The sequence below is a fragment of the Gopherus flavomarginatus genome, chromosome 2, assembly GCF_025201925.1.
Source record: "Gopherus flavomarginatus isolate rGopFla2 chromosome 2, rGopFla2.mat.asm, whole genome shotgun sequence".
Lineage (NCBI taxonomy): Eukaryota > Metazoa > Chordata > Testudines > Testudinidae > Gopherus > Gopherus flavomarginatus.
Window position 1 is genome coordinate 246,232,097 of NC_066618.1, and position 72,089 is coordinate 246,304,185.

Consider the following 72,089-nt stretch of genomic DNA (forward strand, 5'->3'; position numbering starts at 1 on the left):
CATCTGAGGGTGCTAAAGGAGTTGGCGGATTTAATTGCAGAGCCATTGGCCATTATCTTTGAAAACTCATGGTGATCTGGAGACGTCCCGGATGACTGGAAAAAGGCTAATGTAGTGCCCATCTTTAAAAAAGGGAAGAAGTAGAATCCAAGGAACTACAGGCCAGTCAGCCTCACCTCAGTCCCTGGAAAAATCATGGAGTAGGTCCTCAAGGAATCAATTCTGAAGCACTTAGAGGAGATGAAAGTGATCAGGAACAGTCAACATGGATTCACCAAGGGCAAGTCATGCCTGACTAACCTAACTGCCTTCTATGAGGAGATAACTGGGTCTGTGGATAAGGGGAAAGCAGTGGATGTGTTATTCCTTGACTTTAGCAAAGCTTTTGATACTGTCTCCCACAGTATTCTTGCCAGCAAGTTAAAGAAGTATGGGCTGGATGAATGGACTATAAGGTGGATAGAAAGCTGGCTAGATCATCGGGTTCAATGGGTAGTGATCAATGGCTCCATGTCTAGTTGGCAGCCGGTATCATGCGGCATGCCCCAAGGGTCAGTCCTGGGGCCGGTTTTGTTCAATATCTTCATTAATGATCTGGAGGATTGTGTGAAGTGCACACTCAGCAAGTCTGCAGATGACACGAAACTGGGCAGAGTGGTAGATACGCTGGAGGGTAGGGATAGCATGCAGAGGGATCCAGACAAATTAGAGGATTGGGCTAAAAGAAATCTGATGAGGTTCAACAAGGACAAGTGCAGAGTCCTGCACTTAAGACAGAAGAATCCCATGCAATGCTATAGACTAGGGACTGAATGGCTAGGCAGCAGTTCTGCAGAAAAGGACCTAGTGGATTCAGTGGACAAGAAGCTGGACATGAGTCAACAGTGTGCCCTTGTTGCCAAGAAGGCTAATGGCATTTTGGGCTGTATAAGTAGGGGCATTACTAGCAGATTGAGAGATGTGATCATTCCCTTCTATTCGACAATGGTGAGGCCTCATCTGGAGTAGTGTACAGTTTTGGACCCCACACTACAGGAAGAATGTGGAGAAACTGGAAAGAGTCCAGTGGAGGGCAGCAAAAATGATTGGGGGGCTGGAGCACATGACTTATGAGGAGAGGCTGAGGGAACTGGGATTGTTTTTCCTACAAAAGAGACGAATGAGGGGGGATTTGATAGCTGCTTTCAACTACCTGAAAGGAGGTTCCAAAGAGGATGACTCTAGACTGTTCTCAGTGGTACCAGATAACAGAACAAGGAGTAATGGTCTCAAGTTGCAGTAGAGGAGGTTTAAGCTGGATATGAGGAAAAACTTTTTCATGAGGAGGTTACCTAGGGAGGTGGTGGAATCTCTTTCCTTAGAAGGTTTTTAAGGTCAGGCTTGATGAAGCCCTGGCTGCGATGTTTTAGTTGGGGATAGGTCTTGCTTTGAGCAGGGGGTTGGACTAAATTACCTCCTGAGGTCCCTTCCAACCCTGATATTCTATAATACCCATCCCCAGAAACTAGATTGAGACCACACAGGCCAACATAAAGCTTTCACATGGTATTGACTGGCTGGTTTTGAACCTGGAGCTGAATGACTACAGCCCATTGTCTAGTTCAGGAGCAATTTGCCCTGGAACTTCACTCTTTTCTTCATATCAAAGGCACTCAGATAATGGACAAACTGTGTTTGTTTTTTTGGTTGATCTGGGAGGAAAAACAATATTTAATTCCTAATTCCTTTCTTGGTTTTCCAGATGGTTAAAAGCAGTTTCTGCAAGTGCTGCTCTTAAAGTAGCTAGTTCAGAAGCAAGTGTGTTTCAAAGTAAATACCCACTCCAAGGTGTGATATGCACACAGATGCATTAAAAACACGAACATTAACAAGCAGTGCACTGAATATAAATGACAGAATAAATATTTGAGACCAGTTTGTACACATTGTTCGTTTCTAAATTAACTGTAAAAACTCAGGAAAAAAAGACCTGAGTTTTATTGTGAACAGCTCAGTGGAAACCTGAGCTGAGTTTCTACAGCTGTCAATCCAATCCGGCACTTTCCATTTCACACACAAATTAAAATTATACACACATATGTATATGTCTTTGAAACTTCCACTCAAATAAATATTTAGGAGGAGATATGGATTCACAGCCTCTAAGGGGTAAATAAACTGATAGTTGCCATTCTGATGGCTGCACATGTTGCATGTTACTGCAGCTGGGACTTGAAACAGAACCCTCCTGATCTGTTTACAGGTGAGCTGGAAAGAGGTATGTTGAAGTAGGCTCATCTGGTAGCTTCTTGTTTACATAGGAGTGGCAATGGAAGGCCCAAAAAGACAGTGACTTATCTACATAGAATTTTATATTTTGCAATAAGGGAAATATCCACTCAATGCATTTTGTCTTATTCATAACATAAATCAGACTTTCTAATTTAATAAAGCTTTTCCAGTTAGATTTGTAAAATGATAACTATTTCCTGTTTTATTAGTAAAATCCTAATGGAAAATTAGGGCTATTTCTTAGTGCTCGGTGCCTGGGGAGATTTCAAGGGAATGGTGTGAGAACTCTTAGGTTTATGCCATGGGCTGAGGTGAAAATCATAATTTATTAAGCATTGATCAAAATAAATTTCAGTAAGTGCTATCACATTTAGTAAAAGATAGCTGACAATCTGGTACACAATTTTCTGGGGATTTTGAGTTTTACATGGCTAGAGTATATAAGAAAAGACTACAAAATATAATACTCTCTAAGCCAGCGCTTAAAACAAAAAAATCCTTCAAGCCCATTAAATTTTAAACTTGACAGTGCTAAATTGTTTTAATACCTTAAACAGCACATAGTTAGGGACTAATGATGTATTTGCTGAGTGTTTCTTACTTTTTGACATAAAATACGTTGTTTTATTTGATATTTTTAAAGCCGCTTGTAATAGGAAATGTATTATGCATGGTAAAACACCATTACATGTTGTGAGTCAAAAGTACCTGAACATGAATCTGAGCAAACATACTTAATCTAAGAGAATTTAATCAGATTTTGATCAACACTCCACATGTCAGGATTATTGGGCAGCATGTTAATATGATCTCATTAAACTGTTACTCTGTTGTAGGATGAAAATGACCATTGAATGTCACAGTAAATAATACATCGTTTTGTGCTCTTGGTCACTGCTGCATCAGGCATCTGGGGAAATTAACACAGGTTACTCGTGTCAGTCAGGCAAACCAGAAATTAAAAAAAGGAATCCTCAATTAATCACAGCATTTTACAGCCACCTTCAAAAAATAAAATTTATTGTGGAAAATAATGCCTCTGCTTCATTTGACAATGATGAACTTTTCAGGGAAGTTTTTGTGTGAAATATTTGTAATGATGTTTTCCTAGTAAATGTCCCTAGTGTAAAATACTTGGGGATTTAAAGAAACATAATACCCAAGGGCTCCCTACTTCAGTAGATTTTCCACTTGGCATTCACTGAATGAGACTTAGGCTTTGTCTACACTAGCACTTTTGTCAGTAAAACTTTTGTCAGTCAGAAGTGTGAAAAAAATCACACACACACCCTGACCAACATAAGTTTCACCAAAAAAGCACCTGTGAGCACAGTGTTATGTCGATGGGAGATGCTCTCTTGCCAACATAGCTACCACAGAGTGGCTATATGTGGTACAGCTGTGCCACTTTAAGGGTATGTCCACACTAGCGATGGGTCTATCAGGGATCAATTTATCTCGTCTCGTCTAAACACGGTAAATTGATCCCCGAACGCTCTCCCCGTCGAATCTGGAACTCCACCAGGGTGAGAGGTGGAAACAGAATTGATGAGGGAGCCGCGGCCATCGATCCTGTGCCATGAGAACAGGAGGTAAGTTGAAATAAGATATGTCAACTTCAGCTACGCTATTCTCGTAGCTGAAGTTGCGTATCTTACATCGACCCCCCGCCCCAGTGTAGACCAGGCCTTAGATCCTTAGTGTAGACAGAGCTGTGGCTCACTTTGAGGCCAATCCTACAATCTTACCATTATGAGTAAAATTCAGGGCTGATGTAAGGTCCTCTATGGTGGTTTAAGTTAGTCTCCCTTAGACCACACTTCCACTCATTTGATGATGTGTACTTGAATGTAAAGGAGTCTAATACCTGGTCTACACTTCAGGGTTAGGTTGACATAAGCTGCCTTGTGTGGAACTAGCTGTGGAAGTGTCTTTGCTTAAATTTGGCTTCTGCTGCTGTAAGTGCCTTTCTACGTTAATTTAGTAATACCACCTCCCCGAGTGGCAGAGAGTCACAGTGGATGTAATGAGGTCAACGCAGTCAGTGTAGTAGACACTGCATTGCTTATGTCAACTGTTCCTGGATTTCAGGATCAGGTCCACAGTGCCCCACACTGACAATACAATCGAAACAAGTACTCCTGGTGAGGACAGGCACCACCAACACAAGGAGCCAAGTATGCACACACACAAGTGATTTAACAACTGTGGAGGTATATGCCAATGTAAGATTGGTCAACAAAATTTTGTAGTGCAGACATGGCCCAAGTTAGTGTAACTTACACACTGAAGAGCTGGAAGAAATTATCATTTAAAGTAAGAGATGGTCCATAGTGCAACCACTTTGTGAGGTGAAGAGGGGGCTTATTTTTCCCCAACTGTCCCCTGTCCACAGTGGATTTACCCCTCCTCTTTGAACTTTCTAGGTGGCTGCACTTCTATTTTCAATTGACTCTGCTAGCTACCATTGAGGCATCCAGCTCTGGTGTGAACAGGCAGCAGAGCATAGCAGGGACAACAGCTACAGAAAGGCAGCCACCTTACAGGACAGCAGGACTCCAGGACTCCCACCATTGCCTGCCTTCCCTGGCCATTGAGAGCTACAGCAAGATCTCTGCCATTTCACAGCATCCACCTAAACAGCTCCAGAAGAGGCAGCAGGTAAATGATGGAAGGAGTATAAAAAGCTTTCAGTGGCAGACAGAGGCCAAGGTGGTATAAAGAAGAATGTGTGATTTGGGAACTCTTAGGGCCAATGCAGGGATAACGTTGGGTGTTTGAGCTAAGGAGGAAGTGATTTAAGAGTTGGGTTACTGGAGAAAAAAGATAAAGAGATGAGGGAGGGACTGGAAGAGTAAAAGAGGAACTTTAAACTTCTCCTGTTTTCCTGCCCCTCTATGACTGTCCTTTCAGCAGCAGTTTCTGGTTCAACAAGTCCTTTACAGTCTTGCTTTGTACTGAAAAAAAATAAATTAGAGTCTAAACTGCTTCTGATGAAAGGGCAGCTGAACTCAAAAGGGTCAGGACTCTCAGGGCTTGTCTCCACGACCGCCGATCACTCTCCTGTCAACTCCAGTACTCCACCAGAATGAGAAGCATGAGGTAAGTTGATGGGAGATTTCTCCCATCGACCTAGTGTGCTGTAGACACCGCAGTACATCGACCTAAGGTACGTTGACTCCAGCTATGTTATTCACGTAGCTGGAGTTGTATAACTTAAGTCAACTTAGCCCCATAATGTAGAGCTGCCCTCAGGGTATGTCTACACTAGAAATGATACAGCAGTGCAACTGCAGCTGTGCCACTGTAGTATAGACACTTGCTATAGCAACAGAATGGGTTCTTCCATCACTGTGGTAAATCCACCTCTCTGAGAGGATTTGATCATCAACCTAGTGCTGTCTACATTGGAATGTAGGTCAATTTTTCACATCCCTGAGTGATGAAATTAGGTCGACCTAGCTTTCTAGTGCAGACCAGCCTTAAGTCCACTGATTTTATTTCAAAATTTTTAAAAACAAATGATGTAACAATAAATGTATTCAAAAGAACAGAGAATAGGTATTTGTTTATATAATCTTTTCTTTACTCTTCCTGCTAGGAACTACTGCAAAAATTAGAGTGCATAATGGTTAACTACTGGCACACTTCTTGGGGGACTGACGGCATGTGACCTTCGGCCTCATCCTCCCAATGCATCTGAAGCAGGCTCCAATAGCTTGGTATTGTACACTCTGCGGTGGTTTCTACCTCTATTTCCACTTACATCTGATAGCAAATACAGTAGTGTATCTGGGGCCCTCTGGCCTGGAGGTACATTTGTCCATTATCTACTAGGATGTAATAGACCCCATTGTGAGGTGGCACTGTGAGTGCTGTTGTACACCAGTCCTCTCTGATGTCTGGTAGTGTGGTCTGAGTACCATGAGCTCAGAGGAAAGCAGTGGAGATGATCCAAACACTAGGCTCTAACTCTCAGTAGGTTCCCACACACATTCACATGTTGCGTGTACCTGAGGATTCCTTTAAGAAGACTGCCAGAAACTATAAGGTACAAACACCCTTGTCACAATTGCTTTTAACAGTTACAACAAAGATTAACCCATCCATTCCTAAAGCAGCCCCTTGAAGCAGTCCAGTAAAGAGGTGTAAAGATAAGAGTCACATAACCCCTTCCTTACCATCCTCCTGCCTGTTGTTCTGTATCCTCCTGCTGTGGCTGTTGCTGGCCCCTGTCAACAACAGGGCGAGCCCTGCTTGGCTATCAGACTTCCAGTTCCAGACGCCAGCCTGCTTGTTGTCCAGCATTCCCTCTTGCAGTCATCTCCCAGCCTGCAGTTCTTTCTAGAACACAGCCTCTGGCTCCCTCCCGAGCAAGGTCATCTTCAACCTCAGATTACTACTACTCGTTTCCTATACTCTATGGAGCCCTTTACTGGGCATTGAACTTGGGGCGGGGAAAATAACATTGTGCCCAGTAATAACCAGCAGGTTCATCCCAAGAATTTAACAAGTTGTTCTTGTAAATGAAATCCACTGCACCTTGTTATAGACATAATATTTGGGCTCCCTAGAGAAGAATTATGCATCAGTTAGAGAGAACTCATGCAATGCCCAACCTCAGGTCAGAGCTCATGCAACCCCATCACAGGCACTATTCCAGCCTATGTTACATCATGTAGTGAGGCTGTTGGATCTACCTAAACATGAATTAGTAGCCCTTTCCATGACCTGTCCAGAATGAGGCATTCTACACTGCACAATGTCCCTGATTCAAGAGAGCAAATTCTTCAATCCATCCCAATTTAGCAAGGCACTTAAATACATATGGAACTTTAAGTGAGTGCTTCAGACCCAAGGCTTCAAAAATTAATCATGTTAAGCAAGTTAAGTAGTCTCATTGGCTCTTAATGTTAAGCACATACTTCAGTGCTTTGCTGAATTGGGGCCTATGGAGGACAGACGCAAAGATCCACTCTGCTGTGTAGAGAGTGAATAAGACACAAAGATCTGTGTAGAGAGTGAATAGGGAGTATGCAAGGCTTAATAGTATGAGCGACTTGCATTGGGCATCTGTCCTACAGGAGAATTTTACCCATAAAAAGACAGACTTTTAGTACATAATGTATTTGTTTTGAAATGTCTTAAAATAGTCTAAAATTAAGGAAAATACATCTTTTATTGCAATTTTTTTCAATTAGTGAGATCTCCTCATCCTCCCAATCCTGTCCACTCATTAGCCTTGTTTTACATTCACAGATTCCTGTTGTGTTTCCAAACACAATTAAATGTGCATCCCAAAAAGGATTCTAAATTATGTAGAAGAAAATGTCATGGTCTAAAAATTAGAAGATTCAATAACAGAAATCATCTCACAGTTGCTTCTCACCAACACAGAGAAACCATATTAGAATGTATGAGCAATAAGGAAGCTTGAAGAAGTGATTATGAGCTAGTTATATTCCATGGTGAATTGCTAGAACTTTGCAGTGCAATAGTATTAGATTTCAGGAAGACCATTTTTTGTGTGGGTGGATAGGGGATGAATGACTGAAGTATGTTGGAAAGAATTGTTAAAACCCACAAGGCTGGGGAATTCTAAAAAAATACCATAATTAAGGCATAGCACATTACAATTCCTCTGAAAAAGAAGAATTCAAGAGGCAAGAAGTATGCAGTGTGGCTAACCAAGGAATTGGTTATAGATCCGTAGGTTAAGAAAAGATAGAAGAGGGTTGACAAGTTAATGGAACCGAACAGTCAGGAATTTGGCCCATTGATGTAAAAGGAACTATTAGCATGAGCAAGGTGATCAAGATTTGTGCCTTCATGAGTTACAGGATGTAATGTGTTGTATATGTAGTGTCTGTCCCAGATGATTTAGAGAAGAAGTAACCCTTGAAGTTTGGGTGCATCAGGTAGGAAGTTCTGAGGTGAATTGAACACTCAGCCAGAAATCTTGGCTTACAGTGCTTGCTGCTGGCACAAGAGACATAGGACTCTGTATACTGCCTATGAGAATGTTGTCAAAATGCTAGGCCAAAGACCAAGAGGAGAGATCATTATTAGGGCAAAAGGATTGCCTGAGCTTGCCCTTCTCAGAAGCACCTGGGTCCTTGCTCCCTGAAAGGGGAATGGGCACTGGATAACTTGCTGCTATAGTTTAGAATAACCTCACTCGTCACAACCTCACTCTTACACAGAGATTCACCTTATTACACCTGATTTCAGAAAGTGAGTTTATGGAACGAACATTACACAAGCTCTAGTTTGGCTGAAGGACTCCATGTAGCTCTATTTTCAGAAGAGAAATTGTGAACAATGGGACACTGTTTACTCATTCATGTTTAGATTAAAGCTGAAATGCTGCACTTGATGTATGACTATAAGATACAAATTATGTTGATTTAAATGTATGTTTTAAGCTTTAAAAATGGTTATTGATAACATTAAACATGAAAGACATGCTAAAACTCTGGTAGAGAGAGATTCAGCATTATTGCTTGCTATTTGGAAATGAACACTTAGTCTTTAAGAATGCCATTGAACTACAATATTTATGAGAGATTCTGCTGTTTTTATTGGAATGGCTTACAATGGAAGGCAAGATGTTTGATCCCTCATACAGAGGGTCATTCATTGCTAGAACTGTGGTCTTATAAAACATGACTGAAAACACACTTTGTTTTAATATTTACATATTAATACTTTTCACTTATGTAGCAGTTTTCATGCAAGAATTTCAAAAAATTCTATAAACATTAATTCAATCTCACTCCTACCCCCTGCAGTGCAGATATGTACTGTTTTATTAAACTCATTGTCTATTCAGGTAAACCAAGGCTCATAAAGGCTCAGTAACTTGTCCGAGTTGACAGTCAGTCAGCGGCAGGAAAAAACCCATATTTCCAGACATCCGGTATCCTGCTCTAGTCAAGGCCCCACTAGCTCAGAGAATTAAGTTTTGTTTTCTGTTTTTTTTTAATAGCAGAGACTGTTTATCTTTCTCTCTTCTTCTTCCTTGTATCTGCTTTCACTCTTTGAATTGCGTCTGTCTTGGTATTGCAAGGGTACATGACCTATCTATTATAAAATAAACTAGCACTGTAGCAGGCATCTCTATATATAATTATCCATCATGTAACCATGTTGCAATAGGCTGCAATGTTTTTTGAGATGCAATGTAATCCCAACTTCAACATAAATAAAATGTTAAAATAAATCAAATTGTGTGAAGAATTAGAATTGGTAGCCCCAATCCAGTAAACATATGAGTGATCTCATTGACTTTTGAAGTCAATAGGCCTTCTCATGTGCTTAAGGATAAACACATGCTTAAATGGTTTGCTGGATCAGGGTCTTAATACGGATGGTTGCAGGAAAAGGAAATTGTCATTTCTGAGGTATTGAAAATACACACAAATCCAAATTCAAATCTACTCAGATGAATCTGTTTCTGGCTACACAGATGCAGAATTCATATGTTGGTAACATCCCTTTCAGTAAACTACTGTTCTAGGACTAGATAACTTCTTTCCTAAGAGGTGACAAAAGGAGAACTGTGATGGGGGACGCCACGGGATCACGGCCCAGGATGCCAGCTCTTCCTTTTGCTACCACCCTCCTTATCACATAGGCAAGTCTGGTTTCTCTTCCAACCCAGGGAAAACTCTTTAAGGACTTTAATTTGTAATACAGAAGCCACCCACATGAGTGTAACCTTCTCCCTGATCCAAAGAAATCTGCTTTGGATCACATTAGCATAACTGATCTGTGCATCAAAGTGCTTCACAAAGGTGGATAAACATCAGCATTCTCCATTATACAGATAGGATACTGAGGCACAGAGAAATGAAGGATCTGATCCAATGCTCACTGAAGTCTGTGGGTATGTTACTATTGACTTCAGTAGACTTTTGATCAGGCCCTGAGGGTTTAGCTACACTGCAGTCAAACATTTGTAGCTGCTCTGTGTCCGGTGACTTGGGCTTGCAGGGCTCAGGCTAAGGAGCTGTTTATTGCAGTGCAGACATTTGGGCTTGAGCTGGAGCTTGAGCCGAATCCTGAATGTCATTTACTCAGCAATTTTAAGCCCCACAACCTGAGCCCCGTGAGCTGAGTCAGCTGATCCAGGCCAGTCATGGCCATGCCATGCGTCTTTTATTCCAGTATAGACATATCTTAAGTGGCCCCAACTGAAATAATGAGGAGAGCCCGCGGCAGAGCTGAGACCAGAGCTCAGGCCTCCTTGTACTTTATGCACTATGCCACAATGCAAGGAAGCTTAGAATCAGACCTAAGGTCACTATGCCAAAGGTGTATATTCCTAGGAAACAAAGTATCTAAAATGAAGGCTAGTTGAGAACCCCTTTTGGAATTTTGAAGACTGAACCACGCAACTCAGCCTAAAATGATCAGCATCCTAACGGGCCTAAGCATAGCTAGAAAAAATTGAAGTCTGGTGCCTATGAGCCAAAACACAGGCCAAGCCACAAGAGCTAAAGTTCTTTATACATATATAGTTATTGAAAAGAAAGCACATAAAATTATCAGCTCCTACTGTGATAATCAGGAAGCAATGCTGGCACAATCTCACTGGCCCGGCTTTTCCTTGGTACCCAGACACAGAGCTGGAGACAGCGCCTCAGCAGGAGCCTTCATGTTTCCCTACCACTACATCCTAGCTACTGTGTGGAGGAATTATGTTAGTGTCAGAAAATATGAGTTGAATGGAGTCAGGATCAGTCCATCTTTGGTGCATGTGATAAGTTTGAAAAAAAAAATGGTCCCGCACTTCAAAGACAAGCAAGTAATCACTCTGGAAAAGTTTGCAGGAACTGTTTGATTTCAAGTGTTGTATCTAGTTCACCCATGCTGTTCCAGGGAGGTATTTCAATTTAAAGAATCAAGAGCACAACTATATGTCAGATGATAAAAACAATGCAAAGAAGTTATTAGGACAAACCAGAGCTGCCAAGACCACATTTAATGGTGTAGCATTAATGATGTTATGCTTTTAACCAGACGCTAATGTGGAATTTTATTTTATTTTTTAAATTACCTAGAGACAGATTCTTTCTGGACTATTAACTTTTTTTTAGTATTTAGATCACAACTCCTAAAGACTTATCTATATTTTGACAGGTACTGACAAAGAGTGCCATGGAATTGTGACTCAATTGTCACCTTTAGCGTGTTCAAGCTGAAAAACTCAGGATGAGTGCTAGGTACTAATTAGAATTGTTATATTAGGAAAGCAAATACAATGGTGTCTAACATTAAACAAAGCACAGTTCTCATCACAAATGGTTTCTTTTGTGTGCGGGTTAGACTATAAAACCATTTTGCATGCTAATGAGGCACAAACAATTATTCGCAAAGTAACTAGTTTCGTGCAATTACAAAAATCACATAAAAAGCCCTATTGTTTGTTGTCTTATGATTTTTAATGCTAATTTTGCAGTTGATAATTTGGGGATTTCATTTGTACCACAGTGTGCAATTAGGTTTTTATATCTGTGAAGGTGAATGCTTCTAATGACAGAGTGAGAGTAGGAGGAAATAACTGCAAGGGTAAAGAAAGGAAAAGAAACAGTCACCTTCAGAAAGGAGAGGCTGGACAGCCTGAAAAGATGGAGGAAAGAGATGTGCTGAATTCCCATTGGATGAAAGGGGAGCAATTCCTCTGTAGAAAGAAGAGAAAATCTGAAATGAGAGAGGGAAAGAAAATTGGGACCCTAGTAGCAGAGCGGCTTGCAGACAAACTAATGAATATCACTAAGCTGATCCATCCTGTGGCTTGGAATGCATGACAAACTAGAGACTTTCACAAAAGCGTTAAAGAGTACAGAAAATTAGAGGAAAAGTCAGATGGATAAGTAGTTAAAAAAAAAAGTTCTGGGGCCCTGTTCTCCCTCTGAAGGATACGAGTAACTACTATATAAAGCCTGTATAAGTGATTTATAACCCTGTGGCAGTAAGATCAGGCCCCACTACGCTCATGTGGACAGTGACTATTTTGGCTAACATTTTGCCCACATATCTGCGAGTGGGCCTTTCACCTTTCAATCGGGTGATTGCACATTAAGTACAGTAAATGTGCCACATGGGATCCCCTCTCCCTCCAACTGACACCCGCCTTTAGATGTTGATTATTATTTTCTAACTGAATACAAAGATCATATATCATATGTAAGCTATTATATGTAAGCTGTGATTTTGCATAGGCTTGAAGAAAAAAAATATTCCTTGGGATGCAATTTAAGTATTTAAAGCTAAATAAATGGCTACCAGTTGATATAAAAGTTCTATTGTAAGGTCAGGATTCAACACTTTTAATTCCATCATATGCAATGTTATTGGATGACACTGAATATCACCGTTTTTGTCTCTATTAAGAAAATATGATTACTGTAAGGCCCATGCTATGCTGAAACTGAGATCTTACCCACAGCAACAACTGCTGTAGAGAAAGCTAGGCTGATGGTCAGAATTCATTTTCCTTTTGTGACTCTCTCCTTCCATTTACCATAATGTTAAGCAGTTTTGCAGATCTCTCTCTCTCTCTTCCTCTGTGTGTCATGCTACTAGTGTTGGTACAGGAAATAAATTTGAAATCAATACATGTTGGTATTGTTAGATATTGTAATGTGGTTTTTTTTTTAAAAAAAATCACATCTATCTCACCATAACTAGCTGAGCTCAGCACTTTCCCCCTTTCATCCTGTATACTCTTTCTCTTTCCATCGCCAGCTTTCTGAATGTATTTTCCATAATAATGTATCCGTCTACTATTGTTGATTTCTTCAGTATATTCCTCCCCCTTCACGCCATTCAGTTTTGTTTATCGTTTTTATTTGGAAAAAATCACTAAGTCTTCAGGAAAATGCTTTTTACATTTTCCTGCCACTGTGCAGCATTTTAGAAATATTACCAATTGCTACGTGAATAATTGATTCATGGCTGTCACAGCATGGAGGTGACATTGTACCTTCTTATTCCTCTTCCCCCACCCCCTACCGCCTGCTTAACCTTTCTTCTTTTTGTATTCTTTGTTGAAAAAAGGCCATGTAGATTTCATCAGGATTAGGTTCCACATATGCATGCAAAGTTACCAGTAAATAAGGAGACAAAGCATTCCTTTAGGGAAACTTTACCTTAGGTATTATTGGTATTGTTGCTTAATTTAGCATAAACATTGTAATAATTCAGAAATGTGTAATCAAAATTGTATTTAATTGGCACTGCACATTTCCTATATAAAGACTATTTACTTCTCTAGACAATTAATTAAATCTGTTTATATGCAACCAAGTTTGAGGCAAAAACAAGAACTTTATGTAATAGCTATGCAAAGCTACACTATATTTGGATCTAATTTGAAAACACATTTAATTTAATATTAAAACTCTAATTGGACCTCTGTATTGTAGCATTAAATACAAATTATAATTTGGATTTCCTCTCCTGTTTTATGGTAACATGAAAATATACTTTTTTTTAAAACTGGCTTAGCCATACATGCTAAGCCATACATGCATAGTTATAGAGTTTTCCAGCAAAAGGATAGGTCAGCTGATTCTAATATTTCATGTTTCTGTAAGAGGCATATGTAGATAAGAATTAGACTGCTTACTTAATAGTAGTTCTGTCAAAAATGCTTCTTAAAATTAGGATAATATTTTGGAAAACTCAAGGACACTGGGTATAATGACTTACTAAACTGGACATTTATATGCAATTATAATCAATCTTAATAAATGTACATGACACAGGGATCTCATCAGGCTTTTGAGAAAGAAACTGTAAGAGTAAATTAAAATAGATTTAATGCATTCTTTTTATCAGGTTGCAGAATCACCCCGTATAATGAAAAGAGTGTATGCTAAAGGATTCTCAGGGAATTATTCACAGGAACTGTGTAGGAAAGGCAGATTAAACAAACATGCACACGTTAAATAGAACATATTAAGTATACAAAAAATTCTGTAATATAAATCTATTACAGATATGTTAACATAAGGAGTAAAATACATCAGTAGGCTGGTGGTCACCTATTTCTGGCTCTGCTACTGACTTACTGGGTGATGGTGAGCAAGTCACTTAAGCACCTTGTGCCTCAGTTTACCCCTCTGTAAGAGAGGTACAATCACTCATACACATGGATGTTGTGAGTTAAAATTAATTGTGCATTTAAGCTCCACAGGATTTCTGGGAAGTATTGCATCTCAGACAGATACAATGCTTCTTAGGGTTCTCGGGAGAGCACAGCAAACACAGCAGTTGTGCCCTTTGTCAGGTTCACTGTGTGCTTCATCCAGCTTCTGCCAGCTCTTCTGGAGGTGTGGACAAGGCAAGGACACTATTCCTTCTCATATTCTTTGGAGTGGCTAGCAGTACTATGGGTACTAAGCTTGCCAATACTTTGTATTCATGAGCACAGAGACTGAAATTGTGCCTGGCTTCCCCCCAGGGCCAAAGCCTCCTTGAACTTTCTCCCCACTTGCACAACTGTGCAGGATGATGCAAAATCTGGGCCTTAGGGTTTTCAAACTCCTTTGAGATCCTCTGCTGAAAAGTGCTCTAAGTGCAAATAAAGTGATTTTATATATTTATAGGGACAAATTCTGATCCATGCACCAGGCCTAACTAAATGGGCTGCAAGGAGGAGAACTACAAGGGGGGAAATCCCAAAGTCTACACCTGGTAGCAAGACTTGAGCACTCGCATAAGCCCTATGCAGCAGTGGTTGCCTATGGTCGACTATTTAGCCTTGATGTGTAGACTTATGCCAATGGATCTGTGTGCCCTGATTTTCCTCTTGGCTCATTTCTACCTCTCATCTCCACCAATCTTTGCAAAGAAACTTTGGTCTGCATCAAGCAGGGATGTGAAGGAGCTGTGCATGGTACCTTCTTACCCTGGCTCTGTCTGTGCTGCAGTGGAATCATGCTACCTTAGTTAGAGGATTTAGACATTTTCCACTAAAATTCATGAGGCTATTCTTTTACTGCAATACCATGTTTCATTCCATTTTGTCTCTTTTGCTCCAACTTTAGCTGGCCTGGTTATATAGGACAAGGAGCTTTTCTGAAACAGACACAGCTGCTGTAGAACACATTGACCAGAAGAAGATATAAAACTGGTACACATCTTTTCTTCTCCCTTCAGTGACTGAGCATATCACTTCATTCTGTGTCCGGGTTTCACCAGCCTAGGGGCCTGGCATCATAACTCTAACTTCTCAGCTGGCCTTCCAGCTAATATCTCAATAGTTTGTTCGTCTGGGATGACTTGCACTACTGTTTTATTTACAACACAATCAGCTGCCATAGGAAAGGGAGCAGTAACTGCTTTTCCATTGCATAAATAAACCTTTTTTTAGCCCTATGTTATAAAGTCTTATATTCTTTTCAATTCTTTCAGAAAGAAAGCAGCAGGGGGTAAACACAGCGAACTGAATGTATGTCTCTAATTCATCTACATTTATAGTATGTTTTCAGGCTCTATTAGCAGAAAGTATATATTAGTCATCCCTAAATAAAATATTTTACTTTAAATCTCCCTCTCTTCGCAGTGCTGGCAGCAAGAGCAATTCCTGGTGGCATGCTGAGACATCCATCAGCACCTTGCACTTTTGTAGAAAGTGGCAGATATTGGTCATTATTTCAGCACCATCACTGAGTCCCAATGGTCCCAAGAACATTTCCCGTTTACTAGAGGAAGGGTTGCTTCAGAGGGCAACATTGTGGCTTTGAAAGTCATAATGATAGACCATCAGTGCAATAGTATATTTTAGGCCAGAACTACCATTTTGGACTCCACTGTTGTTATTGTTTAGTATTTGCTTCTGGTAGCACCCACAGTGTGCTTGGTTCTTTCCAAACACTCAAGGAAGGCCAGGTCCTACTCCAAGAAGTTCACGATCTCAGGACAGAGAAGTAAACAAAGATTAGGGAGAAAGGAAATAATAGGCAAGCCACCATTAACTGTAAGGAGCATGGCAGAAGTGGGTCTTTAAAAGAGATTTAAATCTGCAAAGGGTAAAGGTCTTGAAGATGAGCACTTCCATTGCTGGAAATATTTTAAACTGGGATCATAAATCTGGTATTTTATTGCACCAAAAACAATGGCAGGAAAGCAGATTCAGCCTGAAAATGCCAGAAATGCATCTTCCAGCGTGCAGTGTGTTAGCTCATTTTATCCTGTAATTATAATGAATCTCTTATTGGACCCTTTCTTCCCTGGACATTGCCATCGTGTGAGGACTAAATACATCATCAGTGAGCCTCATTCTCATGTATTACACTAATATATCATTGGAATGACAACTGGTTCTGATGATGTATTAATGTAATACATCAGAGTGTGGGCTCCTATGGGGTATTACTCAGGAACTGGGGCCATCTAAGGAAAACAGATCCAGAATCTGATACAGTTTAATTACAGAATGAAATGGTATATCAATAGAAAGGTGATACATAATGCTCGAGTTCTTACATCATGTGGAAGATTAATTTGCATGCTCATTATATACAGCCTTTGCAACTTCACATGCTAATTGTAGAATTTGGATTTGTCTGCTGATGTCAGTGATTCACAAACCATAATCTCCCCCAATATTTTACAATGACCCATGAATAATGCAGATATCTTATATTTTCTGTCTACCTCACGTTCCATGATAGTTACTGAGCACATCAAATGTAGCTATAAAAAAAGATTCAGGAAAAACAACAAAAACAACAATTCTGCATCTGATACTTTTTGTTTGTAGTCACTGGATACCATATAAACATTTGCACTTACATAGTGTTTACAGAAGCAAGAGGCAACTAGTATTTGCTTTTGCAGTCCATTGTGTAGCACACTTTGCGCATGTCCTTTGTCTTAAAGCTATCATAAAGCATATATAATTCCTCTGGTTTTTTTTATTATGCATGAGACATATTTTTTTCAGAATCCCCCAGAGATTCGAATTGTGTATTCTACTGTACTTTGATTTAAGTTATGAGCTGGATTCTGAAATGCTTTTTAACAATAGGATTTTCATAACACTATTGCAATGTCCATTAACATGAAATATACCCAAAGCATTCTTCCACTTCATGCCAAACACACCTGGTGTTTTTCTGCATTTTCAGTCACAGTATTTTATAAGTTACCCAAAATAATCCGCCTGGGTATTATGAATCAAATCAGCACCAAAAGTGAAAGCATTTAAACTAGGACTTTTGGTGGTCTTTCATTTCATGTTTATTAAAATTATAACCAAATGATGAAGCATTATCATAGAACAGTATACAGCAGCCATTCAAAAAGACACAATTTAAATTGAATTTTGTAAAGATCTTACTGCCTCTAATATAGATACTATACTTATTCTTAAATGGACTGTTTTGTTTAATAAGCATTTATCTATTGTTAATGTCTTTGGAGAATTCATCTTGGGGTTTATACTGAAGATAAATGCAGACGAGTGAGGGTTTATGAAAAATATCTCAGCAAGTGACAGGAAGCCTGATATGAGTTACCACAGTCTGCTTCACATGTGGAGCAATCCACTACTTGCCTTGCATTTATTATATTTTCTGGCCATGTATTTTCTCTTTCTCTTCCTGATACCCTTTGATATTATGCACTTTTAAATAGAAAACATCTGAAAAGAATGGGTGATGTACAGAAAACTAGAAAAGAGACAAAATTGGTAGCTAGAAAAAAATGCAGGGGAAACCACAAAGATATTTGTTTAAATGGTGCATGCATGAGGGAAAGGAATTGGAATTTTAAAGGAATTAACTGAACATCAGCTGCGTATCCCAATGATACATGTCATTGTAGCTCAGTAGGGTGATGTACATATTATTTAGAACGTCATTCAAAGCTACTTTTAGACATTCTCTGAAGAATAAATGGAATTCTCACAAAAAGTGTCATGGTCTTTTGAGGAAAGAAAATTGTGTGTATGTTCATCTATTTCTAATCTGATATAATCTTTGTATCCCTTGTATTTGGAAAGATTTAAATAATGCATTTTTGTGGAGAGAGTTGTAGAAGAAATGTAAATTAGTGATAAAGCTCCATGTGAACGATTAGCCATGTCCCAAAGATTTTTTATTTTATTTTTTAATTAGCAATAACTTCATCTCATATTTCCCTTCTCCCACAGTATGAACTGAAGGGAGATCTGCTATGAACTCTATTGTTGAATCTTCAGACTGTCAGTCATAAGCAGAATTAAGTTTAATTTGCAAGAGTTGAAATCTAAAAGTAGCTGTGAGATGTCCGAATGTATCCTATATGTCAATAACCTAATGTACAACAGAAAAGAGTGAATTTTGCTTGTATGCTATGTGGAGTCTTTGTATCACAACTTTTATATGGTGTGTTATATACCAATTATGTAATTAATCGGCAAATTTTACTTTTTGGCTCTTGTAAAATCTGATATTTAAAATCTGTGTATGGGTTTAATTAACTGTATGTAACATGCAAATCTGTTTCTCCATGTACAAAACCCACATTTTTAATATAGGGATTATAAAGTAAAATAAAAATGAATTCCCCACAATATAGACACCCTATGCAACTGAAGACTGTCAGAAAGAAGGAAGAAGGTGGACTGGATTGCATCAGTCTGACTGTACTCAAGGGCTGAATTAATTTGAAACATGACCAAGTCTGAATGGAATAGTGGTCAGAAAGCCAGGAACAATTACTTCAGATTACAAAATACTTGAACAATTTATTACACAAGACAACTGCATAGTCTCCATGTGCTGGAGGCCTATCAATACTATATTTGGACAAAATTTGTTGAGATTTTTTTATGGAGTTGTTGAAGAAAAAATGATTCACATTGTTTAAGGTGATAGCAGCAAGGCATTTAAATAAAAATGTATTCCAGTAACCAAAATCACTGCCCAACATCATCCTTGTTTCAGAAAGTCTGATTAGTTAACATATTCCATCACCTTGGGAAGAAAGCTGAGGTAAGCGGCTTAATTTATAGATGGATGGAACAAACTTATTTAAAAATTCTCACTATGTTATTATGAATCATGTAGGCCTATTAAACTAATTGCTAAGTAAATTTAAGCAGTGTTACAGTAGAATTCAGTGAATTTATCATCAATCTAAAGAGATCTTTGGTGGTCTCATGCTGCCCCCCACAGATATGTCTCAGAACATTCATTATGCCATAATTACAAAGTCTCTTTGAAGAAGCTAAAAATCCCAAGACTCCTCTCATCAATTATTTTCACCTGTTAATTCATTTTGTGTGAGGTAATAACCTCAGCATAATAACAAATGTGCAAGTACTCCGATTTTGCAATTAAAAGCAGCAGGGCTCCTATTTTGATCATACAGACTGTGACATCCATCATAGAAAACAATTTTGGCCTAGCGGGATGACAGATGCCACACTGATGGCTCTACTAACTAACTGCCTGTCCTGAAAAAAAATGGTCCAGTTTCAGCCTGCAGCTGCAAGCTATCTGATAGCTTCTGACCAGTCAGCAGGGGAAAGCCTGCAGTGACTAAATTACTGAAAGGTAATTTTACTTCACAAAATGAGGATTTCTGAGCCATATACGTATGCATTCCAGTGGCTGGTGTAATTTGGAAACAAATAGTCCTTTTCATTTGAAAATGACTAGAATCACTGCCAGTGTTCAGAGAGCATTGTTTCTCAGCCTTTTACATGAAAAATACAGTGTAATACTCATTATTTCTCCCCTTTCACATCTTATTAGACACAGAAGGCAAGGTGGTTATCTCTGCTTTCTTTAGCTAAATCCGCACAAGTAGGATTTCTCCCAACCTCTGGACAGGTGCCTAAATAATAGAAGAATGCTCATTTTAGCCTTTCAGTTTGTATCAAGGCTGAGTGAGCTCTGTCTTGGGAATGATACCACCACCACCAAGCCTTAAAGTGATATGCTCTCATCTCCCACTCCACTATAAACAATGAAATAAAAATGCACTCATAGCCTGCTCATTAGCTTAAGAACTGATTAATCAAGGAAATAATTTGATGTTTTATTTAATGACAGAAAATATGTTGTCCTGGCTGGGGGGAGAAATGCATGTATTTTAAAAGGATCTCAGTAAATTTATTTTAGTCAATAAAATATGATGTGATGCTTTTCTATTGAAACAATTAATATTGAAATACTGTATATCCTGAGTAAATAAGTCAAGTGACTGGAGGTGTTACTTGATGACATGACATCAAACATGTTTCCAGTTATCTAAAATTCAATATTCCAATAAGATCTGATCATTTTGTATCCGGTAAATCTGAAGTCTGGTGGCTAGATTGTGGAAGATGGGCCCTGAGATATGCTAACAACTACAGATGCAAACTTCAAAGAAAAACAATCTTATTGAAAATTACTATGTATTGTAAGGATTATGTTTTCAGATTTCATCACCGTGAGGCAGAGCAACAAAACATCAGCAGAGGGAAAAAGGTTAAGTATAGCATGAACTTTCCTGACTGCTATGCACATTAGGATTAGATAGCCCTGTTTATGACATCCACAGACTACAATGCTTACCATTTTATATTTCCCTCCTGCTCTGCAGACAAAGAGCCATGCTTTGTTTCTTGGACAGGAAGGGAAGGGGAAATCTACTGTTTCTTATGCCATCATATTACACTCATAAACCCTGTCAGCAAAAAAGGATATATGGATAGAGAGAGGCAAGGATGTACAGGTAGTAAAATAGATTATAATACCACAAAAGATACCTGCTTTTCATTGTCTCTTCCACTTGTATTCAGGTATCTGTATTGCTCTAAAACATATTGGAAGTTAGTCTTATACCTGTCTCACCCCTGGGTAAGGAAGGGCCTTCCATTTTTTTCAGGTAAACTGATCTGTTGAGATATCAGTAGAGTGTTTCAAGATATGAAAAGAAATCTATGCTGAGCAGCTCTAGAAGTCACAACACCACATAAGATCTTTTTATCGGGTTATACAGTGATAAAAAACAAACAAAAAAGATTAATCAAAACAACCAAATTAGAATTACCCATCTTAGATTTTCTTTAATGCAATGCCAATAGTACTTGCCCTTTATGCACATGTTCCTACAGTAACTAATGTTCAGTGGCCATCAACAAATTATGACTCATGACACTTTTGCTGCTGCAGTATTAAGCCCAAAGTCCTATGGAGAAAATATATGGTTTTTATTACCAAATTGTTCTTGTTTACAATTCTAATATCCTCTTCATTATCTACTTTTCCAGACATTTTAGGCAGTTCTGAAGACCTAGGGCAGCACTAGTCCTGTCATAAAGAGAAATTAATGTTGTTAAAGATGGCCTAGCTGCCCTCTGGGACAGCTGAAGATGTGAAAATATAAGGTTCTGTTTTAAAGATGAAAATGATTAAAGGCACAGGCACCTTGCTTTTAGTGCAGCCACTAAAACTTTTAATAAAATACTTCAGCACAAAAAAAGCCGCTTTACTTGTTCCTACTGTAAGTCTTTAAAAAAAAGACAACTTTGTTCTATAAGAAGAGGCTTGCTTTAAGGACTAATAAGCGTAAAAAGGACCTCATCATTATAAAGAACCTATTCGTCTCACCAACAGCTCACTTAATAAAGACTGGATGATAGAAAAACCAGTAGAGCTGTCTCCAAATAGCCAGTAAGCTAATTAGGTGCATTGTAACAGGTAGCCCTTACAAAAACTGACAGGCTTAAGGCAGCATGCCGTAAATACTTAAGAACATTGTAGCAGATGTACAGTACTTATTGTATCCTCTTCAAGGCTGTTGCTGCTGCTGCAATTTTATAAGCTTCTGCACCTGAAGCCTTTAAAGAAGCTGAAAATGGGTTTTGGTAGGAAAAAAATATAAACCAGCTGAAGACTTTGTGAGTTTTTAGGGGCCTCAGACCAAAGAGAAGAAGAAGAAATGGTTCAGCTATCTGGAAGAAAATGGCAGGAAACACAAAAAGGGAGAGCATAACCTTTGTCCTAGCAGGGATGGAAGAATATCAGCCAGAACTTCACCTGCATAATCTTGCCCACCTCAGTCATTTTGTACTGGTTAAATGAAGGTTACAGAATTTGCTCTGAAGACAAAAAGTCCCTTTCCCCTCAACAAATATTGTTGAAGTAAAAAAGCAGGTTTGTCTTTGCCCCAGTGAGATGTATTCAGGTGACTCTCCGTCTTCAAGGTTTTTATATTTGGGGGCAGTCAGATCTTATAACTATGACTTTCTCCTGCACCTTGGATTTTCTAGCAATAATCTCATGTAATTAATGATATACAGGAGCCATGACGAGAACTTCTACATCCCTTAAATATCATGGTAGTCCTGCAGGGGGAGCCACAAGTAATCCAGCCACACAGAGAGGCTTAGGCCCCACTGTATGCTGTAGTGCACATGGGCCGGTGCACTGTATGGTAATAGGGAGGTGGCCCAATAGACCAACTCTCTCCTCTGCCAGTGGTGCAGAGGGGTAGGAGCCATTATTCGAGCCTGTAAGCTGAAGCAGCAGCTAGGAGGGTGGGTACTGGAGGCAGTGTTAAAGCCCCATGCCCTGGCACTGAGCATCTCTGTGCACACGGGGGAGATGTTAATTTGTCCCTTAATCAAACATTTTTATTCAAAATGCCATGGATAGATCCACAAAGATTATTTTAACTTGTCACCAAATTGAATTAGTAACTGCTAGTTTGTGGATGGGCCAGGTATTTTTCATCCCACAATACTTCAGGCAGGCAGCTTTAAAATTCCATCTATCTAGTAGGGTGAATTTTATTGAATAACACCAAGTTCCTGAGGGATTATATTTAATATTTGAGAGTGAAGATGTGGGCTTTGCAAATCCATAGCATCATTCCCAGGGGTACTGACTCATGAGGACAATGCTTTGGAGCCAGAAAACATGATTCAGAAGCTCTGGAACATGATACTAGTTGTAACACTTCCAAAGATATTACCTTACACTGGTAATATTGAAAATGTGTCCACAGCAATGTGCAGTTAATGGGTATTTTAAGACTTAATACCTGGTTCTAATTTGTAATTATCAGTGTGCATTCACAGATTGGTAGATATATTTGTGCCAAGTAAAATAGCAAAATCATTAGGATGAATCTACTCAATATTACATACAAAAATACATTAAAAGTACAGTATTCAGGCTGCAAAGTCAACCACTCAAAATTAGGAAATGTCAATATTAAGGTTACATGTGCAACCTTAATTCAGCTACCTTGTGTGTATGCCTTAGGATCCGGTGTTTGATACATGATCACATACCATTTGTTCCACAGGACCTCACCTCATTCAGTGCACAGGAAGGATGGTGTTCAATTATTGAGCACCTAAGCCTTATTTAGTGCACATTATTCTAACTATGCTATGAAGACAGAATTATTAATGTTCTCATATATTTTTCTGTATCACTCATGACTATAGTGTCCAAGTGCTTCATAAACATTAATGAATCTACCTTCACAAAGGTTCTGGGAGGTGAATTGGTGGTATTATCCCCATTTTAGAGATGGGGATCTGAAGCACAGAGAGATTAAGGTCAGAAGTGTGTGCCAACTTTGAGTTACCAATCTGAAATGCCTAGGACCTGATTTTTCAGAGCATTTACCACAGAGTAGTCCTTTATATATTAATGCACAGCTCCCATTGACTAGAGATGCATTTGTGAGTTCTCAGCACTTCTGCAAAACAGGCCCCAGGATCTCAAGTCAGGCTCCCAGAAAATGAGGAACACACAAATAGTGACCACCTGTGAACAGTTTGGTTTAAGAAACTTGCATAGCTTCACTGTGGCACAGATAGGGATACAGTCTAATTCTCCAGGACAGCATTCAACTGCTTTAACCAGGGGACCCTCTATGTTCTTTGTGGAATTCCCTCCCTTATTCACTACAAACACTAGCCTCTTTTATCACACAGCCTTGAGTCACCCCCAGAGCAGGTCCCTCTTTTTCACTAAATGATGTGATTTCACAGGTATTTGTTAACAGTAGAGGAGCTGGACAAATTGGAGGATTGGGCTAAAAAGAAATCTGATGAGATTCTACAAGGACAAGTGCAGAGTCCTGCACTTCAGATGGAAGAATCCCATGCACTTCTACAGGCTGGGGACTATCTGGCTAAGTGACAGTTCTGCAGAAAAGGACCCCGGGATTACAGTGGATGAGAAGCTGGATATGAGTCAACAGTGTGCCCTTGTTGCCAAGAAGGCTAACGGCATATTGGGCTGCATTAGTAGGAGCATTGCCAGCAGATTGAGGGCAGTGATTATTACCCTCTATTTGGCACTGGGGAGGACACATCTGGAGTACTACATCCAGTTTTGGGCCCTCCACTACAGAAAGGCTGTGGATAAATTGGGAGAGTTCAGTGGAGGGCAACAAAAATGATTAGAAGTCTGGGGCACATGACTTATGAGGAGAGGCTGAGAGAACTGGGCTTATTTAGTCTGTAGAAGAGAAGAGTGAGGGGGGATTTGACAGCAGCCTTCAACTACCTGAAAGTGGGTTCCAAAGAGGATGGAGCTAAATTGTTCTCAGTGGTGGCAGATGGCAGAACAAGGAGCGATGGTCTCATGTTGAAGTGGGGGAGGTTTAGGTTGGATATTAGGAAAAACCATTTCACTCAAGGGTGGTGAAGCACTGGAATGAGTTACCTAGGGAGGTGGTGGAATCTCCATTCTTAGAGGTTTTTAAGGCCCAGCTTGACAAACCCCGGGCTGGGATGATTTAGTTGGGGTTGGTCCTGATTTGAGCAGTGGATTGGCTAGGTGACCTCTAGAGGTCTCTTCCAATCTTAATCTTCTATGATTCACCATACTATGAATGGTGAGACAGAAATTTTGGGTTCAATTCCAGGTTCTGGAGGGGAATCTTCTCTAGTGGGCACAGATTACACTGGTCTACAATTTTTGAGAAGTCGTCTGCTTCAGAGATCAAATGTGATATTTATTATGAGTTTTGATGTGCTGAATTCAAATATGACAATTAAAACAACTGATTGGCTCTGTTTCTAAGATATTTAAGTTTTTACATTTTATGTCTATGTAGAGTTTTAATCATAAATTGTAAACCTAGGTCTTTTCATGTGTTTATGGTTGCTTTACATGATAATATTTCACCTGTCCTGTTTATGTAACACTTTAAAAATCAGCAAAAGGGTTATAGAAATAAAATGTATTATGAAACAAAAGGCAAAAAACTATTATGTACATAGTTTAGTCCTATTCAGTGTCTACTCGGCACTTCTTGACTTGTCTCTTGTATTCATTAAATGGAGCATCTCTTGTCACTGTCCAGCAATAGTCTGCAAGCATTGATGGGCTCCATTTGCCCTGATAGCCTGCCAGGAGATTCCACTGCTGTAGTCTGGAGCCCAACAGCTCTGCCTTACTCTTGGGTAGTTCCAAATCCCTGACAAGGTCATTCAGTTCACATTGTGTTATGAGGTGTGGTTCAGAGGAGGAAGATGAGAGAAAATGTGGGTCTTGTGACATTGATGGTTCAGGCCAGAAATTTCATCCTCTTCTTCTTCCTCGTCTGACTCAAGTGAGAATGATTCTGGTGCATCAGGAACCGGCAGTCCTTCTCCGTGGGGTACTGGGCGTATAGCTGATGGAATGTTTGGATAATGCACAGTCCACTTTTTCTTCTTTGACACACCTTTCCCAACTGGAGGCACCATGCAGAAGTAACAATTGCTGGTATGATCTGTTGGCTATCTCCAAATCATTGGCACTGCAAAAGGCATAGATTTCCTTTTCCTGTTCAACAACTGGCGAAGACTTGTTGCACAAGTGTTGCAGCATATGTGTGGGGCCCACCTCTTGTCCTGATCTCCAATTTTGCAGCCAAAAGAAAGGTGATAGGCTCTCTTAACCATAGTGGTTATGCTGTGCTTTTGTGATGCAAAAGTCACTTCACCACAAACATAGCAGAAGTTATCTGCACTGTTCACACAAGTACGAGGCATCTCTGCTCACTTTGGCTAAACAGAAATGTGTCCATTTGCAAAATCAAACACTGACAAAGAAGAGAGCACGACACTGTATGATTTCTAGAGCTGATATAGGGCAATTTGTTCAGCAGAGTGATGTAAGCTTCGTTATGATTGCATCATCCATGACTCCTAGGAATAACATGATGCAATTCATATCATGTATGATGCAATACCAGCTTCAGATTGCAGCATTCATTGTTTTGCCTCAAAAGCAAGTACTGTCCAAACCCAGTCATAGATTTATTCATAGATCCAGTCAATGATGTATTTTAGTCATTTCTGGTTTAAATTGAGATCCCTTCCCTTTATAACTCACTTATCCTCCGCCATTCCCAAGTCAAGGGTGGTATATACTGACCCAATAGCATATCTTGAAAACTAGAGCCAATCAACAATTTTAAGCATCATTTTCGTTCTCAGTGACCCAGAATTAGTAAAGTTGGACTACATTTATTTCAGAAGCATTTTGGCTGTAGAGCAGTGTTATCTGTCCATTTTCCATTAGTTTGACTCCTTTTCTCCTATCCCCTTCAACCTGTCCCTATCCCAGGCCTATTTCTTCCCCATCCTGGATCCTTGTCTTAGTACCATTCTCCTCATCTACTTAGTCCCACTCTTCACTCCTCAGTCTTCTCATGCCAAGTCCTCTTTTGCAACCAGTTCTAGTCTACCTCTCTTGACTCAATGTCTAATTCCCAACCTTTCCCACACCAGCTCCTAGTCATTGCCCCATGTCTCCACACCAAGCCCCAGCCTTTTGCGCAACCAGTTCCAGCCCTCTACCCCGACCCAATCAGTCCCAGTCTGTCCTACCTTTAGCCCCCAGTCTCCTTGCCCATTTATTCCCAGTATTCTCCCCCCATCTTCCAGTCCCGAACTCCTTGCCAGTGCGCCCTCAACGCCCAATCAGAGTTTCTCTCCTATCGTTGAGTCCCAGTCTCACCAGAATCCTTGCCCCAGTCTACTCCTTTCCCTCCCCCTGGTCTGGCTTTTGTTCCTTCTGCATTCAAAGCAGGCACCTTCCTCTTTCACGCTACCTGGGTGCCAGAAAGGAGTCAGGCCATATCCTGTGCCTGGCCCTGGAGGAGAGCGGAGCGACAATTACTAGAAAAGTCCTTCTGAGTACCCCAAGCCCTGGGCTGTAGCATGCTCACTTGTGCCAGCAGGATGGAATGTGGTCAGTATCTATAGGGATCATGCATATCCAGTCCAGTCAGATGTAGGAGCTGTGAAGTGATGGAGCATGTTTAGTTGCTCTGCCTGTTCTGATGCCCCTTTCTGTCTTTCACTCATGCTGCAGCCCCTCTCATGATCCATGTGTTGCAGTGCTTCCTCTTTGTGAGCCAGGATGCTCCCTCTTCGTGGTTTGGTCCTCCAGTCAGGTCACTAAGGGTATCTCTATGCTGCAATAAAACACCTGCAACTGGCCCATGGCTGCTGACTCAGGCTCACGGATTGTGTGGCTATAACACTGTAGTGTTGATGCCCAGGCTTTGGATGGAGCCCGGGCTCTGGAATCCTGCAAGGGAGGAGCCCAAGCCCCATAAGCCTGAGTCAGCTGACATGAGCCAGCCACAGATGTTTTATTGCAATGGGGACACACTATGTGTTTTCCCCCTTCCAGAGTATGAAAGCCTCACTGGACTGGCCGGCATTCCCAGCAGTCCTCAAATTTAAGGCAATGTCACTTCTGCAGTGTCTGGTAGGGGAACCCTAGACCACCTGCTACTCCGAGTTCTAGCTCAGGGACCCTCAAATCAGCAGCCAAACCTTTCTGCCCTGAGCCTTTTCCCACTCCACCTCTGTCAGGCTTCCACTCTGGGTAAACCCTTCCTTCAGGGCCAGGATCCCAGGCCTTCTGCTCTCCTGCTAGGTTTCCTCCTTTCCCTTTTTAAGCCTGGAGAATGATGATAGGCTTCCACATCACAGCCCCCTTTCTGCTGCACATTTCCTGGCTTTATACTAGCCCCACTTGCTCCTACTCAGCTGGGCTCCATCTCTAATCAGTGCTTGCCCATCAAACCTAATTCTCCCTCAGGTTTGGCCTATCAGCTTACTTATCCCCTCCTGAGCCATGTTAACCCTTCCTTAGCTACTGTGGGTTGAACTTCCCATCACAGTCACCAGCACAAGGGCAATGCAACATCTTTCAATTATACTTCACTGTCTGTGCATGTTGTAACTGGTTGCTTCAAAGTATGCACAACAATGCCAAGAGTCCTGTGAGCATGCAAAATGACACCACTTGCTCATATTCAGTGGCAATGCTTGTCTGATTTGCTAGGATTGCTGTGGCTTTTTCACACTGGTAATACTAGCAAGATGATCATCACAAAGCTATTTGTGAACATTAATGAATTTTATGCCACCAAATTCGGTCGGGTAGATATGTATTATTATTCCTCTTTTATAAATGGAGAAACTGAGGGAGAAAGGTCAAATGACTTTTCCAAGAAGTCTGTGGCAGAGCTAAGTCTATCTCTGATACACAGGAAGTGTTAAGGTGTGAGCATCAGAAGTTGCGGAATACACATCACATTCACATGATTAGCAAAGTGAGTAGAGATGCCTGGCAAATGTGGCTAGGCTAGAGGAAGAGGCCATCTGCCCTCCAACTTAAAACACTCAGGATGGGTATGCTCACTTTCTAGGATTTAATGGAAAAAATATGGGATTCCACTGGTAGGCAAGATAGTATTTCTACATTCCCAAGGGTATAATAATCAAAGACCCTGTATCCTAATTTGTAAACTCTGTTTTATAAGTTTGCAATGCTGAGTTCAAATTCTGTTTAGCTTGTTCATTTATTAAAATGTCAGTACCTTTGTGCATGGATACAATTAGAAATTGACTAATTCTTACTACTTTTGTAGAGCAAACAATACAGCTTGTATGCAAATCAAAAAGATATAGAGCACTGTTTTGTGTCCGAATTAAGCCATCTCACAAAAGGTTCTGCTGTTTAAATGATCAAGTTAAACTGAGATATAATTAAGGTGAATTCAATACCCCAAACTCGATTTCATATATCCACACATGGAAACTCTGAATTGAGGTATGGAGCCAAGTTATCCTAACACTAGGTTCAATTCATGCCTTTTAGGCACAGCCCCACATTGTGGGTTGTTGGAACTGCATTGCTTCAGTGGCAGCTCTGGGAGAAATTCTGCATCCACTGCAATCCTTTTGGGGTTTTCTTATACCATAAGGGTCCAATGAGAGACCAGCCAGGATCGGCACTAGGGGTTTTAGTGCCCTAGGTGCATGGCAATTTCGCCACCCCGCACCCTGGTCCCGCGGCTCCGGTGGAGCTGCTGCAGTCGTGCCTGTGGAGGGTCTGCTGGTCAGCGGCTCTGGTGGAGCTGCCACAGTGGTGCCTGCGGGAGGTCCACCGGAGCCGTGCGAGCAGCCGACCATCTGCAGGCACGACTGCGGCAGTTCCACCGGAGCCGCGGACCAGCGGACCCTCCACAGGCACGACTGCAGCAGCTCCACCGGAGCCGCCTGCCGCCCCCTCCGGCAAAATGCCACCCACCAATAAGCCTGGAACCCTAAGCGATTGCCTAGGCCGCCTAAATGGAAGAGCCGGCCCTGAGACCGCCCCTTTGCTCCGCAGAGTGCAAGGACTGTAACTATGTAGTTTCTTGCACCCTATCCACCCTTTCGGAATCTACGACCTGATTCAAATCCCATTGAAGTCAATAGGAATCTTTTCCACTTAGTTCAATGAACTATTGATCAAGCTCTCATGTAGTAGCTAGGCAAAATCTGACCCTTTGTCAGGCCATTTTCTGATCTCAGATCACCCACAAAGCTGTGCTGCAGGGTGATATTCAATATGCATTTTTAACATGCAGAGTACATGTCCGAAAAATGTATTTACTCTATAGACTAAAGTGGCCCTTAATTGAACTCTCTTATATACCATTTTTTGTTTTAAATATAAAAGTGTATTTATGTTACAGAGGGAAGGCGTCTCAGACACCTACTGAATACAAAGTAGTCATGTGAAAATACTATCCCCATATGTGTTTTCTTTGTTAACACTATTTGGTGCTGATTTTCAACTTTAAAACAAAACAAAACAAAAGGGAGGTGGTCGGGGGGAGGTTGACAATAAAAATCCACAGATATAAAAGAGCAGCAAATCCAGATGCTCTCTATGAAATCAGATAAAAATAGAGAAATCAATTAAATAAATATAATTCACAAAGCTCCACAGACAGCATAAACAACAAGCAAACAATGTCTCTTGTTAGTCCATGAAAGGAGAACTTTTTGCCCTCAACAATCACACACTGGGATTTCTACATATTTTGTATTTCTTATTGAAATATATAACTGAGAGATAACAGTATGTATTTTACTGGCCACTAATACACTTCTTCAGTACACTGTGAAGCATGAAACCCCTAAAGACTATAATATTTGTTTTAAGATACCATTTCAAATGGTGAAAAATAATTTACTTTCCCAGTACATCTTACATGAATATATCATATCCTAATAGTTAATATATTAATAATTTATTTATCTACATGAGATCTAGCAATAACTGATGATGTCACACCAAGTTTTGTGGGTGATTTAAATATTACTGTGATATCAGAACACAACTGTACAATCAGAGTAAATTAAAAAAAGAAAACAATACTTTAATATAAAATATACCCTGAGATTGTGTGAATGTTGATAGGGAAACCCCTCCCCCCTTGACCCTACCTTACCCAAGGCCCCAGGCTTTTTGCTGAGAATAGAGTAAGAGTAGGCCCAAAAGCCTTTAGCTAAGAGCAAGAGTTTTAACTTTTGCTAAACTTGTTTTTCTGTACAAAGGGCATGCTGAGGCAGAAAGATGTGGTCAAGGCCCCAAAAAGAGGAACTAGAATTGGATAAAGGGGAACCAGAATATCTGTTAAGTTACAACAGCTGAGCCTGCTGTCAAGACTACAGAAAAGGTGCTAGAACGGTCAAACCGCAGACTTGACTGGCAAAGACAATAACAGGAAAAGCCATAGATGGAGAATTAATTGGTCAGCTTGCTTATCATCATTATATTCCAAATAAGGCAAATAACATGTATAACCAGCATGCTATGTTTTGCGGTTTTAACCTTTATAAGCTTGGTAAAATTTGTAATATGTAGAGCAGCCAGACTCTTGCGTGGGGTCTATGCTGTCTCTCCCTGCATATATGCTTGTATGAAATAAAAGAGCCTTGGGCTGTCTGATCTAAAATCAACGGTGTGGTCGATTTTCCACAACAATGTGAATACAAATAGCTACCTAGGTGCAGTAATTGTGCACACACTTTTTTGTGTGTGTGACTGTGGCCCTCAATGTCCAAAGTCAAAATCACAATGTGTATATTGTGTTCTCTTGAGATATAGATACTATTGCACTTAAAAAAAATCCGTAAAATTTCTCTCAGATACATGGTCTGGTGTCTTTTCTCATCTATTTAGATGACTAATACAATATGGGTAACTTCCACCAAAATTAGTGGTGCTTACTGTTGTGTTAATCTAGTGAATAATATAACCTTTCATAAACCTTGCTACCTATGGACTTAGATTGTTACTTTACAATCTAGCCTGAGTAAGTGGCAGCAAACAGGTGCAGCCAAAGCTTTGTCCAGTCCGTTCTCTATCCTAATCCCTCATATCTACCTGCACAAGGGGTGAAGTAGTGGCTCTGTGGTGTCTATTCCCCCTCCCCATCCCACTGCAATTTATGGTATGTGTAGCACGCACAAGAGAGAAAGGGGATACCTGATGCCCTTGTACCGCTGCACACAGATTGTGACAATCAAGCCCTATATACAGACTTTAAAAATTGTTCTGTTTGTTTCATAAAGAAGGATAGAAAATTAAAGTATTACACTTATAAATGTAATACTGTGACACAAACCAGCAATGGCCAGTAAATTCCAAATACCAGTTTACATTCTGCCTTTAACCACACTTAGTTTTATCGTTTCCCCCATATGGCACCTACAACTGAGAGCTCAAACTAGGTGTTATTTCATTCCCATCAAATATCCCAAACCATTGTTCCCATGTGACCTTTGGCCAGGACTTCATAAAGACATTAATTAAGGATTTAGAGCCTGATCCTGCAAGGTGCTGAATGCCTTCAACTCCCCTTGATTTCAGTAGGAGTTGATATGCTCAGCAGCTACCAGGAGTCACACAGAGCCTTGCAGAATTGGTCCCAGAGTGTCAACATTATGATAACTTTGGCTACCCTGGTTCTTTTGTTTGCTGGTCTGTGTCATAACCTTAACATCTTTAAATGCAATTCTGGGCATACACATTTACCATAAAAGCTAACCATTTCATTCCCTTTTTATTGCTCTCACTGCTAGAACTCTTACAGCTGGCTCTGGATCCCGGGTGTATTAAATCATATTAAAAGCCACTCTTCCCTCTTTACTTTAACATTTGCTCTTTTCCATTGTAAAAGATACTGCACAGCAGTAGAACTTTGAACCAAGATGTCAAAAAGCTTCCTAAATTAGCAATGGCCACTGTATGACTAAATATCAGCTTATTTGTTCCCCCATTTGAATTTGCCTGAGGTCTGCAGTACAGAATAGCAAAAGGTGTTTTAGGAATTGTATTGAGACGATAATTGGAAAAGGTTCATACCATTCAATCACTTGTTAAAAGGCCAAAATCTGGAGTTGAACCTGATCTGCTGCTTTCTCACTTGTCTGACTTTAATTGTAAAGACAAACCCTTTGTAAAGGATTGCAGAGGGGCGCTCAAACATTTAAAGTGTGGTTCCACTGTACCTGAGGACTTACATCTGATTCAAGATGAGAAGGGAGAAGCGGATTACAAGCTTAAAGTAAAGATAAAAATAAGTTTGAAACAAGCGTTCTGGAAGAGAGAGAAACAAGTTTGTCGTGACCTTGCCACAGGGAAGAGAGCAGGTTTACCAGAGATTTCCAAGAAGCCTAAAACAAAGGATATTTTGATATTGTGATCCATTTGCTTCTTTAACCCGCCTTAATTTTAAGTGGGTCAATCCTGATTATACTGTTTACAAAGGATGAAGTTTCCTATCATCTTAAAATGTTATCAGTCCATAATACTAGATTGATTTAAGATATTTTTATTTCTGCAAAATAGCATACTTAGCTTTATAGCAGCCACTGTTGCACAGGTCTGTGATGTACAACCACAATAAAAAGCAGGAAGAATCACTATTCCACATCTCTTCAATACCAGACTTTAAGTAACAGGGCAGAGAGAGAGAGAGAGAAGGAAGAAAACTTCTCATTTATCCATATGCTACTGGCTGAGTTTTCTGTTGACTTGGATTAATCGGTTACAGTTGTTGCATAGAAGCCAAAGGAAAAAAAATCATCTCTCTAACTAGACTTTCCTCCTCATTTCTGATAACCAAAGTAGGCTGCCTTGCCAACAGCAGTAACACATAAAGTTCAGTTTCTTTCTATAGTGAGATAAGAGGATCTTAACCGGTGACTGTGAGCACAGCATTTCCTATTTCACGCTCAGTGCATAAAACTTTGGTTAACTCTCTTCATATGTCATGGACTCTTTAACATGAAAGCTGCCAACCCTCCCCCTCTGGATATCTAATTCTTTTAGGACTTTTTTTAATAGGACACTAAAATGGTTCTGCAGTAATGTGTAACATTTTTCTTCAACACTTATAACCAGAGATGTGTTCACGACACCTGCAGATTCCAGCCCTCTTATCTATCAGCTCGCCAGACCTTTTGCCTGCTCTTCAGAACTACTGCATCCATGGAGATGACACTTCTGAAAAAGCAGTTTGTAGAAGGAGACGTAGCCCTGTCTTCATGTGTAGTTAGCTGGAGTGGTAGCTGCCTACCTTCCTGGGGTTCTCCCTGTCCTTAGTACTTGCAGTTTTATATGGCTAGAAATGTAGCAGGTATAGAAATTTATTTTGCCATGGAAGTGATTAATGCCAGTTCCTGGTCTGATTAATGCCAACCTTGTAAGGATTCTCATCATTTTAGTTCCCATACTTCCCTCCCTCTAGACAAGATTTGAGATATGATTAAAGCATTTCACCATGGCTATGGGCATGGACTGGATTTTACACCCACCTCCAGCCATGCTGACCCCATGAATACAACAGTTTCCCATCCTTCCTCCTCAAAAAAATAGTCATATTTTTTCAAGATCATCAAAACTAATTCACCATGTAAATGTACCTCATCCATTTATACCTATAACTGTTGTATCTGCATGTATATTCTCTGTACATACCATTTACATAGATAGAAAGATAGATAAAGCTATTTATTTACAGATTCGTCATATTCCACTTGGTTATGTCTTTGGTCAAGGTAATATTGACCTCAATATTGGCCTAGCATTGTCTCTTCACTGACAACAGATTATGCTATAATAAATTAGTCGTGTTTTTGTGTTGTGCCTCTAGCTATAATAAGGATACATGCATTATGGTGTCACTCTGCCTCTGAGAACAATTTCAATATACGATATAGCTTACACAATAGTCTAGCTAAATAAACAATGAACCAGTCATGAGATATTAAAAAACAGTGCGAGCTCCCAAGGGTGAAGCTAAGTGATAGGAAAGGAAAAAACAAACAAAACATTATCCAGATTTGCAAGCAACAATAAGGAAGCCATTTTGACATCCCTCATAACGCTGCTTCATGCAGGTCCCCACAGTCCCAGGGGCCCCAAGTGAGCAAAGCACTTAAGGACACACTTAACTTGCTTTGGTGAATAAGCATGGGATTATTTGTGTGCTTATAGTCAAGCCTGGGCTTAATTAAATTCTTTGCTGAATCAGGGCTTCAGAATGTGGCTATTTTGAGTAAGTAGCTGTACAGTTCAAAGATCTTCACTATACTTCAGGACCAGTGCTTGGAAACTGGCACACCAAATGATGGTAAGACTAAAACCAGCACAGAAGGGCAACGGAGTTATCTGAGAAACAGAGCCGTCTTGATAGCAGGAATCTGCTGGTCAACTTATTACATGGAAGGTGTACAATTGGAGGTGCCCCACTCACTCAGGCTAGCTTGGCTCTTCAACTCTCCATGGGAATCAGATCAGCAATTCATTCAGTGCACAGGATGGACTGAATGTGTGGCCCTGGGGCCCTATTTACTGCACACTACTTAAAACCTGCCTTGAATACAGAATTAACAATTTCCTCATGGGTTTTTCTATGACACATCACCAGAGTATCTGAGTGCATCACAAACATTAATGAATTTATCTTTACAAACACCAGTGAGAATAACTGAAATTATTATACCCATTTTACAGATAGAGAACAGAATCACAGACATTAAGGCCATAAATGTCAAGTGTCCACTAACTTTGGGTGCCCAATGTAAGATGCCTAAGGTCCGTTTTTTTTAAGGTACTCAACCTTTTTATAGCACTTTCAAAGCACAGCTCCTGCAACTTCAGTTGCAGTTCTGAAAGCTCAACATTTCTACAAATCAAGCATAGGTGTCCCAAGTTGGGAACACAGAAAATGAGGAACATACAGTTAGTGGCCAACTGTAAAAAGCTTTGTTTAAATGACTTGCCCAGCATCACACAGGAACCCTGGCAGAGACATGGGATAGAATCCAATTCTCCAAGAGGGCATTCTTAGCCATATGACCACCCTTTTCTCTTCTGGAACTCCTCTGCCTCATTCACTTCATATTTTGCAAAAAGTGAGGCAGAAGTTCCCTGTGGGGCCTACCCTAGAGGGGGAAGAGAGACACATTTTGCCAGTGGGTTTCACAGATGTTCACTAACAACAGAGGAATGTGGAGACTCTGGAATCTTCTGCCCCAAGCCCTGTCTTCCTCTGTTTATATCTTTGCCCTGACCATCCAGCTCTTCCTGTCCCTGAACCCCTCTGCTCCTCCCTCCAACACTGGCTCCTGACCTTGTGCCCATTAGCACCTATCCCCCGCACCAGCTCCTGTCCCTGTCCTCTAGGGTGACCAATTTTATAGGGACAGTCCCAATTTTGGGGGCTTTTTCCTTATATAGGCACCTATTACCCCCCGCCCCCTGCCCTGATTTTTTACACTTGCTATCTAGTCACCCTATCCTCCTCTGCTCTTACCTATTCCCCAAACTCCAGTTCCTACTGCCGCTATGCTCCTCTGTTCCTATCTCCCTTCTAACCCTGTCTTCTGTCTCTGCCTCCCCAACTCCTGTCCTTGTCCCACTCAGCTCCCATTGCCAGTGTCTCTTGACTCCTGTCCCTGTATCTATTTGTTCCTAATCTCCCCCACCCCAAGCTGTTGTCCTTATGCCTCTGCTCCTATCTTCATCATCAACTCCTGTCCCTCTCTGTTCCTATCCACAAACCAGATCCTATCCTCCCCTTTTCTGCTTCTTGCCCCTTTGCATTCAAACAAGTCAAGCTGTTTTCTTCTTCTCCATGCTGCCTAGGCTGCAGTAGGGAGAGTATAGATAGCCCAGGAGATGGAGTTTCCTTGCTCTTAGTGCTACTGCCTGGCAACACACCAGCCCACAGCAGTAGAAGGAGCAATTGCAGGGTATGTTCTACTCAGCTATGGAGCCTGGGATATAGTGTGCTCAGTTGCTCTGTGAGTAGTGGCACACATACTGTCAGTGGGTAGGAACTGTGCTGGGATGAAGCATGCTCAGAGCAGACAGAATCTTTGGATAATTTTAGCCATCAGCCTTTATCAAACTTCTACTGAGCATGTGCCAGTTGTGACTTTTAAAAGCTTATAAATTTTGGTCTATTTGGGATGGATTTTCACAGAGAAAGCAAAAAATATATCCTGAGAACTGGGCATGTACCATGTCAAATGTCAAGTTCCTGATGTTAAACATGGAGGCATTAGAGATTGTCAGTGGAAAGATATTAATAATTTCTAACATGGAAAAAAACAACACATTTTCCCTGAAAATGGCCCAATTCTTTTCGTAGCTGAAACTTTATAAAAATATTGGACCTGAGGCAGACATCTGGCTTGAGAAATTTCACTCCAAACAGATTAAGCCTAACAAAGTAATACAGGTCTTATAATGGAAACATATTAGGCAACCTTAACTACAGGCATCATTACCAGAATTCCCTATAATAATATATAGTAATTGTATCATATATTAAAGACTGCATAAGAAAAAGGTTGCAAATGTTAAAACACATCACTTTTTCCAAGAACTGTGAAGCAGTCTCTGATGTCTAACTTGAGTCTGAAATAGCTTGTAAGTGACAATCAGAATACACACTAGAGCCCTTCAGGAGACTTTCTGTAATGATTAGTATTAACCTGACTTGTGACATAAATAAGTGAATGCGGTTATAATGATATAATTCATCAGGGAAGCACTATCAGTGGTGATATATCCCCACAAATTCCCCAGCCATTTACCTTTTAGAAAGCCAGCCTTGCTCTCTGAGCAGAAGTGGCATGTGCATCTTATGCATGTTTTAATATATTACATTAGCACAGTATACAAAATACTTGTAAGATGTCTGTTCTTACAGTCAGTGAGGTGAATTAATACATTATTTAAAGGTAGCTCATGACCCTTGCACGTCTTTCATATCTAATGTAAAAATGACCAAATTATTCCTTCCCAGCTCTCCACCTTCTTCTACCTAGTTATATTTATGGCTTTGTCTGGCCTGAGAAATAGGAATAAAAAATGCACAAGGAACAGTAGAGACAAGGACATGATGATAATTATTGTAATTATATGTATGAATTCATAAACAGAAAGTGTGCTATATATGCGAGAAATGTTGCTAAGAATGTGAATGCTAATGACATGGCCCTATGCATGGCTGGCTGTGGAGTCAGTTGCATCTTTTAGCTGCCTTAGAAATCCTCCTCCCAGGTACAATAACTGGTTTCCTTGGAATATTGATTTCCAACTTTTCATTTAGCACCTAGGTGGAGCACATACATTTGAAAGAGTTACAAATCCCTGTTTCTTCTTGTCTGGCTCTTCCTTGCCCATGAATGTTTTCTGTGCACAACATCAGACCCACTGGACTTTGTTTTCACCCTGAAATCATATTGTGTTTAAATCTGATTGTGCCCAGCTGAGTCAGGTGGCACAATGCCGACTGTGACTGACTAGTTAGCATGAATAGCCAACATGAACCTAAACAAGACATGTTCTTGTTTACACTGCCTGAAGGCTCATAGTCAGCATCATGTCAGCTGACTGAACTCTTCACATTCATATCTGAACACCAAACGCACAACCACTCCTGCACATACTTTCAGGATGTTAAGTCAGGTTAATACACAATGTCCCTAACCCATATTTGAGCCTGTGGCAAAGGGGAGGGTAGGAGATGCCAAATCCAGACCTATAAAGCTCAGTAGTACCACTGTTCCTGCCAGTGGGTCCATCTAACAGCTAATGAGTGGAGACTCCTCACCACCTGAAAGACAGAGGCAGTACCATATTCAGCCAGAAGAGAGAGCCAGAAAGAACACTCCAACTTCCCCCTCCCTCCTCCTAATGATTGCAGCCATATGTCCTCTCCACTGTCCTCCTGGAAGACGTGGGAAGAGGTACAGCAACCTGCAACTATCCCTTTCCCATATGAAGAGAAGTTACTACTAGGAAGGGGTCAGACACCTACTGTTAAAAAGAATGGACACATAGAGTGGGAAGGAAGTGAGAGCATGTGGGGATACATAGGGGCACAGAGGACACTGGATAGAATGTGAAGCACAGGATGGAACTGCTTTGACGTAGGATACTATATATATACATGGGCTCACAGGCTCAGTCATCCACATCCACACACATATACATGGACACACAAACTTTTATGGTTTAAATTTAAGACATAGTACCCTTGGCAGGCTTTCAGCCCACTCTAGCTTCTGTGTCAAGATGACTTCACTTCCCCACTCCTCTCCAGCCTTGTGTTGTAGCAGCACCTACATTAAACACAAGAAGATTTCCTAGTGAAGATAAACTCAGTGTGGAGGAACTATCCAGGAACCCTTCTCCGACCAGAACGTGGTTCAGCAGTTCTCACCTTCCTCGCTCAAGTAAAGAAATTGGAATTTGCTGCCTGCAGCCTTTCTGAATTTCCACTCCCAAGTGTCCATTTCCCTTGCTTATCATCCTCTGCGCTCTCCCCCCACAAGCATCCTCTCTTCAAACCCACTTCCCCCAGGTCCTTCATACCCACCTCTACCAACACCAGGACTGCCAACCTCAAATGATAAAAATATCATAAGTCATGCCCACAAAATCATGAGATTTAAATTAAAATGTTTGGGATTCTTGCCTTTGCCTTCTGGTTTGCTTCATGTTTTCAAGGTTTTCTCTGTAATCAAGAGAGTGAGAAAATATACTCTAATGAAAGCTAAGATTCTTGTGGAATATCTTGATTCCAGCAGCTGGAGCTTTAAGAAATCATGAGGGTTGGAAAGATTAGAAGCCTATCAGCAGGCAGAAGAAAGGGTTAGCATCCTCTCTCCAGCTTTAAGACACAGGGCTGAGTTGGCAATAGTGTGAAGATGCAACAGTCCATGGGAATTCTCTGGAGAGACTCTACCTCCAAGTCCAAGAGCGTGCGCTCCACCTCTGGGAATGACCAGCTCTGCAGGCATGAAGACAATGGCCTCACCTCTTCTGAATCCCTTTTGGAGTCACTAATATGCTGGGGTTGCTAGCTAGTTGTTTTGGTGCTCAGGATTCTGCAGGTACTGAGATGGTGCCCGACCCTACTAAAGGACGCTCCCTTAGTTTTGCACTTATTCATGGATCAGGCACAATTTGGCCTGAAATGAAGATTAGATTCTGAATATTCCAAACATCATTTTCTGAATAGGTTCCTATATATAACACACTCTGTGCAATTTCCAGCTTGGTGCTGAATTTAGCACTGGTGTACCTGTGAACAATGAGTCAGCTTAGCCACAGAATTGAGGTTCAATGTACCACAGAATACCCAGGATTATAAAATGGTGGACTGGAAGCTTCACTCATTATCTATTACTTTTTATGACACAACATTTTAAATCACTATGGATCTTCCTAGAGCATTATTTGCTCAAGCCAATGCCCATGACCCCAGAATGCACTACACACCAGAATAAAAAGCACAGATTTTCTTTGACCAAAAAACTGAATAGAAGCAAAAAAGAATGGAGATACGAGTATGACAGCCTGGAAATAGGAGCATTACCAAGCAAGGACTGCAGGATAAAGTCTAATGTAAATATGATTGTGGTATGAATTGATTAATATTATATTTTGATAATATATTAATAATTAATATTGCCTTTAAAAATATACATGCTGAGAAAATATGTAAAAGTGAATTCATAGAAAAACAATCATCTAAGCTTGTAACAAACTATTCATGGGGACCGTAGGTTTCCTCTGTAAAGGGCATTTTGAGGGTTAAGTTGGTCAGGAAGATAGATTTGTCATTTGCATTGTGCACTTCTGCCAAATGCAAATGTAAAAATACAATGGGATGCAATTTTCATGAGTGATATAGACTGTATGACAAAATTCCTTTTCAGTGACTAAATAGCTGCTCAATAAATAATCTTGCTAAAGGAAGGAATGTATTGTTTTTAAAAGCGAGGTGTGTGAAAGATTCTATTGTACTAGATTTCTCCCACCCTCTTATCCTCCCCCCCTTTTTTTACAACACAGTTATAAAGTGGAAAAAAATAATTAATGGTTTGGGATTTCTGAAGCCTTGACATCAAAAAAATCTTGCAGAAACTGGCTTGTCTCCATCAACAAAAATTAAATTTTAGAGGAACCTAACGGAAAATTTAAACCTTTCATTATGGGAAACAATAAGCACTATTGAAATGTCTGTCTTGCCACAAATAAATGATCTAATATTTCACTTGGTAAGGAATGGATGATTACACTCCTTCAAAAGCTGATAAACTCTTCCCAAATTTAGCTGCTCTCACAGGCTTACAAAAGTACCTTTTATCAAGCAACTAATAAAAAGGAAAAAGGAAATACTTTTTATACAGCTTACATAATGAACCTGGGGAACTCATTGTGACAGGATGATATTGAGGCCAAGAAATTAGTAGAACTCATAACAAGGATGAGTTATTTATACAGATAATGAGAATATTCAATGTTAACTTCAATAGGATAAAAAAATGAATAGGGCTATGTACTCTCATGCTTCAAGACATAAGCCAATAAATAACTGATGTTTATTAGGAAGAAACTAACTGATGGTTATTAGGAAGAAACTCCCTTTATGGGAAGATTATTTCATAATTGTCTATTATGGTATCTCTTGCATCTTCCTTTGAAGCACCTGATGCTGACCACTGTCAGAGACAGTGTACTGTACTAGATGGACCCCAACTGGGATCTGGTATGTCATTTCCTGTTACCGAAAAGCTCCTTACATTTGAGATTAGTTATATGTAGGAGCAAATGTAATATACTGTACATTAGAAACAGAAGCCTGGAGTCTCCAAAGGGATAAGGGGTGGAAGTATTTTTCCTTTTTTACTATTACTCAGGCTCTGATCCTGTCATAACATATTTCCCAGATTTGGACCTTAGCGTCCAAAATATGGGTGTTAGTATGAAAACCTCCAAGCTTAGTTACCAGCTTGGACCTGGTAAAGCTGCCACCATTCAAAAAATTAGAATGTTTTGGGGCACTCTGGTCCCCCCAAAAATCTTCCCTGGGGACTCCAAAGACCCAAATTCCTTGAGTCTTACAACAAAGGGGAATAAACCATTTCCCCCCCCCCTTCTCCCTTCCAGGTGTTCCCTCCCTGGGTTCCTGGAGAGATACACAGAAGCAAGCTCCGTGAATCTAAACAGAGGGACTCCACCCTCCCCGTTTCCCATCCTGGAAACACAAGTGCTTCCCTCTTCACCCAGAGGGTATGCAAAGTCAGGCTTAGTAAATCTAACACAAAGAGATTTTCCCCCTGACTTCTTCCTCCCACCAACTCCCTGGTGAGTTGCAGACTTAATTCCCTGGAATTCCCACTAAAGAAAAACTCCAACAGGTCTAAAAAAGAAAGCTTTATAAGAAGAAAGAAAAATACATAAAAATGGTCTCTCTGTATTAAGGTGACAAATACAGGGTCAATTGCTTAAAAGAAATATGAATAAACAGCCTTATCCACAAAGAATACAGTTTAACACATTCCAGCAACTACCCACATGTAAATACAAAAAAACAAACCTATGGTCTTCCTATCTTTGTACTTACAACTTGGAAACAGAAGATTAGAAAGCTGGAGATAGAAAAATCACTCTCATAGCCGAGAGGGTCAGACACAAGACAAAGAACAAAGAACTCACACCCAAAACTTCCCTCCACCCAGATTTGAAAAAGTCTTGTTTCCTGATTGGTCCTCTGGTCAGGTGTTTCAGGTTACTCCTTTCCAGGTGAAAGAGACATTAACCCTTAGCTATCTGTTTAGGACAGATCCTGCTTTCATTTGAAGTCTTTGATGCCAATGACCAATCTCACAATTAGAACAGGATGGAGCCTCGGACCTTATATGGGCAAAATTCCAGAGTATGACATGGGTCAAAACTAAAGTCCATTCAAGTAAATGGAAGGACTTCTGCTGACTGCAATAGACTTTGAATCAAGCCTTCTGTGACTATCCAGAAATTGCTGTTTGTTTTTTCTCTGCTTTCAAATTTAAACAAATAGCTGTTTATAGCTATTTAAAAATTTAAAAAAATCTTGATGGACAGAAAACTGGCATCACATGAATACTGAATCAGGCGATCATCTCATATGTGATGACTTTCTAGAAAAGAAACAAACATTTGGGGCTGATATTTCATTTTAAAAGTAGATGTTGGTAATTAACACTATAAAGATTTCTTACAATTCAAAATTAAATAATGAAAAAAAATTCTCTCTCCTTTAATGAATACACCCCATGGGTCACAAAAGACACAGCAATAAACCTAGATCACTGCCTTCTTTTCCTGTAATCGCGGACTACTTAGGACATGAACGTGTGACTGACATCAGTTAGCATGATAATATTTTATTCTTTTAAAAAAGTCAGATAAGAAGTGTAGAATCTTAAATAAAACTCTCTCAATATTGCCTCACAGGCATGTCAGCTTACCTTCTCCCTGCTTGCATATGCTTTTAGAAAATATGCAAGCAGAACATGAGTGCAAGAACCACATGCTCTAATGCTATCTCACTGAGAAGAAACTCCTGTCTATCATGTCATTTGTTTCCTTAAACTGTTCCTGAGGGATTAGTTTGACTAGCCTATTGCTTCATGTTTGGATAATGTGGCTAATCCTTTCTAGTTTCATTATTCTAATCATTTGCAAGCTGGCTCCCTTTTGCCTAACTACATGGCAGCCACACAGTACTGCTTTCCTTTGTAAAGTGCCATGCACTAAAAATGCAGAACACCTTTTTTCGTAGCCTCCATCTGAAAGCCAGGTTTGGCAGCTGTTTTAGTGTATGTTTCAAAACTACGTAGACAGAAGGCCCTTCGGGAGATGATGCTTTGCATCAGTCTGTCTTCTTAGATCAGTGCAGACTTTTTAGATTTTCACTTCCAATTGCATTCTAGCCATAATTTCTATGTTTAATTGCTAGCTATAAATGTGAATGCCACAGAAATATCTGAAAACTTTGAAAGGTTTCATTTTCAAGTGTCCCTCTGGTGATATAATATACTTTGTTGGTATTACATGCACTATGCATACTACCTCTATGATTTCCATGTCATGTTTGCACAGTTCACTAGTAAAAACATGTTTTTGCTATCCTCACTGTTTCTGGTTCAATGTATCTTACAAAAAATCAAACTATATTTTTTTCTGCTTCTTATGTAAACATTTTAGTGTCACTAAAACCAGCCAGAGAATAGAAACAAGTATGGATAGTACAATGACGAGTATGGGACATACCTCAAGTAAAGATGCACGAACAGATGAAATATAAGTGGATTTGTATTTTGCTTTAAAGCAGGTAAGATATTTGAAGTACTGATTGCAGCTGTAAAGCCACTCAGATACTACAGAGATGCGTGCTGTCACACACACACACAGATCTAGTAGATCTTCATCTTTGGCTGCACTCTCCCCACGCTGTTGTGTTTGGGCCCCATCTTTCTGAGCCCCATGTGCTTTAACACATCCAAGTCTGAACAGAATCCAGGCACTGACTCCTGGCTTAAGGTCAATGTGGACACACTCTCAGGGTGAAGTTCCTCTATTTATCACCTTCTCCTGAGAGCTGAGACCCCCACACACCTCCCCAACCTGGTCCAATTGCCTAGCCCTGGGTCTAGTCTTGACTCCCCCAGCTTCCTCTGTAACTTAAACACACCGTCTCCCAGAACTCCATCGATGTGGGAAAGTCACAGCCTTTCCAAGAACTAAGAGCTAGAGAGATTATTTTTAGAACAGGCATAACAAAAAGGAATGTATGTGTATTGAATTGTGACCTCCATACTGTTTTGTGAACTTCATGTTGTTTTGTGTCTTCCATTTTCTGTGATAATTTCCAGCTTATGTTATGTGTTGTAAAACCAGCCTGGCCCTAACAAGGCCAGTCTGTTTCAGACATGGCGCTGCTCAGAAAGGGTGTGGGGCACCTCAAAGAAGACTTTTCATGAGAGTGCTATTGAGGCCATCAACCCTGATTGTCTCTCAACTACTGGTCCATCTACAAGAATAATGAACAACACAGAAACCTGGCTGGGGCAAGGGCTTGAGTTCCTCAGCGCGAGCATATGGCCAAAGGGTTCAAAGACTATATTCAAAGGGGGATGCCCTCTGTGAAGGGGTGGGCTGTCCACCCCCACATGCCAGAACACCAGAACAGAAAGAGAGAAAGAGAGAGAGAAGGCAGGGGATGTCCATTTTGCCTGAAATACTGACCATGCCTCAGACTCACAGAAGAGGTGAGATTAGATTTAGGGGGGTTCAGCACAGGACTGTTTGTAATTTTTCAAAAATATATAATGCTAGTGATTTCAAGAGTAAAAGTGACTGTGGTTTAGAAATTGTTTTGCTCTGCCTGTATTCCTTGTTTGCCAGCCATGGTATGTATGTAAGAGGGGATGTGTTTAAGCAGCTGGGGTCTTGGGAAGGCTCACACACTGGTTTCTGGGTTTAAGGCACCAGACATAAAGTCTGCCCCTGATGTCATTCCAGAGGAGGATTGAGCCAGGTTGTGACAATCACAGAAGCATAGAAATGTAGAATTGGAAGGGACCTTGAGAGGTCATCTAGTCCCCGGCGCTGAGGACCAATTATACCTAGATCATCCCTCACAGCTGTTTGTCCAGTCTTTCCTTAAAAACCTACAATGATGGGGATTCCACAGCCTCCAGTGGAATCCTATTCCAGAGTTTAACTACACTTATAATTAGAAAGCTTTTCCTAATAGCTAATCTAAACTTCCCTTCAGATTAACCCAATTACTTCTTGCCCTTGTCAGTAGACATGGTCCATCCTCCCCTCCCCAGTCTTCTTTTTTCAGGATTAAACATGCCCAGTTTATTTGAATCTTTCCTCATAAATCTGGTTTTCTAAACCTTATTCATTTTTGTTGCTCTTCTCTGGATTCTCTCCAATTTGTCCACATCTTTCCTAAAGCAAGGGGCCCAGAACTGGACACAGTACTCAAGCTGTGGTCTCACCAATACCAAGTAGAGCAGGACAATTACCTCCCATGTCTTAAATGCAACATGCCTGCTAATACAAGCCTTTTTCACACCTGCATCACATTGCTGGTCCTTTTTGTTCCCTTTTTAAAAGATAAGTACTATGTTTGCCCTTCTCCAGTCCTCTGGGACCTCACCCATCCTCCATGAGTTCTCAAAGATAATTACTAATGGCTCTGAGATTGCTGCAGCTAGTTCCTTAAATACCATAGGGTGAATTTCATCAGGCCCTGATGACATGAATACATCTAACTTATCTAAATATTCTTTAATCTTCTCTTTCGCTATTTTGACTTTGTGTTTCTTCCCCCTTGTTGCTAATATTGTTTGTGTTATTATCAGGTCACAATCAAACTTTTTTGCGAAGGCTGAAGCAAATAGGCATTAAACACCTCAGCTTGCTTGATGTCATCTGTTATTAGTTCTCCTTCCCGCTAAGCAGAGGACCTACATTCTTGTCTTTCTCTTGCTCCTGATGTATTTATAGAACCTCTCCTTATTGCCTTTTATGTCCCTTAGCCTTTCTGATTTTGTCCCTACATGCTTGAGCTATTTTTTATACACATCCTTAGCAATTTGTCCATGTTTCCAGTTTTTAGCTTTTTGATTTTCAGAACTCTTGATGGACCTCTATAGGTCTCTTACTAGTCTTCCCATCCTTCCTTTGCATTGGGATAGTTTGCTGTTGTGCCTTTAATACTGTCTTTGAGAAACTGCCAGGCCTCCCAAAATCCCTTTTCCTTTAGATTCTCTTCCCTACCAGTTATCTGAGTTTGTTAAGGTCAGCTTTTTCGAAGTCTCTTGTGCTTGCTCAGTTGCTCTCACTCTTTCCTTTCCTTAGAATCATGAAAGCTATCATTTCATGATCACTTTTGCCCAAATTGCCTCCACCTTCAGATTATCAACCAATTCCTCCCTAGTCTAAAATGGCTGTCCCTCTGGTTACCTCCTCCACTTTCTGAAAGAAGAAGTTGTCTCCAATGCATTCCAAGAACTTACTGAACATTTTGTGTTTTGCCATATTTCTTTTTCAACTGATATCTTAGTAAAGTCTCCCAGTACAACCAAGATTTATGTTTTGGATATTTCTGTTATTTGTTTTAGAAATGCCTCATCCACCTCCTCCTCCTGATTTGGTGGTCCATAGTAGACTCCCTACCATGACGTCACTCCTGGTTTTTTACCCTGTATATTCATCCAGAGACTTTCAATGGGTCTGCCTCTAGACCCCAGAACAAATGCATACACTCTTGATGCACAATGCAATACCTCCGCCCTTTTTTCCTTGCCTGTCCTTCTGGAACAAGGTATATCCTCTAAACCAATATTCCAGTCACGAGATTTATCCCAAGTCTCTGTGATGCTGTTAAAGTGATAATTTAGCTTATGTATTAATACAGGGGTGGACAAACTTTTTGGCCCAAGGGCCACATTGGGGTTGCAAAACTGTGTGGAGGGATGGGTAGGGAAGGCTGCACCTCCTCAAACAGCCTGGCCCCCACCCTCTATCTGCTCCTCCCACTTCTTGCCCCCTGACTGCCCCCCTCAGAAATGCCGACCCATCCAACCCCCTCTGCTCCTTGTCCCCTGACCGCCCCCTTCCGGGACCTCCCACCCCAACCACTCCTCTGGGACCCCACCCCTATCCAACACCCCTTCTCCCTGTCCTCTGACTGCCCTGACCCCTATTCACACCCCTGTCCACTGACAGACCCCCCTGGGCCCCCACGCCTATCCACCCTGTTCCCCATCTCCTGATTCCAATCCACACCCTGCCCCCCGACAGATCCCCCGGGACACCTGTGCTTATCCAACCCCCCTTGTTCCCTGTCCCCTGACTGCCCCCCCGGGACCCCCCCGCCCCTTATCCAACCCCCTGGCCCTGACCCTGCACCCCTTATCATGCCGCTCAGAGCAGCATGTCTGGCAGCCATGCCACCCAGTTGGAGCTAGACCCACTGCTGCTCTGCTTGGCAGGAGTGCACCGCTCCGCTGCCCGGAGCGCTGCCCAAGTGGCAGCATGATTGCAGGGGAATGGGATGCTGAGGGAGGGACTGGAGGTTAGCCTCTGGGGCCGGGAGCTCATGGGCTGAGAAGGACAGTCCCATGGGCCGTAGTTTGCCCACCTCTGTACTAATAGGTCCAGTTCATTTCCCGTACTCCTTGCATTTGTGCACAGATATCTAAGACGTTAAGCAGATTCCTCTACTGTTATCCCTCTTGTTGCTCATATAACCCTGTTATAATTTTCTATTTTCCCTTCTCTCCAGTATCTAGCCCTCTGTTCACGTCACCTTTTTATATGTACCCATGGGCTTACAGGTCCATATAATGGGTACATGCTATTTTGAGGTATGGATTTAACACCCATAAGAGCCAGGAATTTCAATTATATTTCACATGGCACCCTAGCTATAGCCCACAGAGTGTATTCAACATTATCTGCTAAATTACACTGGATGTAACTTTACCAGTTGTTATGAAATCATGTAATGAAAGCCCTTATATTTCATAAGGAAATGATCAGAGCTAAAGTTACCTCAAAACCTTAGTTTTTAATTTCATAGCTTTTGTGGAGTCAACATTTCATTCTTAATGCTACACTAATAGAGAATTTGCATTATATAGTTATATAAACATGTATATTATGTATTTATTTCATAAGTATGTAAAATAATATGATAAAACACCTACCAAATATTGATGAGACTTGAAATAATATAATATATTGTCAAGATGAGGGACAGAAATTTTGGTAGGTGGAGCGGGTTCATCCATTGGCTCTCATCTCTAGAATGCAAATCCTGATTATAAAGGTGAAAATTGGTGATTTTATCCCCACTACTATGCATGTCCATTACAAAATCACCACCCATCTGATAGACTGTGGGGCTGCTTATTGTGACTATTAGATTCTTCAGTTTGTAAAATGTGCCATGTCTAAGGTTCTAGGCTCATATACATCAACCAAAAATCACACAAATTAAAACCGCTGTCATTCTCTCTTGACAAGAAACCCAGGTCTGGAATAATAGAAATGATCCAGGTCAGGTCTGACTTGAATTGGCAGAGCTGTGCAAGAAGCATGCACAGTGCTCATCTTGCTCAAATCAACACTATTAATTTTTCACTTTCATGATCATTAAATTCATGCATATAGTTTTAAAATAAAACATTTGGGGGAAATAGTTGACCACTTTGAACCAGCTTTCAACAGAAACTTGGGTTGTCTATGTTATAAACATACCACAGGTTCCATTTTTCTGTGGTAAATCTTGCTTAGTTTCCATGTCTTGCTTGCTAAATCTAGGTCAGAAATAAAAGGTCTAAGTGACTGAGGGGGAAAAAACAGCTGGTAATTTTTCAAGCAGTTTAACAAAATCTGGTTAATAGTCTGTTATTGTGCTCTGAGGGAAGGAGGTGGATAAATTGAGAAGCAAACTACTTAATAGCATCAGGGTTTATAAAACCTTTTCTTCCGCTATTTGCACTGATACTAAAAAAAAAGTATTCAATTTTTGGGAGGTTACAGTGGGTTTAGTTCTCAGGCTTTATAAAGAGAAGGGACCTGATTCTGCTCTCAGTCACACTGTTCAGTCAATTGACTTTCATGCAGTTAGTTACACTTGTGTCACTGAGATCAGAACATGGTCACTGCATTTGAGACTATCATTTTGTAAGAATACACTGTAGAGTTCATCATAAGGAAAAAGTACCCTCTGTATCATTAAATCTCAGTTAAATGGCCTCTGTATTCTGAAATGTGACAATAAAATGGTACATTCTTGCTCAGATTTTTTGTGCATTCTGTCTGTATGTATGTCTATACTGCAAAAACAGACCCATGGCAGCAAGTCTTAGAGTCTGGGTCACCTGACTTGGGTTTGCGCTACAGGGCTAAAAATAGCAGTATAGACATTCAGGCTGGGGCTGGAGTCAGGGCTTTGAAACCCAGTGAGGGGGTCGGATCTGAGAGTCCAGGCTCCAAACCAAGCCCAAATGTTTACACTGCTATTTTTAGCCCAGTAGCCCAGACAAGTCAATTGACTCAGGATCTGAGACCCACTGCTATGGGTCTTTTTTCGCACTGTAGACATACCCTTTGAATGCTTGCTTTAGTAACAAAAATAAGTTTATATTGTTTTTGTTTGTTAGCTCTGCAGAGTTAATACCACTGAGAGAGAGAGAGAGAGACTCACAGAGCTGTTTCTAATCTTCCTTGTGCATCACTAGAATTTTCTATGAAGTTCCAATGAGTTACACCAACCCCATTGAAGACAACACATTTGCAATGAATGCAAAATTTGGCTTGCATAATCTCTATTACTGGTGATAACACAATTGAAGGAAAGAACCCAGCTTGACTCCCAGAACCCATGGGAAGTTTTCAGGGCATGCATTAAGAAAAATAATCTGTTTGTAAACTAAACACATTTGGTGACTGATTCTCTATTGGAGTATCACTGGAGTAAAGCTGATGTAAACTCCGCTGAAGCCAGTGGAGTAACAGTTTAAAACTTAAGTGATGAAGGGAAGAATCAGGTCCTTGAGATATAGCTCACTGAGAGATGATAATGCTCAATTTAGAACTGTAACAGGGTAGAACCACACTTTACATCTCTAATATGGGGCTTAAGTGGTTCTAAGACCTTGTATAGGCATTCTGTACAGGGGTAAATTTCATCCCAAGGCCTATAGTCTCAGAACCAATGCATGGCCTTACGCAGCTAACCCCAAAGCCTTCTCCCAACCTCCCAGTGGAACCTTACTGTGGGTGTATACCTGAGAGACAGGCGCAATTATAATGACTATAATGTATAAAGTATACTGCTGATGTCCTTGAACACAAATGGAAACATGCATTCTCTTAGACTGGCTAAACACAGTCTATATTGCCAAATGTTACCACACAAGGCCTTCTAGAAATCTTAGATTAGCCATCATAAAAGGGAATGTTCTCTTTTCCTTTTTGTAATCCCATTTCAGCAAAGTACTTTACCTTGCTGAATTGGTGCCTACACTAGTCCTTCTCTAAAACAAAACAGAATGCAGAATTTGTCCATATTACCTTAGCATAAAGGAAAAATTAAATTCAACTTGGAAGCTAGAAGCATTTTCTATTTTCCCTTCAAAAATATTTTTTCCTATTCCTTTTATTATTGAATGGATTGTTTAGTTAAGTGCTGGTAATAGTTTAATTAACATATAAAGTGATTTCAGATCCACGTGGTATTAAATCATGTTTTAGCTTTATTAACTTGTGTAACAAGCATTTGAATTTTGAAAATGCTAAGCCACATTAGGGTTTATATTTTTTCCTTAACCAGATGCTCTACTTATGATCTCATAACACCTGGTCATGCAGTAAATTACGAAAAACAGTGAAGCACATTGAAATATTGGAGATACCAACACATGACTGCGTTATCATTTGATCTCTCCTAATAATAACATCAGCTACAGTTCGGGGCTGCGTAATACTGACAAAAAAATAAGCCTTTTGTTATGAAAACTGTAGGAGTAATTAAAAGGAATTGTGACCTCTGAAGGTATAATACAGTTCACATCATAATCATGGAAAGAAACAAATTAAGGTAATTCACAACTTGAATTACATTATTCACAACTGTATCTCATCAGCTCAGCTACACGACTGCAATTTTTCCACCAAAGAGACAATGGAAAACACATTAAAAATAAACTTAAATCATGAGTGACTTAGGGAAATGGAAACATGAGAGCAATCTACATTTCCTTCCCTTCTCACGGTCAGCTGACTTTTTTAGCAATTCTATTTTTATTGAAGTCACTGATTTTGCCACTGATTTTGATAGGACCAGGATTTGGCTGTTATGAAGACAAACAGTTCTTCGGGAGCCATCACCAGTGTATCTGTGTTCATGTTCATGGTTTATATCGAAGCAACAAACATTCTCATGCAAAGAGAACCAATTCCATTACAGCTGTTGGTATCAACCACAGAACAGGCCTTTGTCTGGCTAGAGGGAAAATATGACAAATGTAGTCTTCAAAGGCTCAGACTTGGAAGTAGCTGATCACTCTGCCCTGGTTCAGCAAAACACTTAAGCACATGCTTAGCCTTCAGCACAGGAGTAGTCCCACTTATAGCCAATTAGTTCATTTAATTATTTCATAGAATCATAGAATATCAGGGTTGGATGGGACCTCAGGAGGTCATCTAGTCCAACCCCCTGCTCAAAGCAGCACCAATCCCCAACTAAACCATCCCAGCCAGGGCTTTGTCAAGTTTGACCTTAAAAACCTCTAAGGATGGAGATTCCACCACCTCCCTAGGTAACCCATTCCAGTGATTCACCACTCTCCTAGTGAAAAAGTTTTTCCTAATATCCAACCTATATCTCCCCCACTGCAACTTGAGACCATTACTCCTTGTTCTGTCATCAGATACCACTGAGAACAGTCTAGAGCCATCCTCTTTGGAACCCCCTTTCAGGTAGTTGAAAACAGCTATCAAATCCCCCCTTCATTCTTCTCTTCCGCAGATTAAACAATCCCAGTTCCCTCAGCCTCTCCTCATAAGTCATGTGCTCCAGACCCCTAATCATTTTTGTTGCCCTCTGCTGGACTCTTTCCAATTTGTCCATATCCTTCTTGTAGTGTGGGGCCCAAAACTGGACACAGCACGTCAGGTGTGGCCTCACCAATGTCAAATAGAGGGGAATGATCACGTCCCTCAATCTGCTGGCAATGCCCCTACTTATAATAAAGGATTTATTGTTGTAGTTAAGTATAATGAATTATTGAGTGATGAATAGGTTTGAGAAGCGTTGGACCATAGGAGTGTAAGATTTACAAGCATTCATGAGTGATGGGTGTGTATTAGGTATACAATCAAAGTAAGGCTGTAATGCAAAGCCTAGAGGCTGAGGCTTGTAAGATTTCAGCTTAGTCATACTAGGCCTAAGGCTGACGTAAATCGATGATCCAGAAATAATTCTGTAGCAGTGAAGTTACAAGATTACTGTAAAGAATGTGCCAGTGGCTGATGTTTGGGAAAATATGGCACAATGTACTTGTCTAGACTGCAAGACACTTGGTTGTAACATTGTGGGAAATTCTGCTGTCACTGCAGGTTACCAGGGGTGTGTGTTTACATAGATGATAATAAGACTGCTAATGGAACTAAGAGGACAACCTATGAAAAGCAGAGCACCCCAAAGTTTATGGGGTATAGATGTACAGATAAGAAATAAAGGGTTGGAAACCTCATGAATATGCAAAAGGTAGTAGACATATTTATGAGGGTTATCCTGTGGCATAACACAGGATAAAATGGGTTCCGTGATATGGATAGGGAGGGAAGACCCATTCAGGAGACCCCCATCAGTGGCAACTTATGGAGAGATCCACCTGACTCTATGACATCTTTGGTGAGGTGAGTATGACTACAGTGCTGAGTATTGTGTACGTGTTTGTGATTGTAACACTGATTATCTGTTTAGTGAAACATATAGTATAAATATAATTCCTTACTTGCGATTGTGTTTGTGGTCACTGTATTTGTTTGTTGTGTTCTCCTAGAGACTCCAGACCTAAGGAAATTCCTAAGGGTAACTCTCACACTACTAATTCTAAGCCCGTAGCAGCACGAGAGACAGACTTGCTCACTAGGGACACTGTGGTTTAACACAGAATTATTGATTACCAAAAAAAAAAAAAAAAGGCTACACACTGAAGTCAACTCCCATGATTTAAGCCCTACCCAGCACTACGTATGAACCAAAACAGCATAAAAGTATTAAATCCTGTAATCCTGATAATCTATGCTATAACCATAAGAGCAGCTAGATACTGTTTCCAATTTGTGTTGTCTGTAAAAAACGGTTTTCCTATGATTGAATAAATAAAAACCAGTCACATGGACTTTTACCAAACTTTCTAAAAAACAACCATTTGGACTGAAAAAAAGCATGGAAATTTCAGCTCAAAGGATAATTTCTTTAGAAAATGTATAAGCATCTGAAAAAAGGCATATACTACAATGAATATTAAGGCAGGTACTGCAAACTTCATTGAGGACAGGAAATGATTCAAAGGGACACAGAGAAGTTAGAAATTTGGGCATGAAAGTGTGACCTTGAACAAGTCACTTTACCTCTTTGCCTCTGGTCCTCCTTGTCTGTCCTGTCTATTTACATTATAAACTCTTCAGAGCAGACTGGCACTCACTCTGCTTGTGCACAGCACCTAGCACAATGAGGTCCAGATCTCAGATGGCTTCTCTAAGGGTATGTCTACATGGCAATCAGGCGGCATGATTGCAGCACACGTAGGTATACCTGAGCTACCTTTGATAGAGATGGCTAGCTAAAAATTGCTGCATAGCTGCCATGGCATAGGTGGTAGCATGTACTAGCCACCTGAGTACAATCCTGTCTGGGACCGCAGCTATATACTCAGGCAGTTAGCCTGTGCCACCATATCTACACTGCTATTTTTACCAAGCTTGATCAAAACTAGCTTGGGTATGCCTTCACATACTGCCCTGACTGCAGTGTTGACACACCCTATATGCTAACATAATACAAATAATAAATAAAAAATTCAACAATGTCAAATGCTAGTTAATACATTTGAGAAAAATAATCTAAAACAGCTATTTTGTGGGTGGTGAATTCTTGGAAAGCAGTGGTATAGACAAAGACAAGTGAAATAGCAGCTAAAAAGGTCTATATAATTTTAGGCTGCATATGTGACATCATCACATCAAAAAACAGGTTGGTTATAGTCTCATCTCTGTATGAATCTCGAACAATTATTCTGAACTGGAAATTCTAGCCCAGATCCCAAAGTAGCCAGTGCTCTGATCAGGGAAGTAGATGGGGAGAGGCAAAGATGGATTTAAAGTACAGTAGCTTCAGGTGTGGTGAAGACTCCTTGGGTACAGAATGTTCTGGCTATGTCTCTCCTGCCATTGTGCTGGGGGGTGGGGGTGGTGGCTTAGTAGAGGATGGTGTAGAGTTGGTGTAGGATCCCCCATAAGCGGTAGAGCTGATCACCAGGCTGGAACAAACAATGAGCCCGCCCAGTTCCATCTGTACTCCTTTCCCTAGGGCTCTGTTTATTGTCAAACACCAAAACAAAGAGAAATGTAGAACAATAACAACAGCGACAACTCTGTTCTTGATTGGGATTGTGGGGCTCTCTGACCTCCAGTAACTAAAGGCTCAGAACCCAGGGGGGACTATGGGGCCTGTTTACCCTTCTGCAACCTTGTGCTGCAGCCACAGGTGAGTGCACTTGTTGAGCTGGGGTTCTCATTTATATCGTCCAGCTAGGGATCAGACCCAATCATTAGTTGCTGTCCAGCTGCATTGGCTGATTCCCAGAACATCTCTGCTGGGCATTCATCCAGAGCTGGCTGTTGCCTGGCACCCCTGGCCCTTAACGTGGCAGACAATCCTGTTACAGCCCCTTGTTCAATGTCAATCCACAAGAGCTTTTTATTGGAAGCAACACATAGGGGCTGGAGTAGGTTTGAGAATCTAGCCTACTGTTTTCAATTCTCCATTTCAACATTAGAAATATGTTAATAAACTGGATGGAATATAAGGGCCAACAAAAATAAATGGGTTAGGAGGACTTTTGAAGACATAATATCATGGACCAAAATTCTATTTTCAGTTACATCTGTGTGACTCAACTGGTATCAACAGGATTGTGTTTAGAAAATTAAGAGCAAAATTTGGTCCTACGCCAACAACTATGGACTAGGCAGGACCACTGTCTGCAAGCATGAGAATGGATAGGAGTTAGAATAATATAGGGTAACAGAAGCAGAATATCAAATTGAAACATAGGAAAGGAAATTTAGCAGGACAATAAAGACAATTTTTGTAATGATGCAGTCCCATGTAATAGTCTTCCAAAGGAAGCCCTATTTTGGGGATCTTTAACGCTAAAGTAGACAAAACACTGGAAAATAATGGAACAATCCTGCACTGTCAAAAGGATGCTCCAAACATAGTAGGTGTTTTTTTCATCTTCATAATTCCATGAAAATGCCCAGTCCAACATGACTTTCACTGCTAGCACAACATTACAGTAGAAATAGCAAGAATAAATGTATATGTTTATGCATTATAAAGTTGCTTTCATTCAGGAGACAAGCTGTTTACTTCATAAAGTCCAACACTATGTAACTATGAAACTATAGAAAATGGAACCCGTCAGTGAGTACTCTAACCCCAATTTATATGGTATACCACTGCTTACAAAAATTCACATAAACATATGTGTTTGAATTCATGTCAGCATGAGAGGCGGCTGCAACAAAGAATAAAATTTAGGCTATTATTGCTAGATCCAATTTACTCTGTACTCTATGTATACATATACAGATAGAACTATTTGGGTGTGATGGAGAGAGTAGAAACTACAGTAATATTATCATAAAATCATAGAATATCAGTGTTGGAAGGAACCTCAGGAGGTCATCTAGTCCAACCCCCTGCTCAAAGCAGGACCAATCCCCATCTAAATCACCCCAGCCAGGGCTTTGTCAAGCCTGACCTTAAAAACCTCTAAGGAAAGAGATTCCACCACCTCCCTAAGTAACCCATTCCAGTGATTCACCACTCTCCTAGTGAAAAAGTTTTTTCCTAATATCCAACCTAAACCTCCCCCACTGCAACTTGAGACCATTACTCCTTGTTCTGTCATCAGGTACCACTGAGAACAGTCTAGAGCCATCCTCTTTGGAACCCCCTTTCAGGTAGTTGAAAGCAGCTATCAAATTCCCCCTCATTCTTCTCTTCTCTAGAATAAACAATCCCAGTTCCCTCAGCCTCTCCTCATAAGTCATGTGCTCCAGCCCCCTAATCATTTTTGTTGACCTTTGCTGGACTCGTTCCAATTTGTCCATATCCTTCTTGTAGCGTGGGGCCCAAAACTGGACACAGTACTCCAGATGAGGTCTCACCAATAGAGGAGAATGATCTGCTGGCAATGCCCGTACTTATACAGCCCAAAATGCCAGTAGCCTTCTTCGCAACAAGGGCACAGTGTTGACTCATATCCAGATTCTTGTCCACTGTAAGCCCTAGGTCCTTTTCTGCAGAACTGCTGCCTAGCCATTCGGTCCCTAGTCTGTAATAGTGCATGGGATTCTTCCGTCCTAGGTGCAGGACTCTGCAATTGTCCTTGTTGAATCTCATCAGATTTCTTTTGGCCCAATCCTCTAATTTGTCTAGGTCCCTCTGTATGCTATCCCTACCCTCCAGTGTATCTACCATTCCTCCCAGTTTAGTGTCATCTGCAAACTTGCTAAGTGTGCAGTCCATGACATCCTGCAGGTCATTAATAAAGATATTGAACAAAAGTGGCCCCAGGACCGATCCTTGGGGCACTCCGCTTGATACTGGCTGCCAACTAGACATGGAACCATTGATCACTACCTGTTGAGCTCAACTATCTAGACAGCTTTCTATCCACCTTATAGCTCATTCATCCAGCCCATACTTCTTTAACTTGCTGGCTAGAATACTGTGGGAGACCATATCAAAAACTTTGCTAAAGTCAAGGAATAACACATCCACTGCTTTCCTCTCATCCACAGAGCCAGTTATATTTTACTGAGAGGTAGTAAACTATAGTTAAGGTTGCAGTCAGCTTCCAATATAAGGAAAGATGAGTGAATAATTCATATTATGGTTTGGTGGCTGAACCAAAAATGTAAAAAACTTTCTGTTCATTTCCAACCAAAACTGATTTTTTTCTCCTTTTTTGTGCTAAAATGAAAACCTGGAAAAAAAAAGCAAAACTTTTTGAATATCTATTCAAATTGATATTTTCATTTTAAAATGTTTGAAATATCATAAAAAACTATTTTGACATTTTCAAAACAAACAGTTTTGACATTTCCAAATTTTTTGTTTTCAGTTGTTTTATTTTTGTTGGAAACCATCTATGAATTTGACCAATATCCAATAACAGGTTTTTGGCAAATTTACTATTCAACAAAAATCACCCAGCTCCATTTATAAGGCCCTATTTTCACCCCTTTAACTTTTACTTAGTAAATTGACTTAGCCTGCAGGTTACTGTACCTATGGTAGCATATGGAGCAGATAGCATATTGAGACAGTTGCTTAGAAAAGTCAATATACAGTGAAGGCCAAACAAGGGGGAACTTGAGTAATAAGGAAAGGTGCTGGAACTAGGCATGCTGCTTCACCCCCTGGCTTAAAGTAGTTTCCATTATATACAGGGTTTACAGTTCGGTTAAATGGCTCTCAGCACCCACACTATAAAAATTATTCCAGCACCCCTGGTAATAAACCTATGTCACAGTAAAGTGGTAGGTTCAGAAATAGTTCATGACTTCTAAAATAATAATAATAATGCCTCAAAAATACCCGTAAAAAGCCATTAGGCCCAATCCTAAAAATCTTGCACATTGATAATTTAAGTATGTAAGTAGCATCATAAAGTCTAATGGGACTAGTCCAAAGAGTAAAGATACTCACATGTGTAACTCTTTGCAGTATTCGGTCCTTAATTTCACATTCTCTGAATTGTGACTTTTTTATATTACATGTAGTTTGCTGTAAATGCCCTTCAAATCCTTCTGTAAAACTTACTTCTTCTATTTAAATTTCCACTACTGGCCTCCAGTGTACTATCTACGCCTTCCTTTGTATCTGATTTTATTTTCTTCCATTTAATAAAAAGAAAGAGAAAAAAAGAAAATACATAAAATTGGATCTGATGAGATGCAAACAAAAAAATCTCACACAAATATTGGCTTCCCTGCTGCAAATATTTAAGTAGTTGAATAATTCTATTTACAAGGGGAGTCCCAGTAAGGTCTTTCACCTCCTGCCCTTTTAGCCCACTCCCTGTTATCATCACTATCTCATTTAGGTTCCAATCTTGCAACTGGATCAGCACTCCACAAGCCCAGTCAAAAACCCATTAACTTAATGTGGCTCTGTACACACTCTGGGATTTGCCTATGTGTATCCAATCAGAGGATCAAGACCTAACTTGCAAATTCTATGGAATAGGGACTTTAATCCTTATATTTTTGAAAAATAGCACACATAAATATGCTTCTGACTAAACACACAGACAAATAAATAAAATAATAATTCTTGCATTATTTCTGAGTTTTTTCAATCTGGTTTTATATTAATAGTCTGTATATACTTACACTTATATCTTAAAAGAATACAAGCAGCGAGTTTTGAGAAATTTGGACTAGTGTAATCCCCCAAATTTCAAATCCTGAAATAGAATGAGATTATTACCCTTTTCATAGAGTAAGTCGTTGTGCTGGGTCACCATTTTTAATGAGAACTGTAAGGACAGATATAATATCAAATCACAATGAACAAGTCCCACCCATCAATTTCTGACCACCACAAAGCTTTTAACCTCAAAAAAATGCCATTCAGAAAAAAGAGAACAATATTATTAAGAAAAAAAGAAAAGAAAAATAGCTTTGAAAAAAGGCTCCAAAAAAAAAAACTCGCCTTGTTCAGCTGTCTAACATATAAGCATGTTGCTTTGCAATGTGTTAGATTGTTGTGTAACAAACAATGCCAGTGTCATTCAGAATAAACCAGCAAAAAATCTGAAAATCCTTAAATGTGCTCTTTATACCACATTCTTCCCCATAAAGAAATATATATATGTATATATACATATGTACTCCAATTAGGAAGCTTACTCTACAACTCTTTTTTTCAACCTCAAGTTATGTAAAAGTGGAAGATTTTTATGAAGCATGTAAATGCTTGCACATTTGGAAAACATATAAGGATAGTATTTCCATTAAATCCATACAGACCCCATTATTTTACACACGCAAAAATAGTCTCCAAGTTCCCTGCCAGTTGGTTTGCTATATTTAACAATTAGTTTAATACACAGGTTCCTTGAGGACGAAAGGCAGAAAGGCTGCCAATTTTCTGTATGGTTGGTAGATCATTCATAGCCTCAGGCTAATGAGTTGTAGTTTATTTCTTTGACCTCTTACTGAAATGCCTGTAACGTAACGCTGTTTGAAGTGAGGTTCTAGGGTTGCCATCATCCATCCTGATTTCACATTTCTAATTAGGCCAAATGTATTCTAATCAAAATGTAGAAAATGTGAAAATGTTCTGGTCTGAGCAGAGTGATAACAGTGCTGTTCACTGACAACATGATCAAAAATAATTCAAGAAAGAGTAGTAGTAATAATAAAAAATTGCCTATGAGACAGATTTTTCAAAAGACCTCAGCACCCAACAATTCCTATTTATGAACCTAGCTGAAGTGGCCAAATGTTGATGTGCTCAGCACCCAGCTGCTCCCATTGACAATCTGTCTACTTCATTTTGGTACCCAAGTGGTAACTGAATGCTCTCAGAAGTCTGATCCCAACTGAGGGAAATGAGCACTTTTGAAAATCTGGTCCATCAATGGCTATTAGCTAAGATGATTAGGGGTGCAACCCCATGCTCTGGGTGTTCCTAAGCCTCTGACTACCAGAAGCTGAGAAAGGACAACAGGGGATGGATTACTCAATAACTGTGCTGCTCTGCTCACTCCCTCTGAAGCATGTGGCACCAGCCTGTGTGGGAAGACAGGCTAAACGGATCATTGATTTGACCCAGTATGGTCAGTCTTATGTTCTTATGGGAGTTGTCTCATTGACACAAGTCACACACATATTCAAATAACTAGCTAAATGGGGGTATCTGACAGTTGCATATGCTCAACTCATAGTGAAGTCAATTGGAGATGAATATATACAATTGGTGGGCTGATCGTGCCCTGGATAATTTTAGTCTCTCATGCTGTCAGTATGGTTCTTTTCATTTGCAGGAAATTCACTTCAGTATGCTCTTAAAAATTGTTAACTATCCAAACCATTATCATTTCATGCATATGCTGTGATCTGATTTGATAATAATGTAGGGGAAAGCTGTTCCAGGAGTTGTGTATTTGTGTATGTCGGTACCAGAGAGGGGAAGTAGAACAGGGAAATTAGGAGGATTGAAGAGTCAGTGATATATTCAAGGATCTTTGAAAAAGGGAAGGAGACACTACTATAGAAGATAGAAATGAGAGGATAGGAAATCACGGGGAGGGAAAGAACTGGGAGATTGGGGTAAGGAGGGTGAGTCCATCAAGAAGAGGAGGGTTGGCACTGAAGGAATAGGTTCAAAATTGTTCAGATAATATTTTGATAATTATATGAGGTTCTGAATAGTTATCCCTATTGAAAGGTACTGAACCTTTAAATGTTTGGATATTTGTTGATTACTATTTGAAATATCAGAATAATTCCCAGCATAATTAGGACACAGCACATCAAACTACAGAACAGATAGGTCCTGGTATTTTTTTCTCTAGGACATAGAAAACAATAGCGTTAGCTATACATGGATACTAACTAATGTGTGCTATTTCTAAACTTGCCTATAACTTACTTCTAGCATGATAACCAGAATATTCTATATACTCCAATTAGGTATATATATATATATATACACACACCATGCTTGCCACATGATGCCAGCGCAGGTCATTAACAATATTTAGATAAATGGCACTCATGGGGCTTGGATTTGCCCAGTCCCAGACCTGTCTCTCACCTTCCTCATCATTCCTCCTTTTCTCTTCTGGTCTTCTTCATTCTCCTCCTCTATCTCTCCCCTCTCTCTTTCCCCATTCTCTCTCCAATTTTCTCTCTTTTGTCTATGCTGCCTATTCTTTCACTCAAACAAACATCACAGAAGAAATTCTAAGGCAGTCACACTGCTTCCAAGTCTGCTTGAAATGAATTTAATTTAACCCTGAGACAGATTTTGGCAAGAGGCCTGGTATTCATGTGCCATGAGTGGTTGTCTGAACCTGATACATTGAAATTCAGTTTCTGATTTGTTAAAATGTTTGTTATTGACGTGCAGGGCTATTCACCTAGCTTTAGTCCTGAGTGTAGATAAATGCAGTTCAGCTCATTTTGTTCATGAAATGCCTTTCTACAATGGCACTTACACCCTGGGACATTTGTTCCCTGGGGGATAGCCTCACTGTACTGAACTGCTATTAGACTGCCTGACACTGGTTCAGCTGTGTTAATTCTGCCTATATCTGCAATGTTTTCAAAGGGCATAGAACCCAAACTACTTTTGGAGACTTGAAGGAAGCGACCCCTGTGCTTGGCTATCTTAATGCACTGGTGACACAAGACTCTTTTAGTGCACCTGCAGAGTACAATGTTGTGAAAACTGACACTCTTATTCTTGAAATGGGACTTTTTACTGCTTTAATCCTTCAAGTTGTTAATGGATGTGTTTCTTCCCCAACAGAACTGACTAAACCTACTTGTTTAACCTCTGTCTCCATTGTGGCAGGCTGCACAGAGCCCGACACTGGGCGGTGCAACTATACTTGTGCATCAAGCAAACCCCAGAAAGGATGTGGTTCTCATACATAGAAACTCTCATGTTTGACTTTGTCTGTGGAAGCAGCTGTGTCCTAGGAGCTACAAAAGCTAGAAAAGAATGGCATCATAGAATGAACTGGCTCCTCAGAATAGGTGTTTCAGATTCTTGTTACCAAGAAAAAGACAGGTGGTTTTCGTGTGTCTGAACTATTCAAGACTAATAAGCCATGCATTTCCACACATAGAAGAAGCATTCTTGCAGTCTAAGGGCATAAAATATTTGCTACTTTAGAATTGTAGGGTCCATATCATTGGTGACTGATACACAGAAAAACAGAAATTCCCACTTCGAATCAGACCAATGATCAATCCAGTCCAATGTTATATTTCTGAGAGTAGAGACTACTAGATGCATCAGATGAAGATGCAAGAAATAAGGCAGTTGTGAAATAATCTGCTCATAGAGAATGTTTCATCCTAATCCCCATCAGTTAGAGGTTGTCTTATGCCTTGAAGCATGGGAATTTATTCATTTTTTAAAACTCTTTACTATGTAACTCTGAATATTCTCATAATCCTTATAAATGTCCATTCCTTTTATGAAACTAAGCTCTTGCATTCAATGATACCTTAGGGCAATGTGTTTTATAGAACTCTCCTGCAGGAAGTCAGAAGGACTTTGATAGTGTTCCTATATGACCTATGGATTTGTATCTTCATGTAGTGCTGTCCAAAGGAGGAAGTCTCTGATTTTGCAAGGCTATTCTAGGGTTCATTGTTACTGGAGGATTTTATAGAAATGAAGAAAGCATGAAGAAAATCTGAGATCCTCACTTGAATTAGGGTTTCCAACGTTCTAATTGTACAAAACCAAACACCGTTGCCCCACAACCTTCTCCAAGGCCCCAGTCCTACCACACCCCTTCTCCAAGGCCCCCCCCCGCTGACTCCATCCCCCCTTTTTCCATCGCTTGCTGTCCCCCAATCTCACTCACTTTCATAGGGCTGGGGCAGAAGGTAGGGGTGCAGGAGGGGGTTAGGACTCTGGCTGGGAATGTGGGTTCCAGGATGAGTCTGGGGATGAGGGGTTTGGGGTGCAGGAAGAGGCTCTGGGCTAGGGCCAGAAATACATAGCGCATAGTGCAGAACTGTGCTCAGGAGTGGGGGAGGGAGTTGGGTTGTGGGACGGGATATGGGCTAAGGCTGGGGGTTTGGGCTCTGAGGTGGGGAAAGTGATGAGGGGTTTGGGGAGCAGGAGGGGGCTCAGGGCTGGGGCAAGGGGTTGGGGTGTAGGAGGGAGTGCAGGGTGATGGCTCCGGGAGGGAGTTTGGATGTGGGAGGAGGTTCAGGGCTGGGGGTTGGGGTGTGGGCTCTGGGGGAGAGTTAGGGTGTGGGAGGGGGTTCTGATCTGGGGCAGGGGGTTGGGGTGCAGGAGGTAGTGCAGGATGAGGACTCCGGGAGGGAGTTTGGATGTGGGAGGGGGTTCAGGGCTGGGGCAGGGGGTTGGGGTGTGGGCTCTGGGGGGGAAGTTAGGGTGTGGGAGGGGGTTGGCATGCAGGAGAGGGTTCAGGGTGTGGGCTCCGGCAGGGCAGAACTTACCTCAGATGATCCTGGTCCACAGCTAAGTGTGAGTAAGGCAGGCTCCCTGCCTGCCCTGGCTCTGCACAGCTCCCGGAAGTGGCGCATGTCCCCACTCCAGTTCCTTGGCGGAGGCTCCAGGTTGCTCTGCGTACTGCCCGCATCCACAGGCACTGCCCCCATAGCTCCCATTGACCGCAGTTCCTGGCCAATGAAAGCTGTGGAGTCAGCACTCAGAGTGGAGGCAGCACGTGGAGCCCCCACATCTGCCCCTGCCCTTAGGAGCTGGACGTGCCAGCAGCTTCTGAGAGCCACATGGAGCCTGGGCAGGCAGGGAGCCTCCCTTAGACCTGCTCTGCCACAGACCAGACTTTTCCGTTTTCGACTGGGCGTTCTGGCAACCATGGCAACCCTACTTTGAGTTGAAACAGAATTTTTCCATGTGGTAATTTAAACAGATTTAACTTTCTTTTGAGGAGACATGATCTCAGACAGAGACAGAAACTCTGATTCCTTTCTAGCAGCCATATGTTCACCCTCACAAGCAGTTGTGACCACTAAGTTCTTCTCTGGGACTTTCCTCATGCAGTCAAGTTCACTGAAAATTACACAACACTAATGAAATCCCTGTTGCCATTATAACATACAATCTCCAGTCACTCCTGGACAAAAGCTACTAAGTCTAGTTCTGAAGCAACTAAATATCAAATTTCTAAAAAAAATATGTATTTTATTTGTTAATAAATGCCAGCATTGTGCTCAGAACTATATGAGACACAATTAAGAACATTTCCTTCCTTGGAGAGCTTTTAGTCTATAGTACTTTGTCTAATTTAACAGATGCTTCAGTCTATAGAACGTGTGCAGTATTCACTAAGATTCCAGTAGATCAGTGGTCCTCAACTAGAGGTACGGAGACCCCTGGGGATCCATGAGCAGGTTTCGGGGGGGCCACCAAGATTTGCTGGGGCCCAGGGCAGAAAGCCAAAGCCTCACTGCATGGGGATGAAGCCAAGGGCCCTGAGCCCTGCCACTGGGGCTGAAGCTGAAACCTGATCAATTTATCTTCATGGGGCCCCCTGTGGCATGGGGACCGGGCAATTGCACTATTTGATGTCCCCTAACACTGGCCCTGGCTTTTATAGGTAGAAAAACAGTTGTTGTGGCACAGGTGTGGCATGGAGTTTTTATAAGATTGAGAACCCCTGTGATTGTCTCAAGACTGGATGACTGGGCAACAAAATGGCCGATGAAATTCAGTGTTGATAAATGCAAAGTAATCACATTGGAAAACATAATCCCAACTATACATACAAAATGATGTTGTCTAAATTAGCTGTTACCACTCAAGAACGAGATCTTGGAGTCACTGTGGATAATCCAAAAAAGTGAACAGAATGTTTGGAATCATTAAGAAAGGGGTAGATAATAAGACAAAAAATATCATATTGCCTCTATATGAATCCATGATATGCCCACATCTTGAATACTGCATGCAGATGTGGTCCCTCATCTCAAAAGAGATATATTGGACTTTGAAAAGGTTCAGAAAATGGCAACAAAAATGATCAGGGGTATGGAACGACTGCTGTATGAGGAAAGATTAATAAGACTGGAACTGTTCAGCTTGCAAAAGAGACGACTACAGGGGGATATGATAGAGTCTATAAAATCATGACTGGTGTGGAGAAAGTAAATAAGGAAGTGTTATTTACTCCTTCTCATAAAACAAGAACTAGGGTGCACCAAATGAAATTAATAGGCAGCAGGTTTAAAACAAACAGCAGGAAGTATTTTTTCACACAATGCACAGTCAACCTGTGGAACTCCTTGCTAAAGGATGTTGTGAAGGCCATGACTATAACAGGAATCAAAAAAGAACTAGGTAAATTTATGGAGGATTGGTCAATCAATAGCTATTAGCTAGGATGGGCAGGGACGGTGTCCCTAACCTCTGTTTGCCAGAAGTTGGGAATGTGCAAAGGGATGGATCACTTGATGATTACCTGTTCCGTTCATTCCCTATGGGGCACCTAGCATTGGCCACTGTCAGAAGACAGGATACTGGGCTAGATGGACCTTTGGTCTGACACAGTATAGCCATTCTTATGTTCTTATGATAGATGAGACTTTTTGCATCAAGCACACTTACAAAGGATAAACAAAAATATTATATTGTTTGATCTATTTTACCAGCTGAAGAATGGTATCTGGTGTTTGCCTTTGGTGATTTGAATATACCTTACAGTCTGATCACTAGGGCCCTACCAAATTCACAGCCATCAAAAATGTGTTGTGTAATCTGGTCTCCCCATGTGAAATCTGGTCTTTTGAGTGCTTTTACCTAGATTTCACGGGAGAGACCAGCGTTTCTCAAATTGGGAGTCCTGACTCAAAAGGGAGTTGCAGGGGAGGTCACAAGATTATTTTAAAGGGGTCACAGTATTGCCACTCTTACTTCTGCCCTGTTTTCAGAGCCAGGTGACTGGAGAGCAGCAGCTGTTGGCCCGGCACCCAGCTCTGAAGGCAGTGCTCCGCTAGTAGTAGTGTAGAAGTAAGGGTGGCAATACCTCACCATGCCACTCTTTCTTCTGTGCTGCTGCTAGCAGTGACTGTGCTTTCAGGGCTGGGGTCCTGGCCAGCAGCTGCCACTCTTCAGCTGCCCAGCTCTGCAGGCACTGCCGCCAGCAGCAGCACAGAAGTAAGGTTAGCTGTACCGCAAACCCCCCACTCAACTCCTTTTTGGGTCAGAATCCACTACAATTACAACACCATGAAATTTCAGATTAAAATATCTGAAATCATGAAATTTACAATTTTTAAAATCCTATGACCAAATTGACCAAAATGGACCATGAATTTGGTAGAATTTGGTGAATTAGTGGTAGAGATCAGTGGGAAAATTTCAGAGTTTGGGGATTTTTTCTCCTGAATCAGGGCAGTCTGCCTGAAAAACTGCCCCAGGGCTTAATATTTTGGAAGCCCTGGCGTTCCTGGGTCAGAAGCAGTCCTATTGGCAAACTGCCTTGGAATCACAGATCCTTGAAGCCATGGGGCCCAGGATGACCTGGAGCTACAGGCCCAAGAAGTCATAGAGTCTTCAGCACTGGGGCAGTCCACCTGGCTGACTGTCCCATAAACACAAACCCTAGAAGCTTAAACCAAAGCTGTTGAGAAGCCATGACCCTGGGAGATTGCAAGTTGTCAGAACCAAATAAGGCTTTGAGATTTCTACTGATCAGAGATGTATTCACAAAGTGAAAGTTCAGTAAAGTTCTGTGGTACTTGCCAGATGCACGACAAAACGTGCGACAATTGTGGCACAATTGTATCAAACTCCTTGGCATAGTTGAGCCTGGTGAAACAGCACTAGCAGGCAGCTATGTTTTTTACAGCAGCTAATTAGTTCAGCAAGTGGCTAGAAGTAGCCTTTACTTCCCAAGTTACTTTGACACCAGTAATCTAGTTCTTGTTAACAGTTTTCAGTTACGAAGGAAATCTGAAAACTAGACTCTGACAATAGACCTCAGTTCACACCTGTGGAACCGGTAGGATTTCTGGAAGAAAGAGGTATTAAGCATAGATACTCTTCCTTTCATTTCCCCCAAGCCAATTGGAAAATAGAATGTTTTAATCAAGTTTTGAAGTACTATTTGCAAATGGCTAACCTTAAAGGAAAGCCCTGGAAATCATTTGCCATGGATATTTTACAGAACTACAAGCACTCGACATGCATAAAAACAGATGTTTATTGGAGAAGTATTGAAGAGGAGGACCATACAGATGATATTAAATGTGAGGCTATGCAAAAACCTAAGTCTGACAAAAAGTTATAAACAGTTCAGCACAAAAGAATGTGTAAGAGTGAATACAGTAATTTGAAATAAGGGATACTCTGATTTGTTGAAAAGAAAAGAAAAGAAAAGAAAATAGTTGTAAATATGGAAAAGAAAAGGTCACCTATACATATTGGCCATTGAAATCAGTGACATCATGCTGGTGTGAAACTGGAGAAATCTAGTGTTTATATAACTGGAACAACAGATGAGTCATCTGACCTTGCACTTGTTACTGAATCCAGGCTGAATGATTCTGCTGGCCTTATTCAGATTCAGCTTTGTCTTGCCTGGGCACTCAGTTCAGCCTGAGCCAAAGGTGAGGGTGGGAGTTTGGCTGTACCTTTTGCATCTGATTTCAGGTGGAGACAGACCTGACCCCAAGGAAGAATTCATTTGTGTGATATACCTACTATGTGATTCTCAGGACAAGGAGAATTCAGGAAGGTTTTTTCTATTTTCTGACATTCCTTCTTATTAAGCCTGGTGTTGGAGTTGCGAAAATGCCTGGATCTGGGCAATGCTTCTTTGGCATTTGTATGGGATCTGTTGGTCTTCATGGCAATTATGGGAATAACCCAGGTAGTATATGACTCAACTCTGGACATACTCTATATCTGAGATTGCAGAAAGTGATTGTTCAAATATTCCTGTCTGGCTCAGATCATCAACCGCTCCAGAGCTTCTCCTCATTCCCGTCCGATAAATGGACCTACCATGATGGCCTACTCTCAGAGACTGAACAGAACCGAAGAGATTCCAGAATAATCTGGAGAAATTTATTGTTTAGCCACTCTGACAACAGTCCAGCTGGACATTATAACCATGTTCTGTTCATAACCATGGACACAATGGCACCTGGACTTGTGCTCCTCCCTCCCAATCAGCCTGACAGATCAACATGGTACATAGGCGACCTACAAGAGAGAAATTGGCAGGAGAGATGGCTGGAGTGTTAGTGGAAGAATACTCTTCTCCTCAGTTACAGAATCTGCAAAACTTAAACTACTGGCACTATTCCAAGCTGTGAGCAGTTGATTAACTTGGATTGTCCAGTATGGTTACAGAGTGTAGTGTTTTCACTGCAAGAAAATGCCTTTCAATTTACGTCTCAGATAAGGCTAATCAGACTTGATCATTTATGTGGGAGGAATTGCAGACTTGTCTACATGATCTTGTGGGAGAGGATGAAGTAGCTCTTGACTGAGTTTTCTCTTCTCCATTGTGGAATGTCCCAGGAGGAAGTTCTGGGCAGTAGCTGAATACCTATGACATCCAGGATACCTCAGTCACCAACCACCATTCATAGAATCATAGAAGATTAGGGTTGGAAGAGACCTCAGGAGGTCATCTAGTCCAATCCCTTGCTCAAAGCAGGACCGACACCAACTAAATCATCCCAGCCAGGGCTTTGTCAAGCTGGGCCTTAAAAACCTCTAAGGATGGAGATTCCACAACTTCCATAGTAACTCATTCCAGTGCTTCACCACCCTCCTAGTGAAAAAGTGTATCCTAATATCCAACCTAAACTTCCCACATTGCAACTTGAGACCAATGCTCCTTGTTCTGTCATCTGACACCACTGAGATCAGCCTAGCTCCATCCTCTTTGGAAGCCCCCCTTCAGGTAGTTGAAGGCTGCTATCAAATCCCCCCTCACTCTTCTCTTCTGCAGACTAAACAGTCTCTTCTGCAGTTCCCTCAATCTCTCCTCATAAGTCATGTGCCTCAGCTCCCTGATCATTTTTGTTGCCCTCCACTGGACTCTCCCAATTTTTCCAAATCTTTTCTGTAGTGTGCGGCCCAAAACTGAACACAACACTCCAGACATGGCCTCACCAGTGCCGAATAGAGGGGAATAATCACTTCCCTCAAACTGCTGGCAATGCTCCTACTAATGCAGCCAATATGCCATTAATTTTCTTGGCAACAAAGAGCACACTGCTGACTTATATCCAGCTTCTCATCCGCTATAACCCCTAGGTCCTTTTCTGCAGAACTGCTGCCTAGCCAGTCAGTCCCCAGCCTGTAGCAGTGCATGGGATTTTTCTGTCCTAAGTGAAGGACTCTGCACTTGTCCTTGTTGAACCTCATCAGATTTCGTTTGGGCCAAACCTCCACTTTGTCTATGTCACTCTGCACCCTATCCCTACCCTCCAGCGTATCTACTTCTCCCTCCAGCTTAGTGTCATATGCGAACTTGCTGAGGGTGCAATCTATCCCATCATCCAGATCATTAATAAAGATGTTGAAGAAAACCAGCCCCAGGTTTTCACTGTTTATCTGAAGTCACCATGTAAGTTTATGAAATGTTTTAGACTGCAGTATCATTAATGTGTTGACAAAAATCCACTCTACATCACCTTTTCACTGAATCCAGGCTCTACAGTCTAATGTTTACCTTGCACTAGTCCATGCAACACTCTTCTCCTCTGCTATACAACCTTAAGATTTCTAGGTTATTCTTGTCCTTGCTCTGTGCAGATTTAGAGACTGAAAAACTCCATACTTGTTTCAGAAGTTCAGACTTTGTTGAATAACTCTTTTTTGTTGTGATGGTTATGGTGAATCTCTACTTGCACCAGATTCTGCATACTTTGAATATCCTCACCGACGTAGTGCTGTTTCCTGTTTCAGGTGAAATTGCTTGTGCATCCTTCTGTCTTGTTTGATGTGTTCAATTTCAGGGCACATTTGACTATTCCAGAGTACAGATTAATGTCTCCAGTATGTGTTTTTCCACTACAAGCTTCTATAGTAGGTTGGTGACTGCCTTCCTCCCAAACCTCTGCTGGCTTCACTATGACAGTAGCTTCTGTGTTCAAGAAATTGCCTGTGGAGTTGATAAGAGATCTGCTGATGAGCTATGTTTTCTTCCTGGAAGTAATTTTCCTTTGAATGGCTGTTGATTGTGAGGAATTTCCTCTCTTTTGTATCTTTGAGATAAAGATCCTGTGCAAATATCTCCTCAGATCTATGTTCCAAGCTCTATGTATTGAGTAAAAAAGTCCATTTGCCTTATGCACACACTTGTTTTACATGCAAAACACATTTTGCTGCCTTCTTCAGCCACATTCCTCTTTGTATAAATAACTTACTAGTGCAGCAAGTTTTCTCTGTGAATAAGTATAATCCATAGATCTTAAATATTGTTTTTATCGTTTTCCTAAAAATAGGTCTCACAACCAGTATGGTCATGCAATCAATTTCATAAGCATATAGATATCATAATTGCAGTCAAGCACCTATTACTTCTTAAAGTATAGATTTCTTTATAAATCATATCATCTTTAATATCTCTACTAAAAAGGTTTTTGGCACTTGGGTTTTTTGATATAGGAATATTTTGGCATGAAAGCACAATGGTCTGTGGAATTTTTGGTGTGGAATATTTCAGCATTAGGTCACATTGATGTGTGGGCTTTCCTCTGTGAAGCTAATATGGCATTAGAAGGTTCTGGGGTGTGTAAGCTTTTTAGTGTAGGGATATTTCAGTTATTAGTTAAATTCCTGTTTTGATTGAAAAGAGATAACCCAAGAGAGATGAACTGAAAATTACATTTCTTGGAGATCACAAATATTGGTGCTAGAGCTGGGCTATCTTGTGAGAATTTGTGTTTTCAAAAAAAAATTATTTCAAGTTGAAATCTGGAAAAAAATCAGGACCCAAAAAGCCCTCCCCCCCAAAAAATTTAAATAAATAAATAAAAGTTCAGACTGCATCAACTGAAACATTTTGTTTCGATAATTTTAAAATCTTTTGTTTTGATTTTGACTTTTTTATTTTTATTTTACTATATATTAACTTACATTTTGAAACAGAAAGTCATTTTAACCCAAAAAACTGAACATTTTGTTTAGACAATGTCAAAATGGGATGTTTTGATAATTTCAAACCTTTTTTATTTTCAAAAATTTTTGAAATGGGAAATGTGTCCAGTCTATCCCTTTCCCATGAACAATTTTGATTTTGACAAATAGGTATCTTTAAAAAAAAATGTCAAAACTTCCTGGCTAGTTTTTCAGCTATCTGAATGCTCCAGAATATTTTTGGCTAATATTCATGTATTCAAATAGATGCGTCAAATTTTGTTTGTTGATATGAGCTAGGAATGAGAATGAGCAATCAAGTACTTCATCCCCTACCCTAAGCATGAAGGAGTACAGGCTAAGGAATACAGGGTATCCAGCAGCTCCCTCTCCCTTGCCCCACACATCCAAGCCCTTTCTGAATTCTGCCATGTTTTCCTCCTCAGCATCTCGATTTCACATCCATTTCCACAACTAACATCTCA